At 27.5% G+C, this 72,089-nt stretch overlaps 3 protein-coding genes across 4 annotated transcripts; 2 read left to right on the top strand and 1 right to left on the bottom strand.

Moving 5' to 3' along the window:
• Positions 1-14,822: 14,822 nt before the first annotated feature.
• Positions 14,823-15,647, top strand: LOC136074155 (ATP-dependent DNA helicase pif1-like). The gene has a single exon (XM_065786460.1). The coding sequence runs from the start codon at positions 14,823-14,825 to the stop codon at positions 15,645-15,647; it is 825 nt and encodes a 274-aa protein (XP_065642532.1).
• A 432-nt stretch (positions 15,648-16,079) lies between these two features.
• LOC136074154 (ATP-dependent DNA helicase PIF1-like) lies at positions 16,080-16,511 on the top strand. The gene has a single exon (XM_065786459.1). The coding sequence runs from the start codon at positions 16,080-16,082 to the stop codon at positions 16,509-16,511; it is 432 nt and encodes a 143-aa protein (XP_065642531.1).
• Positions 16,512-22,947: 6,436 nt separating this feature from the next.
• Positions 22,948-68,114, bottom strand: LOC136075141 (NACHT, LRR and PYD domains-containing protein 3-like). Of its 2 annotated transcripts, XM_065787480.1 has the most exons (6): positions 68,064-68,114; positions 64,565-64,615; positions 58,469-58,750; positions 31,127-31,198; positions 25,496-26,860; positions 22,948-23,583 (listed from the first exon to the last, which is right to left on the bottom strand). In XM_065787480.1, the coding sequence occupies exons 2-6, from the start codon at positions 64,599-64,601 to the stop codon at positions 23,015-23,017; spliced, it is 2,325 nt and encodes a 774-aa protein (XP_065643552.1). In that variant the 5' UTR covers positions 64,602-64,615; positions 68,064-68,114; the 3' UTR covers positions 22,948-23,014. The 2 variants fall into 2 exon arrangements, with proteins under 2 accessions (XP_065643552.1, XP_065643553.1); XM_065787481.1 differs by lacking the exon at positions 31,127-31,198.
• Positions 68,115-72,089: the final 3,975 nt, after the last annotated feature.

The following is a 72,089-nucleotide window of genomic DNA, read 5'->3' as shown; positions in this document are numbered from 1 at the left end:
TATAATAACTATAATATACTTAAAATAACTACAATATACTTTTTATAATGGTTTACTATAATATACTTTTATATACTTTTAACTATAATATACTTTTTATAATGGTTTTTATAATGGTTTTATAATGGTAAAATAACTATAATATACTTTTTATAATGGTTTTATTCTTCCATTTTATACATTTGTTGTTTTCTGAGAATAAAATTTTGCTTCGATTAAAATCTTCGAAAACGTTAACTTTGGACTCGTTTAAGCCTTTGGTCTGATTTTATTTTTGTAAAAAAAATTCAGACTGAAGAATTTTTTGTAAATAAATCAGACCAAAATATAAATTAATAATAACATAATAATAAAAGAAGAAAAGTTTTTTTTATGAGTCTAACGTTGGCTTTTTATCAACCAATTTTTGCATACTTGTTTAAAATATTGTAGCTTTTTATATACTGTGAAAATTAAAATGTCTTTCTCTCATTCGTTAATATGCTTCAATTAATATACACACCAGTCTTTAGCTAAATATAACGAATACATTGATTGCAGAAATTGTCACAGAAATTACTAGCTTTTTCATTCATTGTTTTAAATAACTGGGTAATAAAGGCTTTTTTTTTTTAAATTATTTTTGTAAATAGTTTATATAACCACATTTTCGGTAAAAAATTACATTATTAACGCTTTGCAATCAAAAGTTAGCTTTAACTGTGGAGGACAACATAAGTTTATAAAAATTTCAGTTTAGCAAAGCCTCAAGGTAGCACAACAGTCACATTTATAAGCTATTATATATCCAAAAACATATACACACTGTATTTGGCACACTTATGTATGAAATAGAGAAGCGTGACTTTATATGGTACATAAAATTATCGTATTTCTGTTGCATTTAAAAATTCTATTAACAAATGTGATCAGACAAGTCCAAGTTTATATTTTAGCATGAACAATAACTTCTAATTGATGCTAACATTATAAATGTTTTGTATATTTGGAAGTTTTATCAAAGGTTTAGCATGAGTGAATTTATCTTTATTAAAGACAATTCTCGCAGCATGTATTTGATGTCGTTGAAGTGTCACAAGGTTTGGTCTTTGGGTAGTTGCCCATGCTATATGAAATAGAACGTTGATTTTTCTGTATTTAATAATAACATTTATTAGCAATTATTAAGTACTTCAAGTTTAATACTTGCAGATTCACTAAGTTCTGTGATTGAAGTAGATAGATAATAAAATACATAAGTATCATCTTTATCCATTATAGTTTTGAATTTCAAACTTTCGAAAGATCATTGATGTATAGCAAAAAGAGAAGCGGAGCGAGAATATAATCTTTATTTAATAAAATAGCCATTTATTTTGTTTACGAGATCAAACATTTTTGATCTCGTTGTTGCATTTTTATGTTGCTTTTGAAATACGAACTGTTTTTATTAAAAATATTGTTATTAGTTTTAATTATTAGCAGTTTTAATATTAGCAATCGTTTTATAATTACAGCGATAATTAGTAGTTTTTATTAATAGCAGCCAAGGTGCAGTGATTAGAGTTCTGGTTCAAAACCGGCTCTCTGGTAATAAATATTGGTAGGACTTTTGCAATTTTAAGTTTTTCTGGAACATTTCGTTTTAAAATTAAAGATTTATCACCGGAAAAAGACTTATAACAACATCTTTATAATATCTTGTAAGCAGTCAGAAAATTTTCATTATCTTTAGATGGTCTTTTAAAGGTGAAAGCTTTTTAACTTTTGAGTTGATAATTTCAATTGTAAAGACCTCACAATTGGAATCAGAAATCGAAAGGTCTTTTCTTACTTTTAATGATTGATCATTCCAAATACAAGTTGCATTTTATAGGGAGGGAGGGGGTGTCGTATTCAAATTTGCAAGTGATTTTTTAGAAGAGTCTCTGAAAGTTTAATAATTTGTTGTCAAGAGAAGTGGTGAGGAAAAAACCCTAAAAAAACAAATAAAGAAAAATTTACAACATCTTTCTTAAGAATAATACATATCTGAAGATCGTATATATTCAAGGTTAAATGCTCCTATGAACACCTCGGAGTAGCATTAACCTAAAGGTTCACGCCTTCTTCATTACCAAAAGTGCTTATTGAGGTAGACTAGGCGCCAAACCACAAACCTCCTGGTTTTGCGTCAGAAATCTAACCACTGCGCTACGGCTGCTATACGTACCAATCTTACAAACTGATAAAAGTAATTGATAAAGACAGAAATTTTTAAAAGAACGTCTGTTGTTTTAATTAAAATTTATATAAAGTGGTTTTTCAAATTGATAATATGCCAATATATAAAACGACACCTGATAATTTTTTTTGAAAGAGAAATGATTCGTTTTGATAGAAAAATCCAAATGTAAAAAAAGATAATTTTGTTTTAAAAAATACGCTCCAAAAAATGGTATGCAAAATTGAGTTTTGACTAAGGTTAGTTTTCGAAAATGACTGCATCAAAAAATTATCATTAAAGAAACTGTATTTAATTTTTTACTTTGAAACAAATAGTCCATGAAAAAGAGACGAACTTAATTTTGTTTTTTATTTGTACATAAAACATTTAATTATATACATTAGTTATATACACATCAAGTATATTTAATACTTTCACTTTTCTTGAGAGGCTTTAAATGAGTTAGTTAATCATAAGAGTTGTATGCTTCTGATAACAATGAAGAGGCTCAATTTTATTATTGTTCTTATTGCCCCATGCAATATTTGCGTAGTTAATGTTGCAGTAAAAAAGTAAATAACCTAGTTAAGTTAAACTACGCACGTTTAAATAGCTTTTTAATTTAAAATTTGTTTGCTTAAATTATCAATGTGACGTCTCCATAAAACATTTTCATCAATATAAATTCCTAAAAACAGTGCAGCTTTTACTCATTTACCTAAGTATTATCAATGAATATAGAAGAAGAAAATGAATAAAGAAGATAAAAGACCAATTATTAATGAATAATCAAGATCAACGAGAGGTTTTTTTTGGAAAGTCGGTGAAATAGAGTTAGGTTAGATTTGTTAGTATTTAGTAAAAGTTTATTTACTTTAGACCACTTGGAAAATTTTTTAAGTTCTAAGTTCATAATCTCAAATAATAAAGTAATGTTGTTGTGCGAAAAAACTTAATGTGGGTCGTTGGCAAACATTATTGTCTTCAGACTGGATATTTTATAGATATTGTTGGGGACTTTCATAGAGTTTTTTCCTTTTTTATAAGAGGTACATGAACAAAATGGCTTCTTTGGTTAGATTGTTTTTAAGGCATATAGATTTTTTTAAATAAATAAAGTTTTAGTTAGTCGATTACTTGATATTCTCTAACGAAACTATATTACTTTGTTTAATATATGTATATATATGTTTTGTTTATTTTTAGTTTTGAGATGTCATTTTTTGTTGATCACAAGTAAAAAAAATAAACTTAATAAGCCTTTAGTGGGAGGGAAAAATTTCCGAAAATTAATAAACGTCCTCTCCCGTGTAGTAAACATCTTAGAGGAATGAAAGTGAGTTTCAAACAAAAAAGTTAGATTTTTTAATGTTTTGAAATTTTACGAGACTTGATTTTGTATGTTCACACTTAAAAGCAGAATGGTCTTTGAAAAAATTGCTTTGCACAAAAAAAGGGTGGTGAGAGGTGGCAAAAATAGTGGTTTAAAGGGAACACGCTTTATGGAAGCCCTTTTCTATAAAATAGTTCACTTATAGTATTTATTATGATTGTATATTATAACTATTTTGTTGGGAAGGGGGGGGGGCAAAGCTTCTTGATCTACACTGTGTAAGTGACACAACAAGCTAAAACAGACAAATTGACAGCAAATGGACAGCTGAACTAATGCTTTTCTAACGAAAATTATTTGTTTTTTTATTTGTTGTATATTTAACAAGCATAAGAAATTCTTTTATATGTAAATTATCTACATTAAATATTAAAATAGATATTTATTAAACAATTAATTTATAAATGGATTTATCAAGTACTCTTGAAACAATTTTAAATCTCTTTTCTTTTCTTAAACAACACTTTTAAAATAAATTTTTTTAAAGCAAAACAAATAAAATGAATTTATGCTCTCTTATATCCATTACGCAAAATAGGATATCCACCATTCAAAAAAATTTTAAAACCGCTTAAATTAATTTTTTTTCTTTTATTTTTTCAGTATATCGTGTACTATGTAAAGAAATATTTTAACGAATTTTAATAACTATTCTAGAACCCCTTTAAAGCTTTTGAAGATTTAACAGGTCCCTAATAATATTTAAAAAGTTTTTCAAAAGTATTTCTTGTTGGATCTCAAATAATCAAAAATATTATTTTTTTTAAAAAAGAAAAAAATTTAGTTTTACTGCTAATAAAATTTCATTTTATTAGAAGTAAAAACTGTTATTTATTAAAATACCTATTAAACATTTACGGGCTTTAAGGGGAGTCTAGAATAGTTACTAAAATTTGGTAATTTTTCTTTTACATTGTAGACAAACACTAGAGCGAAAAAAAAATTCAGCTTGGATGGTTTTAAAATTTTTTTTTTAATGGACACCCCTTTTAATACTTATAGAGTGCTATTTTTTTTTTGTCAAAAGATTAAAATATATAAAGTTTTTTAAATTTTTAATGTAGTACTAAATTTTACTATTAGAATTTTACGTATCAATTTATTAATATGGCAGCGTAGTGAATTTAAACTTTCAAATTTTGACATTCAACAAAGGTTTTTTCTTTTCTAAAGTTACAAATAATTTGTACTCTTTATGTTGCTAGTTTAATATCGTGGTGTTTAAAAAGATACAGTGTATTAAACATTGTACTATTTACCACAAAATTTTTTTTAAGGAAGTACTTTGCAGATTTTGATATTTTTTAACGACCAGTGAACGCCTTAGAGATGCATAATAAGTTAAAAAGATTGTTGCAGAGTGATATAAAAGTACAAAAGGACATGTGTCAAGTGGAATACAAAGAGTCTTTAAGAAGAAAAATACTAAAAATTGCTCTAAAGAAAATGTTGCAAATGTAAACAGGAATAATAAATAGAAGTCGACGAAAGTAAGAGTCATGTAGCGTTGAGCATGAATGTGATGTATAGAAGGTGTCAGCAATGGAGCAGGACTGTTCCAGTGTATTTTATCAGGACAGTTGCCACAAACTTCTACATTGACACTGAGACCAGAGGACACTTGGTTAAGTTCAGTACAACTTGCATACAATTGTAATGATTTTTTGACATGAATGACAGTAAGTGCAGTGATTTGTTGAATTTTAACCAGGGTCAGTGAGAGTTGTGAACTGTTTTAATTTTAAAGGCTGTACATGCAATATGTAAATAGTCAATGCATGTAATGAAAATTGTCAGTGGAATGTATGCGTGTATGCATACTGTAGTAGCATGTGTTATTAGTATGAGTAATTAAAACAATTAAAAGTAATGTAAAATATTAAAACAAAATGACATAAATATAGCAACAGTAATTTGTATTTCACAATAAATAATCTAAAATCGTATGGAAACTTGTAACCTAATAGGTAAATGTTAGAAGCTAAAAGTTGTGTTTCGTAAATTCTATAATTGACAGGATTACCTGTGCATACATCGAGTGACTGTTTTGTTACGAGAAGTAACATAATAATAAGTCAATAGAGGTTTTAGTGGTTTGAATTTTGTCTGAGAACCCAGAGATTTGAAAATCAACGTCGACTCTGGCCCAATATGCGATATTGGTAAAGATAGAGGCATTAAATGCTCCTCCACGATAATCTGTGATAATTCCGTAAAAACTTCTGGGAGTAACCTAAACAACTACAATAATAAAAAAAAAGCTTTGCTCGTTTGATAGTTTTGTACTTGAAACCATATTAAATATTAAATAATTTATTATTTACATAAGATAAGTATTGATAATCGTATATAAAATTTTCTTGAATACTTTTGAAAACATAGGAAAACAGAGATCGGGCAATAATAATTTACATCAATTTTTTCCACCTTACTTTGAATCTCGTCGTTATTTTGGTAACTTTAAGTTAATCTAAGAAGATTCCCTGTCTAATAGAAGATGAAAAGAACTAATAGACCTTTAAAAAGAATTTTTTTGAAAAATCGCAAGAATTTATACTGTATACCCGTTTAATCATTTTAAAAGCTTTAAATTACTGAAAAGATATGTCAATGCAATTAAATTTGTTGTTTTTGGAAGAAAAAATTCAAAAGAATTTTTATATGGGTATGGAACATTTTCAGCTAAGTTTGGTCTTGTACTAAACAAAATGCTTATTTAACTCAATTGAAATCTCACATGAGTCATATAAAATTTCATCATTAACTTTACTAACGTTAAGCGAAGCGCACTAGTTTATCAGTGATTTCTCTTAAAACTTGCCAAGTGCGTTTCAGACTGTTTTTGTTTTTATTCCAATTTAATTTGAAAGGAAGTTCACGCCTCCTTCCTTATCGATGTTACAAAACATTCCCAGAGGTTCTAATAAACCAGGAATCTCTAGCTTCTGAGCGCTAACTACTGCGCTACGACTGCTCATTTAGGTATGTTGTAGGATGCTCATATAAGTATGTTGTTGGATCATTCTATCCTAAAACATACTCTACTATTTAGGAGAACAAAATGTGCAAATTAATGGGTAACTAAAAAAATAATTTATTTAAAAAATGCAACCAACTATGTTAACTAAAAATCCACCTATATTACAATGTAAAAAAAAATCAATTAATAAAGAAAATATTTTTATTTATGTGATGATGTTGAATCTTTAAGAGGCTTGGCTAGCTGTTGCTGCTGGAGTTGTTGTTGATTGATTTATCTGCAGCTTATCATCAAGGTCAAGATTATGTTGTTTCCTTGCTTGATTTGCTACTTTTTTGCTGTCAGAGTCTTTTAATGTTTCAAATATTTTATATTTATTATAACGCTCGATTTTGTTCTTGTTAAAGCGGAAACAAACTATTAAATGTTGAAACTTGAACAGAATGTTTTGCTTGCAGTTTACTAAAACATTCTTTTGGCAAACTGCTGAACTTTGTCTTTGCACCAAACTCTTGAAGTAATTTGCATCAAAATCTTTTGACTTTGCGATAAACACCAACACCTAGTTGCTACAGAATATGTGACAAATGAGGTGGTAAGCAAACTAATAGGATAAAAACATAAAATTCCAACTGAGACTTTGTTACATTTGTTTAGTATTACTTTTAGACTGTAAGTTAACAAATAAATCTTATCAATCAATTCGAAGAATATATCCATTAATATAGCCAGCATATAACAACGTCAGAGTTGTAAAAGAATTATGTATTTTATTAACATATGTTTTATTTTTTAGCTCATTTTTCAATATAATAAATATTAATACACGGCGGAAAATTTTACCATTTATGAAAAAAAAAAAAACTTATTTCGTATTAAAATTTTATATCATCGTATTCAAAAAATGATTTTCCACAGCATAAACAAAAATTATTTACAAAAGTTTTATCCAAAAAAATAGGAGTAAAAAAATAACATTTTCAAAACTCCATTTTCTATTTTATCCATTTATTTCCATTTTATCAACTATTTCATTCTAACTACTTTTACTCTATATGTTTTATATTTTTAAAATAGTCTTTGAAAAGAAAATTAAAAAACATTATTATTAAAGTAAAGAATTTTAAGGAACTTTTCAAAACTATTTTTATTCAAAACTAAAAATGAAGTTAAAAAAAATAAAAAGTACCTGAAATAGTTAATTAACAAATAATAATGTTTTTTATAGAAAACATTAATAGAAACATAACTATTATATTGAATGCAATTATTTTTATATTATTATATTTACTTAAACTATCATTTAAACTTATTAAATTTATCAATCTTAAAATTATTATTAAATATATTATCTTAGGGCAAACTTGGTAACTGTCTAAATCTTATTTAATGCTCTAGCATTGATTCATTTGTAAAAAAGTGATGTGTTCTGCCCACATTTTAGCAGTAAAATTTAAGAAACGTTTTTTTTAAAGTAAAATTTAATTTTTTTAAACAATTATTATAAAAAACATTTTGATCGAAGATTAAAGAAATAAAAATTCATGTCTGATTTACAGTTAAAGAAACGTTAAATGAAAATTTTACTTTCGAACAAAATAACTAAAAAAAAAAATTCTGCAAAATTTTGAATTTTTTTTTGATTTTTGTTGCCAGCCAGCTGACAACGAAAATCAAAAAAAAAAAAAAAAGTGGCGAACACTTCAAACTTGAAAAATAATTGACATGAACATAAATGCTATGATGTGCAGAACATAACTTTATTTTTTCATTATAAAATTAATTTTGAATAAACCTTAAAACTCATAACTTTATCTAAAGACATAATGTAACAACGAAGGTTGAATGCAATAAAGAAAACGTTGTAGTAAAAAAGAAATATTGTATTAAAAAAAGTAATTACAAATTTAATCTGAAAAAAGGTTATTAGCATAAAAAAATATTTTAATCTGATTTTAATATTTGCAAAGAAATATAAAAGAATAAATTTATTATAATTATAAATCATAAAAGAATAAATTTATAAATATTATAATAAAAATTATAAAAATTCATGACATAATTATTAAAAAAAAAAATAATAACATTTAAAAAAAAGAATTACAAAAAATTATTTACCTAAATATTTAAACTAAGATTATCATATATAATATCTAATATTATTTATAATTTAATATTATTATTAATGGATAAAAGAATTATAAAAAATTATGTGCAACGAGTATAAAAATATATTTTATAGTTTATGTTATAATTATCTTTATTGATCTAAATATGAATACGCTAATGAATATTATCATTATTAGTGCGCATAGTTACGCATAGTTACGCCTATTGTTCGTATTGTTACCTACGGTTCTGTATTCTGTAAAATACACTATTTCTTAATTTTTAAGTAGTTTCTAGACTTTTTTTTATAAGCGGTTATATGTTCCATGCGGTCTTTCAAGTAAGGTCAGCAAGCGAATTAGAGCTTATATACTTTTATTTTCAAGAAGAATTGATGTTGTTCATTGTTTAAAATAAAAAGTTAAATAATCGTTTGTTTGTTGTTGGTTGTTTTTATTTTTCTAATTTTTATAGCCTGTTTTCATTTTTTAGAAGAAGTTAGATTATTTATAGATTAAGATTATTTTTTGTTGAAAGAATAATAAGAATGAAATTTTATTTATGTATTTAACATGAAAAGTTAAATAAAGTAAGACTGTTGTTTGTGGTCATGTAAGTTTATATACATAAGTTTGCGTTTATTTCAATTTATTTTATATTTCTCTATATCTATATGTATACTTTATATTCTTAGGAAAAATAATAAGAAATAGAAAAATTAAAAAAAAATTCTTCTGGAATTTGTCAAAATAATGTTGTGTTATGCTTCATTTTAAGGTATCTGTATTTTTGTTGATTAGAAATTTTTGATTTTGTTCTTAAATGGTTTCATCTTTTTAATTCCAATGTTGTGAATTGTAGTCTGCATTCTTTGTTACATTAAAAATAATTGATGCTAATAAATGTCGTTTTATAGTTGTTAAAGGTTTGCATATATGTTTATACTATGCTCAAAGTTAAAAAGTTTTTGATAAATACTTGTCTGTGATGATATATGTTATATAGTTGTTTTATAAATGTGTTTATATAAATGTTTTTATAATAGTATGAAATGTATTTTATCTAATGTGTACATGGTTGTTAAATGAGGTGTTTTTATATGTTATATAAAACTAAAATACATATTGTGTTTTATAGTTAGCATAACTATAACACACAATATATTTGAGATATAGATCTAGAGCAAGATTCGTCAACCTTACCAGTCTCGCGGTGTTACTGTTTTAAGTCTAAGTGTAGTCTAGCCTTCAATATAACTATTCTGAAAATACATAACATCTTTAATAATTTTTTGTGTAATGTTGTTACCTTTGGCTTATCTTTAAGCTAGTGTATATAGTTAAAAATGATTAATAGGTAGTTTCATTACTAGAACTCGCTGCTTTTGTTTCTTAATGTAAATACATTAGTATAATTTCTTCAAGTAGAAATATAAATTAGTGACTTTTATCTGAAATAGCACAGTGAATATTATTATTAGTGCGCATAGTTATACCTATTGTTTGATAATAATTACAATTCTGTATTCTGTAAAATACACTATTTCTTAGTTTTTAAGTAGTTCCCAAACTTTTCTTAACCAAGTATTTTCTTAAAGAAGTCATGACCTTTTATGGTATGAGTTAAAAATGTTTAAGTTGACATTAGGTAGATAATGTTTAGTAGCTTGAAATGATAGGTAATATAAAATCTTTTTAAAATTTTATTAAGTAATTAGTTTATTGTAATCTTTTTTTATATTATACTTTTAAATTTAAAGCCTCGTGTTATAGATGTTAATATTGAAAATAAAAGTTACTATAATTCTTAGATGGGGTCTACCGTTAAAAGATATTTATGGGTAGTTTCATGCTTTCACATGCTTTTAATAATAGGGATAAAAGCCATGACAACATTTTGTTATAAATAAAATTTATCTATAGCATTGTTAAAACCTTTGCTGTTTGAAAAAAAGGTTTCTGGCTTTTCAATAAGTGTATAATAATTTCTCTTGCATGAATGAATTGTGGTTTAGGATATAATTCTGTTATTATATGTTTGTTTTTCTACATTTAATATAGCTCTAATCATTTTAATACACTTTTATTGAAGTTTAATTGTTTATAATTTATTAAGATTTAGATTATTAGAAAATTCATGTTTACAGAGTTGTTATTAATCATAATCGAGTTGTTGTACCAAGGAAATTGTAGAGGTCTATTTATAAAATGTACTATATATGTTATAAAGAAAATTTTGGATTTCATATGTTTTCACTAATAAATAGTTCAATATATATATATATATATATATATATATATATATATATATATATATATATATATATATATATATATATATATATATATATATATATCGTCGCCTTGGAGGGCAGAGGTTCTATCTCCATTTTGGGTAGTTTTGCAGGAGAACAAAAACAAAGTTTGAGCATTAAGCATAAATCAGCAATTTCATTTTTTGTTAGTGTTAATGTTTTTTGATCAATTAGAACTATGAAACATGATTGGAATAATTCAACTTTTTTGAAATTATTAACATTGAAGAGAGTATGGTACAAATTATAAAAGTCATCATGGAGAATGGACCTTTGCCTAAATTAATTGCGAGTTGAATGGAATTTTTGAAATTTATAAACATAATGAATCCAATTACAATTATTTTTTAATTAATACAAAATGCTTTTTATGATTGTGTAAACTATCAGATAATGACAATCATGGTTCAAACTTTTTAAAATTAGTAACATTTTGGGACAAATTTTACAATTACCATGGAGATAGAACCTTTACTCAAATTAACTGTGAATTGAACAGAATTTAAAAATATAAAGTTCCTCAATACTTAGTTCAGGACTAAGGTATTTGCCTTTGATGAAGCCCGACAGTAGTGAGATTCGACCTGAGGAAAGCTTAGGATGTGCTCTCGAACTGCATTGGTTCGCATTTCTGAAGTCTTATTGGCTGGAGTTTTTCCTTTTTTTGAATTTGGTGGTATGAAAAGACCAATCTCATTTTTATTTTTTACAACAAACTGAACAGTTTTCTTGCTTATGTCCGAAGTCGTGCAAAAAATTTTTTGGCACACTCTAATGACATTGTTTTCATTCGCTTCCACTGGCAAATGATATGCACAGGATATTGTTTTTGGTCTTATTCCTGAACTGTCACGACGACGTGAAACATTGCTACTTTTCACTAAATGGCATATGAAATCTTTTTTTCTATTTTCACCCTCTAGTTGGTAGTAGTGTTTATTTATTTCTAGTCGTTTGGTTTCCTCAAAATGTTCTCCACACTTGAATTTGCACTTTAAACAGTTCACCGTTCTAGGTGTTTTGGGCGGTACTGCTTTACCTTTTCGTGTCTTGTATGCCATTCCTTTCTCTCTTTTGTCTTTTTCAACAAATCGTTTTCAAAGATTTGGTCTTTTGCCTTGTTTGCGTCCAATTTTTGGTTCAGTGAAAGTTCGCTTTTTTGAACCATTGTTTAATTCCATGGTGAACTCTTAGAATTACGAAAAAAACTATTTAAAATTATCTCTGTTTTAATAAAAGGTTGTTTATTTATTATATTTCGTTTGTTATTGTCTGCCATTTTCAAGAATTACGTAATAGGGCAAAGAAGATATCTCCGGTATAGTCAGATTGCAAAGGAGATAACACCTTTGCCCTTATGGGATTCCGCACAAATGTAGATAGCTCAAAACTCGCACAAACTTATTGCTCTTCTCCTACTATGTGGAGATAGACCCGCTGCCTAATCTGATTCTAGCACTTAAAATAGATGTCCCTAAAGTCATAATTAAATTTGAGCACAACATGGAGATAGAACCTCTGCCCTCTAAGGCAGATATATATATATATATATATATATATATATATATATATATATATATATATATATATATATATATATATATATATATATATATATATATATATATATATATATATATCCTTAAAACATATTGAAATTATAATGCTTGTCTTTCTTTCGCTTCGTTTAAAGCAATTGTAGTTCAACCAATAAATCATGGGCCTCCATGTTTTAAAATATGTGGCCAGATTTATCATCGTGTTGGTAATCTTAGGCCAGATCAAGATATTCCACCAATATATTCTCAACTATATATATATGATCCACTTGCAGCAGTAAATTTTAGAATGCAACAACGTGGTAATGATCTTTGTTTACGTGATTTAATGTTTCAATTGCAAACTATAATTACTGAACAAAGTCCATTTGCTCTTGCATTTAAAAATATGGCTGAAGAAGAAGATGAATAAATTTGTCAAGCGACTATAGAAGGTCGCCAAGCTTCTGTTGTAAAAATGTATTTACTTGAAGGGGGTCATAGGCGTCGCTATATTCTACCTTCACACGATGATGTTGCATTTGTATTTTTTGGCCAAGATGGAGCTCCCCAAACTTCCAGGGAAGTTGTTATTTACCCAAGAGGTCATCCTATAAAAATTGTATCAAGTATGTCAGCCAACTTAGATCCTATGATTTATCCTCTCTTTTTCCCAAGAGGTTATGCTGGTTGGCATAATCAGTTAGTGCATAACCCTGAGCGTGCCATACTGGTTAAAAATCATGTTACATTATCTCAGTTCTACATTTATAGACATTCTTTTCGGCAATTTTTCTGTTCATTATTTTATGGCAAGAAACTATTTCAGCAATTTGCTGTAGATGCATATGTAAAAATTGAAGGCCAGCGTCTTGCTTTTATCAGAAATAATCAAAATAAACTGAGAAGCGAGCAGTATGATGCCTTACATGAACAGGTTAATAACATTGCGAACGAACGTAATGTTAGACCAGGGCGAGTAGTTATTTTGCCATCATCTTATGTAGGAAGTCCTAGAGCTTTAAAATAAAATTTTGAAGATGCTATGGCGATTATTAAAAAGTATGGTAAACCAGATCTTTTTATTACTTTTACTTGCAACCCAAATTGGCGTGAAAGAACAGAAAATTTATATTCAGGTCAGACTGCAAATGATAGACCTGATTTGGTCACTCGAGTCTTTAAACTCAAGTTAAATAGCCTCCTCAATGATATATTCAAACATGATGTATTAGGTATGTAACGCATGTTCAGGTTATTGAGTTTCAAAAGCCAAGTTTGCCGCATGCCCACATTTTAATTCATTTAGCCAATGATTATAAACTTGAAACAGCACGGGATATTAATAATTTAATATGTGCAGAAATTCTAGATCCGGTTGTTAATCGTGAATTTTATGATATTATTATAACTTCCATAATTCACAGCCCATGTGGGATACTGAATCCTAATTCTCCCTGCATAAAAGATGGGGTGTGCAGCAAAAATTATCCTAAATAATTTAATGCCAACACAGTAGCCGTTCACAATGGTTATCCACAACATAGACGTCGTGATAATGGGTTGGTTATCAATATTAAAGGCAACAATGTAGATAACCGTTGGGTGGTACCTTTCAATCCTTGGTTATCTAAGAAATATCAAGCCCACATTAATGTTGAAGTTTGCATGTCTGTAAAGGCTGTTAAATATTTGTAAAAATACATATACAAAGGGCATGATTGTGCGAATGTTTTGATAAAAGAACAGGTTAATCACAATGAAGTAAATACTTTTTTTAAATTGTCGTTATGTTAGTGCACCTGAGGCACTGTGGCGAATATTTGAGTACCCAATAAGTCATATGTCACACGCTATTATCCGTCTTAAGGTTCATCTTCCTGAGAATCAGACTTTGTATTTTAAAGAAGGAGAAGAACAAGTGGCTTTAGATCGTGCTGCCCAACGCGATACACACCTTACGGCGTGGTTTAAATTAAATTCTGAAAATGAAGGAGCGCATCGCTATTCATATGTAGACATTCCATATCACTTTGTATTTGATGATAAACATTGTAAATGGAAGGTTAGACAAAGAGGTGGAAATAAGGTGAAAGTAAGAATGTATAAAGTTAGTCCAACAGAAGAATTATATTTTCTTAGATTGTTACTTTTGCAGGCAAAAGGAGCTACTTCTTGGGCGGATTTGCGAACTGTTAATAGAATAGTTCTAGAAAACCTTTCGTGAAGCATGTGTTTTAAAAGGTTTGTTGCAAGATGACACTGAATGGCAGAATACTCTTTGTGAGGCAATTTTAACGCGAATGCCTAATCAAATTAGACAGCTGTTTTCAGTTATTTTAACCTTTTGTGAACCTGACGACCCTTTGCATCTTTGGAATACTTACAAAGCTTTTACGACGGAGGATTTGATTGATCGCCAAGTTCCATTTATATTAGCTGAACAAGCTACTCTTCGTCAAACCGAAAAGATTAATAATCAATGTGGTAAAACGTTATCTGATTATAATTTGCCTGTTGTTGATGAATTCATAGATTTTAATCTAGAAAATTTAAATGATAATGTTCAGCAATCAACTGACGAAGCTAATAGAATGAGACCGCTTCTTAATGTCAATCAATTAAATGCAACTAATGCTATCCTTGCTGCATTGAACGAGCAACTAAGTGTAGAAAATCAACATTCCAGATTGTTTTTTATGGATGGACCAGCTGGAAGTGGAAAAACGTTTACGTATAATTATTTGGTTGCTGAAACCATAAATAGGGGTTTTAAATCTGCTACAGCTGCATGGACTGGCATAGCAGCAACTCTTCTTACAAATGGATCTACATTGCATGGTTTATTCAATCTTCCTGTCCCAATATTGGATAACCGCACATGTAATGTAACCCCTAAATCTATGCATGGACATTTTTTAAAACAAGTTAGTTTGTTTTTGCTTGATGAAACATCCATGATACCTAAATATGCCTTAAATGCAATTGATAGGTTGTTAAAAGAATTTTGCAACAACAACTTTTTGTTTGGAGGAAAAGTCATTCTTTTTGGTGGTGACTTCAGGCAAATACTGCCTGTTGTGAAAACAGGACAACCAGCTGAAATTGTAGAATCGTGTATAAAATGATCCTTACAGTGGCGATAGGTGCAGAAATTTACATTAACTGAAAATATGAGAGTAAATGATGGGGAAAGAAAGTTTTTCCAAATTAAAACTTGGTATGCCTGTCAAAGAAGAGGGTCCTTTTAAAGGATGCATTGAAATACCTTTACAGTGCATTATTAGTTAAAATGTCTCTATTGTTGATAAGATTTTTGGAGATGCTGAGTAAAATGATCTAAACGTGTCATTTTAACACCCACTAATGTGGATTCATTATCAATTAATGAAGAAGTGCTTGAATTTCAACCGGGTGAAGTCAAAATTTATTTAAGTCCTCATCAAATTGAGACTGATGACATTAATGAAAGAAATAACTTTCCTGTTGAGTTTTTTAACAGCTTAACTCCTTCAGGTATGCCTCCTCATGGTTAAAAATTGAAAATTGGTTGTGTAATTATGCTACTTAGAAATTTAGATCTCAAAGCTGGGTTATGCAATGGCACTCGAATGAAAGTTTGTGCTCTTCAAAATAATTATATTGATGCAGAGGTTTTGACAGGTGTTTCCGGTGGTAAACGGGTATTTGTTCCTCGAATTCAGTTGGCTCCATCAGATTCTAATTTACCTTTTGTTCTGAAACGTCGTAAGTTTCCTGTCAGAATGGCATGTTCAATGACAATTCATAAAAGTCAAGGTCAAACTTTTGACAGAGTTGGTGTATATCTAAAAAAAAGGTGTTTTTCTCATGGGCAACTATATGTGGCATGTTCAAGAACTAGAGCATTTAATAGTTTGTTTTTCAAAATTGATAAATATACCATTAAAGGTATGGTCGGTAAAAAATGTTACACAAATAATGTTATATTTTCTAATGTTCTTAATTTATAGTCTAGGTTTTTCTCATTTCTAAATGTTCATATCTTGCAAGCACGAGCTTTATGATGTATGTAATGACTTTTAGTTATTAATTATACTTAAATATATCAATTGTACTTTTATTTATCATTTGTCCTTTTTTTTGTTTAAACATTTGTTCCAAAATTCCATATAAAATTCCAAATGTTGCATTAACAAAATAGCATACATTTTGAATTATTTAATAAATGGTTTTCAAAAATGTTTTATTTACAAATATACTTGAATTTTAAATGGTTATTGTTTTAATATTACACTTTTTTTTTTTTTTATAAATAAATGTAAAAAATGCAACCAGTCTTTGTTATTTGTTCTACTGTTATAACTGCTTTTAAAAATTTATTAGTGCTATAATTCATAGCCAAATGTGTAGAGCTAAGTCGTTAAACTAGCCAAGGAAGTGTGTGTAGTGCTCGACCGTTAAACTAGCCAAGCAAGTGACTTGCAGTGTGTGTAGAGCTAGACTGTTATGCTAGCCGGCTACTTTTTATAACTAAAAATCTATTTAAAAAGAAAAAAAAAAGTAGCGATCAGCAAGATTGCAAACTTTGCCAGCCAAGAGCTTTAATTAGCAGAGCTGGGATACAGCATTTAGTGCCAAAAGATGTTTGGATCGTCTATAAGTTACGTAACGCAAACTTATACAATAAAACAAAAAAGTTCAAAAGTTTTCCCTCGCAGAGTTTTTTTATTTAGATAAATTAGCGCATTAAGTTTAATGAAAATTGACGCGTGAAAGAGCTAAATATTTCCAACTTCTGTTTTTAGATATATATTTAATGTTATATTTAATGTCTGTTGTCTAGCCTTTTATAGCTTTATATATATATATATATATATATATATATATATATATATATATATATATAAAACACATATCTGTTAATATTTTGTGTAATTTCATCCTACAAATATCTTAAGCTATTTGCTATTGCTTTGCGTAATTGTTGTGATGTTATTGTTGTAATGTTTTGTGTTGATAGACAGCTTGACTTACCTTCCCGTGGTGCCTATCGTTAAAAATGATTACAGGTAGTTTCTCTAACTGCTTTTAATTATTCACTAAAAGCCAATATAGCATTTGATATTACAATAGTATAATTTTTTATATCTCATTTTTTTTATCTTTAGTGTTATCAATATTTTTGCTCTTTGAATGAGATTAAACGAGTTGGCTTTTCATTAAAGATAAAGATATTATTGGTTTCAAAAATTAACACCATAGCCAAAGTGCTCACAAAATTAAGTAGTTTTTAAAAATCTTTCTATTTTGTTCTTTTTTTAATTTCCTTTTTTTCTTTTTTTTTTTTTACTTTTTTTTAATAACTTCCTACTTGCATGGAATCACGTAGCTTTTTGTAATGTTAAATCGTCGTCCATATCGATAATAAATTTTTTTAATTATTTTAATATGGTTTTCATTACAATAGGTTATGCTTGACTCCGGTCCTAGGGATAGCGGCTATTATAACTCATTTGGGCAAGTACCTTCAACGTTAATTGTTTTTTAAGAAAAATATGTTTTATTTAGATTTTTTAAAAATAATTTTGTAACATTTTTAACTATTTATCATGTAAATAAATTTACTTTTCGTGTATGTTTGTAAAAAAATTTATTATTAAAGTGAACACAAGTGTTCTATATACGGTTTTAACATCTCTTTTATAGCCTTTTCAGCTCATTAGGCCGGATAAATAAAAAAAAGCAATTGCTTTTATTCAACGCTTTTAGACTTTGCTCTATTTATGTTCTATTGCTCACATTTCTTATGCTCTATTGCTCACATTTATGTGAAAATATTTATCAATTTTGCTCAAATTTGTATTAACATAAAGCGTAACAATAATTTCAAAAATGTCGAGTAAAAGCAATTGCTTTTTTTATCAACCTGACTTATACTAAAATTAATAAAAAGTTTTGATTAAAACTAATAATTTTGGCCCAAAGTAAAAACAAACGCAAGGCAAAATATATACAGGACATTTTTTGCTAAATATTTTCTGCATTATTATAAGTTAGGATTGGATGAATGCTGAAATAAATATATGTTAATATAAAGTAAATTGACATTTTTTTTACGGCATTTTTTTTTTTTTTTAAAAGTACTAAATATGACTTGGATGATCTATGCATAAAATTCAAGTCATATTTTAACAAAACGATTTTGTGATTTGAGCATTTAATGTTCGAACGTTGCGGAATAAATGGTTAACTGTAACTTTAATGAAGCTTACAGTTTCGTTTAACTAAGAAGTCAAGAAAAATAAAAGTAAGCACAACTAAAAAAGTATAAATTAATTTATGTTTCATTAGAGAAAACAAATAAAAATTAAATTATTAATAATTTATATATTAAAAACCCATATTACGGATTGCCTACTGCTAGTTTTTTTTTTTTTTTTTTTTTTAAAACATCTTCGCTTCCAACAAGGCTGTAAGCAGCCCCTAATTAAAGTTGGAAGTTAATAAAAGAGAAAAGATGAAGATTGTAGAGCAAGATAACGATTGACGGACGACTTAAAAGATTGCAAAATAAATAAATCAGGAAAGCAAGATGAAGGAAGCGAATTCCAAAGAGCTGATGTTCGAGGAAAAAAACTAGACGAATAAGCGTTTTTGGAGCACTTAGGAACAGTCACAGAAAAAGGATGACACTTAATTGAATGACGAGTAACACGAGAATGAAATTTAGTAGATAGCACAAGAGATGCTAGCTCTTTAGAGCAGTGCCCATTATAGCATTTATAGAAAAGAGAAAGAGAAGCAACATTACGACGATGTGATAATGGTTGGAGGTTGGCTGCAAGAGCAGGTCCAACTATGTTTACAATACGTTTTTGCACCTGGTCTAAAAGAGAAAAGGCATCATTAGAAGATCCGCCCCAGATATGGCAACAGTATTCCATACATTACCGGATTTACGATTTACAGAGAGAGAGATAATAGAATCCATAGTAAGAAAGTGACGAGCTCGATAAAGAGATGCAACCTTAGCAGATGCTAATTTTGCAACTGATTTGATATATGGTTTCCAAGAAAGATTGGAAGTAAGAGTTAATCCTAGAAGATGAAGAGTAGGTGACTCATCGAGTACATCACCGTTCATAAATATAGGAAGATCTAAATTATTGCGATAACGATTGGCTGAAAAAAATTGAGTTTAATCTGAATTAAAGTTCACCAGCTACTGTGAGCCCCATGCTGTAGGAGAAGTGAGATCCTTTTCAAGCTCAAATGCCCCCTCCAAGCATTCAGAGGGTGTTGGCTTCTTATCACAACAAGAATAAATGGTAGTATAATCAGCAAACAATGCCACCTTAGATGTGAGAATATCTGGAAGATCGTTAATGTAAATTAAAAAGAGTATAGGGCCAAGGATAGAACCTTGAGGAACCCCTGAAGTTACAGAATAAGAAGAAGAGTGTTGTCCATCGAGGACAACTTTTATGCTACGATTGGAAAGAAAGGATTCAATGATCTTAAAGATGTTGCCGGATACACCATAAGAAGAAAGCTTATGGAGAAGACCAGCATGCCAAACTTAATCAAAAGCTTTTGAAATGTCAAAAGCGATGGCCTTAACCTCTCCACCTTTATCTTATGCACGATAAAACCTATTAGTTATTACTGTTGATAAATCAGCTGTAGAACGAGAAGATCGATATCTATACTGATGGTCAGAAACCAAGTTATTAGATTTAAGATGAGAAATTAAGTGTTTGTTAAATAAAGTTTCAAAAACCTTGCTTATGATAGGAAGAAGACTTACGGGACGGTAGTTAGACAAATCAGATCGCTCTCCAGAATTTTTAAAGATAGGGATATCAGATGCCGTTTTCCAGCAGGCTGGAAAACAAGACTCTGATAAGCACTTATGAATAGTTTTTAGAGTATAGACGACAGCTCCGGAGAACACTTCTGCAAGACAATAACAGGTATGTTGTCCGGGCCACAAGCTGTAGAAGAGTCTAGGTAGGAAATCATTTCAGATACAGATGCTGGAGTGATATGAATGTCAAGCAATGGATCAACCTGTTTGTTGGCAATATCAGGTAGAATGCAATTAAAGGAATCAAGAGATGATATTGATGAAAAGTTTTTAGCAAACAATTCAGCTTTGTCTTTAGGTGAGGTGACAAAGTCTGAACCATACAAGAGAGGTGGAATTATAGATTTGCCCTTATTACTGATATTATTAAAGATTCTCCAGAAGTTACGAGAGCCTAATTTTTGAGATAAGATACGAGATGTCATGATCTGAGAATAGTGGGTTTTGGCGTTAGACAAAACCTTTATACAGTTGTTTCTAGCAATAATAAACAGACGTCTGTTTTCTGGAGAATTGTTTTGCTGATTAATGTGGAAGTAACGGTTTCGATTGGCAATTGCAGCAGCACAGTGTGAGGAAAACCATGGAGGAGAGTGAGGCTTGACCTGGAATCGTCGAGAGAGAATAAAAGATTCTATGCCAGCCTGAATCTACGAAGTTATGTAAGAAGCACATTTGTCGACAGGATGATGAAAGATTTCTACCCAAGGGCCTTCACGAAGAAAGTCACGGAAAGAATCCCAGTCAGCTTTACTGTAGTTGTAAGAGGTTCAATAATAGGGGGATTCAGGTGATGAAGAAGAATGAGATATTAGTTTTAGAGAGATTAAACTACGATCAGAAGAACCTTAGGGTAAATGCGGAGAAACTGAGCATTGACTAGGATCAGAAACAAGACATAAGTCGAGTAGAGAAGGTAAATTATTAGGGTTGTCAGGAAAGCGAGTTGGAAAGTTGACTATTTGAGTTAGGGATTGAGAAAGGCAAAAGTTGTGGGCTATAATGCCTGCAGAGTCACTGACACTAGAGCCAAGCCATTCAGAGTGGTGAGCATTAAAGTCACCGACAACAACTATATTAGTTGATGGATAAAGAGAGAGGGCTTGATAAAAATGATCAGAAATAACATCAAAAAGAGTGCAGTCTTGAGATGAAGGAGAGCAATATAGAACAAAGAGAAAGGCAATAGAGTGAAGTGGTGCTAAACGAAAGCACATGAAAGAATAGTCTGTGGATTCAAACCTAGTTTCAAGACAAACAGGTGAATTCTTACGAATGTAAACGCCCAGGCCAAGCATGTGACTATTAGAGTCTTTACGAATCAGAGGAAGATAACCATCAACACTAAGATCACAAGATGAGACAGCCGAACTCAAATTAGTCTCACAAAGAGCAAGTAGGGCTGGTGAACTTTGCAAGAGATAAGACTCAACAGAAGAAAAGTTACTTCGAAGACCACGAATATTAGTGAATGATTGGTTTAGAGAACTTGGTGATAATGATGGTTTTTTGTGTTTTATAGTTTTTGGTATTTTATTCTTTTTTAAGTTAGATTGAAGAACTTGACTCAAAGCATAGATTGTACTCAGAACACCGTTTAATTACCCAAGCAATTGCCTCATTACTACTAATAAACCCTAAGCCGTAACAAAGGGCTCCAAATGTGGCCTCCGCAATGCACACCAAAAGTACAAACGGGGACACCATCCATGCGCAACATGGCAATGTTAATACTTTAATATTTTTCAGTTGTTGATGGAATCAGCCTCTCTGAGAGCTACCACAGAGTTTGGGTAACCTGACTACCAGCCGGCCTCAGAACCATAAAACTGAGTTTTAGAGCTGTACCCTCATTAGGAGATAATAGAATGAGTTGCCTAGTCATAAAAACAGTGACACAAGCAAACCCATGCATTGAGTCAAGAAGATCCAGCATTCAACATCCTAAACTGGAAACAATGTATTAAAAATACATCTGCGCCACCCTAATAGATGAAGAAGGGGTACGAGGCTGGTCGACAGATAGAATCTGTTTACCCCTTAAGTCTTTGCCTAGGAGGCCTTCTTCATGATAGTAGCCGGGTGCATTTAACATTTGCCTAAGATGAGTATTTTTATCAAGACACTATCTCTAGCCTTTACTCAACCATGAGCCCCAAGGCAAGGGGTGTTTTATATCGGAGTTGGCATCTCCTAGCCTTTGCCTAAAAAGGCGTATCCTTCAAGGCAGCAGGACATGAAGCAGATTGTTTAATATAGGAGTTTAATATTATTATTATTATTATTAATAGCAGTTTATATTATTAGCAGTTTATAATATTAATAGCAATTATATTATTATTAATAGCAGTTTAATATTATTATTAATGGATAAAGAATGATAGAAAATTATGTACAACAACTATAATTTTATATTTAATAGATTATGTTATAATTATCTTTATTAATATATTTTAAAACGAATAAATTATATTTTATTTTAATAAATAAGATTTAAACTTTTTAGTTTTAATTCTAATATATTTTATTTAATTCGTATATTTTAAAGCATATTTAAATATAAAAAAGTAAATGAAATATTTTATTTAATATTTTTTAATTATTGTTTTTATTTTATACATTTAAAATATTAAACATTTTCCCGCGTTAAAAAGTTAATTCATCGACGTTACGAAAAACTTTTCCACGGTACCAGATCTTAAACTTCTTGATGTTCGAACAACGAACCCATTCACAAATGTCTTTAAAGAAATCAATGTCGTCGCAAAGTGTAAGTCTTAATTCTTCACATAGATTAATCCAAGGAAGAAAGTTTTCTTCAAAATCTTTTTTGTTTTTTTTTGTTATTAAATAACGTGGGGTCCATATATCCAACTCTTCGATCTTATCTTTCGGTTTCCATCCTTCGAAATTAATTGGAGGACAAAGCAAGACGATGCGAACATTAGTTGAACATCGAATTAAAAGTTTTTTTTCTTTATCACTTAAAATATTTTTATCAACAGATAACTTTAACTTTATTCCAGATTTTAAGCAATAATTTAAGATATGATTATCGCAAGAAATTGCGTAAGAAGTTTTACTATTGTAAATAGAAATAGGCCAATAATCCCTTTTATCAAAGATTGATTTTATTTCATCAGTAAATGACGTTTGACTTTCATAAAAACATTCGTACAAAAATTCATAGGAAAAAGTTTTTTCAAATGGACGATCTAAAGAAAAATTAAATTTTAAATAAAACTATAGACAAAAAAACTAACAATAATTCAAATAATAATCAAAATTGTGATATTATGTATATTATATTATTCTTTTTATATATACATATAATAATATTTAACTTTAATTAAATAAAAAATTGAATACAGTTTTTTATTAATAATAAATACATAATATTTACATTATAATATTATTAACATAAAAACATTAATATTAAATTATGAAATTATATATAAAACTTAATAAAACTTTAAAAAAAAAAACTCCTTAATAAAAATTATAAAAAATATATTAATTTTATTGACTTGAACATAATTTTTATATTATTAAATTTTATTATAAATGTTGTTATAATTATAATTCATAATAACATAATATACATATATAATATACATTTTACTTAAAACAACATTAAACAGATTAATAATTTATTTAAGCTGGAAACAATACTTTATTTATTTATGTTGTCATTCGAAACAAATCTCATCATTTTTTATATAAGAAGATATTTAATTATTTAAACGTGTTTAATTTATACGCAAATAATATATATAAAAAAGCAACTAACGTAGCTGAAAATAAACAAAAATCTATTTCATCAAATTTAAACCTTTTTACAAATTACATTAAATGCATGTTTGTTAAAAAGATAAATAAAATTTTGTTCTAAAAAAAAAATTATAATTCATGTAACATTCATTTTTAAGGAAAGTTTTACTTTTACAATTTTATAAATTAATATTTCTCTTAAGATGTGGCCAAATGAACACAAGTTTTAATAGGAAATTTAACTTACGCTGAAAACAAGAAAAAAAAGCTACTATTAACTAGAGTGTCACAGTTAGAATTAAAACTATTACTTTTATAAGTATTAATTTTAAAAGTATTTTAAAAAAATTAACAAATTAGTAGTAAAAAACTTGAACGAACTGTCGATTTACAAAATGTTGTAGAAATATTTTATACCTTTATTAAATTGAATGAAACAATTAAAAATAATGTCAGTTGAAATAACAATCTTAGAAAAGAATGAGCTTATATCTTGAAATTAAAATAATATCAATATTAATTAATTAAATTTAAATGTTTTTAGTATCTTTTCTTGTATTTTTATAAAACAATTTACTTAATATATCAAAATAATTTTTTTTTTTTACCATCAGTTACATTCAAGAGCTCGTCGTCGTAAGTTATCATTTTGTAATAATTTAACTTTAGTTCCAAAACATGAACTTTTTAAAATGAAAACAAATAATTGAGTATAAACAGAAATATACTTACGAAATTTAAAAAGTTTTGTTAAAAGTGTAAATTTTAATAAACAGTGATATCAAAATGTTACCGTAAAGCATTTTAAAAGAAAAATCGAAAATTGAGATTTTTTAAAATTAAAACTGGATCATCGAACTTCAAAAAACCTTTTTATAAATTCTAAAAAAAAAAAAAAAAATTAAAAACAAAGGCATTGCGTAAAAGAATGACTTAGTAACTATCGCAACTGATTATGAAATACTTGATAAATGCAGCCGGTTGTTAAAGCAATTATTTTCAACACAATTAGTTTAAATTATTTCATAAATGAAGAGATACCGTTAAATTGTAATTATTCCTATCAGTAACTTGATTTTTTTGAAAGTGTCTTATGCCACTTTCAAACAAACGGCCTAAATGTCGGCAATTTTTTTAATTGGCATTAAATTTAATCATTCTAGTATTGTTGTGTTGATTACCAAAGAAAAAATTTCAAAGTAACAAAAATACTTTCTTTGCCCTAAAAAATCTGCTATTAACAGATACTCCTTATTTAAAAAAAAGTGAAAATTTCTATATAACTTATATTTTATTGAACACCTGTATGATAATTAAAAATGATTCACAATAATGGCACAAAATTTTTGAACTTACCTAAAATAGAAGACAAAAGGATAGATAGTTTACAGGGATTTTCTGAAGGACTCAGGTTAACAAGAAACTGTAATAAAGTATCTTGACTTTTATTAGTTAATCCACAAATCATTGGTAAACAACTCTTTAGCTTTTCATTGGCCATTATCTCATCACAACTTAAACAATTATATGCATAAACAGATGCACAAAATTCCATTATTGTCAAATGAGCGAACTGATAAAAACAACCCCAATCTGTTTCAATCTTTTCTATAAATCCAAAAAAATTACCTTCATTTTTATCAAGGTCATTAACAAAAGTTTGAAACTCATTTTTGGAAAAAATTACTTTATTTTGAACAAGTAATTCAAATGCAATTTTACAAATATTTGAAACATAAATTTTATTTAAATTGTCTTCCATTATCTGATAAATCGTTTTATTGTTTTTAATGATGTGTTTTCGAAAAAAGTATAAAAAAATATTTGCATACAAATCTGTCATTGTTAAGAAAGAATTTGTGCTTCTTGTTTTTGAATCACTTATAATTATACACATGGAAGATAAATAAAAAGGAATAGATGCCATAGCTTTTGCAATAGGAGATTCTTTTAAAGTTGCTTTTACAATTTCTTTATATTCTTCCGTAACATGATTTTCTACATAATTCGTTATTCCATATTCGTTAAACCCCATTATTTGAACGGTTAACTTATCATTGCGATCTGTATATTTATTTTGGTATTGATCTATTGCATAAACTCTACCAGCAACTAAATGATTATAATTTCGAATTTCTGCTAAAACATTAACAATCGGAGAGTTAGACTTTAATTCCGAATTTGATAACTCATTAAAAAATTTAAACTCATCTAAACCATCAATTACAAACAGTGCACTGTTTGTATGAATGCTAATATTAAAGTTACTTATAATATCTTTGTAGAAAACACTTAGTAATTCATTAATATTAGAAACATTTTCACATTCATTAATCCTCCGGCATTCCAAATAAAAAACGAGTTCAACATTTTTCCAAATTAAATCATTTGACCATTCAAGCAAACATTTTTTAAGCAACCATGTTTTCCCAATACCAGCTATTCCAGATAATAATATTACCGATTTTTCATTCATAAATACTTCACGAAATGGAATTGAAGTAAAACGCACTTGTTTTTCAAGAAATTCCTTTCGTTCAACACTAAATCCTTTTGACACTGCATCCTTTTGAGTTTTTACTGCATCAACAATACATAGATCAACAAACTTATGCATTAGATCAACATTTGAAGATGCTTGTAATGGTGGTTGAAGTTCACTAATTTCCCCATAATATTCGAGATAAAATTTTTTTAGTTCAGCAGACATCATTGACAAATCTAAATAAACAAAAAACTTTTAGTAAAGTCATCATCAGAATTTTTTAATGTTCATGTTCATGACAATGATGATCATTATTACTGAAATTTTATTTAGACATACAATAGCTACAATTATATACTTGTATTATTAAATAGTTATATAATAACATACTCACAAAATGGTTATAATTATTTACTTGACATAAAAATTCCTATCAATTCCTATAAATTTCTTTCAAATCTAATAGATCTAAATAATTCTTGTTAATCTAATTTTTATTGATTTAAGAATGAAGTTGATTTGGGTTAAATTTATTATATTTAACCAAATTTTTTAATTGTTTTTATATCTGAAAAAGTTATTTCTTCAAACAAACTTCTTACAGTAATATTAAAGAATCAAGTAAAATTAAAGTACTAAAATTTCTCATAAAAAATCTCGTGAGCATTATAAATTAACTTTTATGAATTTGATTCTTATTTATAGTTATTAAAATTAAAGTTACATCAAATATTTATCTCTAGTTAATGTTATGACAAAATTTTTACATAAGGATGAAGTTGTTAGTTCTAATAAACTTCTTAGTTTAAATTGATTTAAAATTATTTAAAATTAATTGTTGGCTTCAGCAATGGTGAAATCAACTTTTAAATCCGTTATCATGGTGAGACTCTATTTTGACTTTCTCTAACAACATTTAAAAAGATCAAGTAAAATCAATCTTGCTTCTGTTGCTATAGAAAAAAATACTTTTAACTGCATCTCCTCTGCAGCTTGAAGTCTGGACATCATTATGAATGATTTCAATGATTTAACTAAACTCATTTAGAATATGTACATTTATTTTACACAAAGTTTATAACATTTGATAGCTGAAGGAAATAATCTGAATGAGAAGAAGCTGAAGTATACGTTAATAATAGTTACGAACTTTTAAATAACGAGAATTTGAAAGTTGTTTTTTTCAGAACTGAAAAATAGCAATATGAATGATAAGGAAAACTTAAATTAGTTAACTTAACAAACACTTAACATAAATCTATATTCCACGCAGTCTTTCAAGCAAGGTCTGCTAGCAAATTAGATCTGATAAATTTCTAGTTTCAAGAAGAATTAGTGTTGTTCATTGTTCAATTTAACATTAAAAATTTAAATAATCTTTTGTTTGTTGTTGGTTGTTTTTATTTTTCTTATTTTTAAGCCTGTTTCTTTTTTTAGAAGTTAGAACTAAAATGACTGGTAAAGTATTTTTTTAGTACAATATTTCTTTTTTAGCAAAGTGTTTCAGTTTTGTCTTCAATCTTCTTGGAACATTTTAAGCAAGTATTTTTATTTTTATTTTTCAGAGCAGTTAGAAGGAGCTGAAGGGCTTTTTCAAAAGTTCAATTCAATTTATTATTTATAGATTAAGATTAATGTTTGTAGAAAAAACAATGAAAATAAAATATTTTAGACAGGCAAGCTGAGAGAGACTTAAGTAAGTTTTATTATATAGATTATTTTTAAGTACGAATTATATAAATGTTACACAAATCACTTGTTGCATTTGCAATTTTATTGTATTTTAATTATGTAAAAGAGTTGATAGATAACTAAAAAAATTATAATAACAAAGAATTGGAAATGTTTTTATTAAAGTTTATTTTTTTTTTGGTTTTATAGCTCTTATCTCAATTTTTACTTTTAGACAGACAGATAGAACTCAGTAAGTTCTTAATATATGCAGATTTGAGAGCAGTAAGCTTCTATTTAATATTTTTAAATCTAGATTAAACCATTGAATATGTTTTATATAAAGCATTTTAATAATTTTTATCATTTAGGTGTGGTATCATCATTATCATATTCCAGGCGGTCATTCAAGCAAGGTCTGCAAGCTTCTTTTTGGTTCAGTTTTGAATTTTTAAAAATATTTTAAGCAGGTTTTGTTTTATTTTTTATAGCAATTGGAAAGTGTAAAATTATTTCAACTTATTTTATTGATATTTTTTGTCATTAGAAGAATTAATAAAAACTATTCACTATTCAGTTTTATTTTAAGGTGGAACTTTATTTATGTATTTAACACAAAAAGTTTAATAAAATAAGACTGTTATATGAGGACATGTAAGTTTATATACATAAATTTAAATAGATTTCAGTGATATTAGGCATAAATAAGTATTAGAAGAAGTACTATCAACTTAAAAATAATTGCTACTTTAGTAAAATGATTAGAAATAGGCAAGCTGAAATTAATTGTCATCAAAATGTTAAAAATGCTGCTTGGCAAGAAGAAATAAACTTATACCTATATTAAAACATCATAGTTAGATGAGTTGAAAGTAATTATCCCATGAGTGAAAGAGATGAACCTAGTCAAGATAAGATTTATCATTCTCAAGATGTAGAAAATGCTGCTAGACAAGGAAAAATGTATTATATAGCAAGAAGTAATACTATTCTAGATTATAATTAATTAGGAGAAATGAACAAGATCTGTCAGCATTGCTGTGCTAAAAAATCTCTTAATGAAACATATTTTTTATGTTGCCACAATGAAAAGAAATCATGTTAAACTATCTCAGTTTTACAATTATGAACCTTCAATAAGACAAAACTTCTGTTCAATAATTTATAGCAAAAAACGATTTCAGCAATATGCTGCTAATTCATATACTAAAAATGAAGAGCAGTGTCATGCTTTCATAGAAATAACCAAAGCAAACTGAAAAGCATGCAATGATGCCTTACATGAAGATGTAAGCAACCTTGGTAACAATCATAACGCTAGACCAGGGTTCATTATATTTTTTTATTTATTTAGAAAGTCTTAAAAAAAACTTTGAAAATGCTATGACTATAATTAAAAAGAAAAAGTAAAAAAAAGATCTGGTAACCAAATCTTTTTATTACTTTTGCCTGCAACCCAATATAATGGTTCGTGGTAAAATAAGTACACAAATTTATTTTCAAATGTTGTTAATTGATAGTTTATGATAAGTATATTTTTATGTGTAATAAAGTAAATGTTCATAACTTATAAAATGTAATATGTTCAAATGTTTATATTCTGTTTTCTTTTTTATGTTTTAAAAGTGGTGTTACTTAGCAGTGTGTAAAGCAAGATTTTTACCCTTTCCAGTCAAGAGATGTTACTAAGATGTGGTATTACTTGGCACCATTTTGGGTGGTCTTAACTTCTGTAAATTATTTTTAAGACTTAAATTAATTAAGACTAAGTATAAACTTGCTATAATTAATATCAAAATAAAAATAGAATTTGTTAAGCTACATGCTTTTTTCTTTTTTTTTTTTTTTCTTTTTTTAAAGTTAGCAATTATAATTTCTTGGACTTATCAGATGAGTGCTAATATTTATACTCTATTTGAAACCTAATATTTATACTTTATTTGAAAAGTGCTCATATTTATACTTTATTTAAATGGTTTATTGTGCTAAAAATATTTTGTGCTAATAATTGATAATGACCATGTTATTTATGTTTTATTTTTTTTTCATTAAAAACAATAACTTATGTTATGACTATAATAATTTATTGTAACTTTTTTTTTAACACAGTGTCTTTGAAACACAGCCTGTCTCCTCTCTGCTTAACAAAATTTGATTTGTAAAGGGGAGCATTATTGGAATACTCTGTTAATACTAAGCTCTTATGTATTTTTAGATACCATAACTGATAATGACCATGTTTAAAAAACCTTTTTAAAGAGTCAGTAATTCATGAACGCAATAATAAATATGTAAAATAATGCTTTTGTAGTTTAAGATGATCTTTTTTTTTCTTTCGATTTTTTTTTAGGCTTTGGTAAGTTGTACTTGGTTTTCCTTCTCTCGTGCTAACTGTTATTAAAAAAAACCTAATAAATTAAGTTATATTGTCTTTATGAAATTCCAAGACAAATAAAAGCAAGCAAAACCAAAAAGACAATATTATATTGACAGGGATACCACTGTCTTAATTTTTATGGAGGAAAGCACAATGCTAAAATAACAAAAGCTTTTATAGTGTTTTATAACCTAAAAACCGGAAAAATTATCTATTTATTACTAACCCGTATTTTGGGTTGCTTACTGCTAGTAAATGACAATCCCGTATTATTTAATCAAATTAAACAAATTATGGGTACCAATACATACATTTTTTATTTTTTGAACAACTCTGCACTGCTCCAGTTATTTTCAGTTAAGGTTAACTTTACTTTAGACTTTACTTTTTTAACCACACTTTTCAAAAGGTTTACATGAAACTGTTAACAACGAATAAAAGGAAATAAAAAAACCTTTATTTTGTCTTTCTTTCTTTTCTTTTGTTTCTTTCTTTTTCTTACTTTTCTTTTGTCTTGATTTTTTCCCTATAAATTTAAACATTCAAAAAATGAGGGGGTCCTGAACTTTACTTGGCTGTATTTTTCTTAACTAATGGCAAAAGTCAACTAAAACTTAGAGAAATTAGTCTCAATAAATTGCATCGATTGTTTAATAGTTTGTTTAAAGTAAACAAATTGTTAGAATATTCAAATTAAAATAAAGTAATATAATATACTAAACAAAATTTTCTCTCACGATGAGTCTGCAAAAAGCAAGATTTCATTCAGAAAATAGGAGCTTGATCTGTTTCTGGTGTTTCAGTAAAGACATAAAAATATCTATCTTTAGGGAAATAGAAAAAAAACATATATATATAGTAAAATAAAAAAATATAAAGGAAAAACAAGAAGAAGAGAAGAATGTTTAATATGTGTGTTTTTATTATTTATTTTTTTTCTTGAAGATATTTCTTTATAAAAACTTTATTTAAGAACAATCATTTTAAACAACAATCAGATTAAAGGCTATGTGGATCCTGGTTCAGTCTGAATATAAATTCTCATAGGTTTGCAGTTTGCAGAGTTTGTTTTAAAAAAGAAAGGTAAAGCTATCAGTAAGGTTGAGTAGACTTGCTGGATAAATAATCATAATCAAGTTAAAAAGTCAGAAAAACAGAGTTGAAAACTTGAGAAAGAAGATAATGCTCTTCCGCTTAGAGTATACCTATTACATATAGGGCAAAAAAGAGGTGAAACAAACATGACCTAGAAGATAAACAACATTGGAAGACCTGGAATATAGGAGAATACCTTTGCTGAAGTTGCAAACAGGTCATGCTATTCGAATAGAATAAACAATATGATAATAAATCAATTTATAAACAAGAAAAAGACTTTTTTAAAAAAGGTATTGTTTAATTGTACTGAACCATCTTTGTTAATAACAAATTTGTTCATTATAAGAAAAATTAATCTTTTTAAATCTGTTATACATTTTGATATCGATGAAGGACAGAGGTCTCTAAAGATAGTGATGAGTTTGTCTAAAGATAGTGATGAGTTTGATCAGCATTAGATTTACAACCAAGGAATCAAAAGTACACTGTGGTAGCAAAGTGATCATACTAGGCTTATTTGAAAACATAGAACCATTGAAATATAAAAAATACTCTTTCCATTCAATCAATTGAAGGTAACCTTGGCTTCTGATTTCAACATCATACTTGATTATCTGTAAATACCTTTTTTTCTTATTTTTATTTGAGCAATGTAAATTTTTTCTTAATTTTAATTTGATAAGCAATGCAAAACCAATAACTTTTTTTCAAAAATATAAGGTCATGATGGAAAATAATTGAAGATCATGCTTGGTATTACATCAGTGCAAATCTGTGGTAGTTCATAAAATTACATCAGTAAAAATTTACATTACATCAGTAAAATTACATCAGTGCATCTGTGGTAGTTTATAAAAACATAAAAAAAGACACGGAACAGATTTGTTATGTCTGACAAAAATGTCCATCACTGTGAAAAATTAAGAACTATGATTGCTTACTACATTCTAATAAACTGTAATGAGATTTTACGAGAATATTTTTAGAATGTAAAAGTCCAATTATTAATATTAGCTATTATTACGAAAATATGAATTAAAAAGAAAACATTTTGTAAAAAAACACAGCAATTGGACCACAGGGGCAGAATTGCTGATAAATAACCCCTACTGCATTCACTTGGTTAAGGAAAATAAAAATAAAAAAACTTGAATCCAATCATTAATTAAAATTTGTTTTTAAATTTTATTATATATTATGGCACTCAAAATATAAATAGATGCTAAAAATAGATGGTAGACATAGAATGAACAATCATAAATTACAGCCAATGGATAATCTATTTTTTTATTAATTCATAAATTGCTATAAAATTATTTATAAAACTATTTCAGGCCACAACACAAAGTAAGGAAATGCTATTTTATTGATTGATTATCTGGTTTTAATAAATATTGCAAGTATAAAATATTCAATAATGAATTATGAATGTTAAACAATTAGAAACCTTATTCATAACTGATAAAATTATGTTTTATTGTGGTTGGCTATTGAAATAAAAAGTTATTTGAGGTTAGCCATTTGTGTGAAGTTGCAATGTTGCTTCTTCTATAAACTATAACAGACTTGGTAAATCCTCTTAACTTAGATAAACATAACAACAATAAAATAAGGTAACATATAAAAATGCAACTGAATGAAGTTAAACAATTATTTAATGATAAATAGCTAAATACTTAATGAAAAAAATTAATAAATTTTTATAGTAGTTACAAAGAAGAAAAAATTATTCTTTTATTTAAAAGAATAACTTTTTATTGTACATCAAGTGTTAATGTTATTGTAATTATATTGATGAAAGTTCTTGTTTTGTTTTAAAGTTAATTTATTTTATTTGAAGAAAAGAAACTTTTTCGTCCGCATTTATGCATTATTCGGCAAATTTTTTGACATTCCTTTTAATCCCACCCATAAAGTCCGATAGGAGAGAGACCTTTTGATTGGGGAGGCTAAGTCATTTTATTTAATATTTGATTGTTTTCAAACTAAGTTAAATAACTTAAACAACACGGTTTTTGAAAAATATGTTTAGATTTAAGGTTTAAGTCATTTTTTTTGAAAAAATGAACAGCCTCTTATTAACTTATCTTTCAGAAGATGTAACATAATTTTTTAAATGTACAAGTAAACTACTTTTGTCATTACTCCCTCAATTTTTACAAAGTCACGTGTGGGATTCCAAAACACCATAAGACTACATCTACGATGTTTTACAGTCAATTATACACATTATTTTATCATAATATCAACGATTTTTTTCCAGACAAACAATCTTTGAAACCAAAGATTTAAAACTTTGACATGTCAGTCCGTGTTTATTGTCATTAATGGTCCATTTTTTAGTATAGTTTTGCATACTTTGGCATATTTATTATTCTTATAGTTTTTTTCAAAGCATTTTATCCAAAAAACTTATAAACCATCTAATTGTGCAAAAATAAGCATAAAAATAGTTAAATTAAAAAGAGAAAAAGTTAATGCCACTTGAATACTTATGAACGGTAGTGTATATTTTTCTTATACATATGTATTTTTTTATAAACTGATTTATCTAGGGGCTAACGATTCAGTACAAACACGCACCACAGCGCTATATATATATGTGTGTGTGTGTGTGTATATATATATATATATATATATATATATAAATTATGTTAGTGTATTCTATAAACAGAGCGCTCAATGTTCTTAAAGTCTTCCTGATGAACCAACTGATGATGAAACACAGTGTTGAAGAGAACAAAAATTAGATAAATGTTATTTACTAATTTATATAAATATATGTATATATATATATATATATATATATATATATATATATATATATATATATATATATATATATATGTTATTATTTTCATTGTAATTTAATAGCACTCAATTAAACGCCTTCCTGTGAAGGCGTTTGATTGAAAGAGTGCGCATACCATGATTGGTACTTTTAACTTTAACACTCAAAAAATATTTACTTTTGAAAAATATTTGAAGTTAGGTTCTGCTGGTCAATTTTCTTATGTTTTTGACCATATGAAGCTTAGAACTAATTCCCTTTATCTTTGAATTAATCATTTATTTAGGTAATTTTCAGCATAAAAATATTTGTTTTGTCATAAATATATCGTTTACCTAACGCTTTGCCAATTTTTCTACTATTATCAGCTTCGAAACACTCTTAATCAACTCAATTCCTCAAAGAACATAAATTATATCAATAAGAATTTCCAAATTTCATCCTAAATTATAACAACTAAAGGGGCATTTTACCATAAATGTGGGTAATTTGTTGTTTTCAAAGTTAATGACGTACTTGAGCAACTATATGTTTATGTAAGCCAAATTCGAACCACGATTTTTGAGCAGCTTTGTTAATTAAAAGGTTAAAGAAAAAGTTATGCAATAAGTACATGTGTACTTATTGTATAGAATTTTAAGTGTAAAGTTATAGATGATGACTCAAAACACTCGTGATAAAGTTGGATGAAAATAAACAAAACTAATTGGCACCGCAAAAACATTATTAGAGTAAGAACAACCAACTTTAATTGTTCTGACTCTAATAATGTTTGATTTGATTTATTAAAAATTGTTTCTTGATAACCATTAAACGCCAAAGCATTATGTAAAAAGATGCAGCTTTGTAAAAAACACCTTTGTCGGATGAAATATTGCTAATTCGTTTGGATAACATCGTTGGCATGGATTTGATAGTATGGAGGGCGTTTAGAATAAACGATAATGTACAGTTGGTGGTCAACTGGTTTTCTGTATGGCCAAAAGGAGCAATCTGATCAATTTAACATAACATCTAAAAATTTACAATCATTAAGTTTGATTTTACTGTTAACTTTAGATTGAATGTGGGATATTTAAGAAAGTGGAATGTATAAATCCTATTATAACATGGAAAATTATTGATCGCATAATATCAAAATTAAAATTTATAAACATAAGAAATGAGCTGGTATCAAAATGTCTCCATGAAAACAAACTTTTTATAAACAACTTTAACATCTTCAAAGCAGACATTGCATAGTATTTTTGCAATTAAATTTTTTTGTCGTTAAGATTATTTGTTGTATCTGATAATCGCCGAAAGTGTGAAACTTGGAGTCAAGTTTCTTTAGCTACTACAGTGGTCGGCCATCACATTAGGACCACACAGCTTTTTACAATTTTTTTCAAATAGATTGCTTAAACCCACATATGATAAAATAAATATGATATTTTTTGTCAGATGTCAAGTTATTTCTATTCTTAGTTATATTTAATAAAAATTTAATCAATTGGCAATTCTGGCTGTCACCAATCACCTGTCATAGTCAAATTGGACAATTTAAAGTTATTTTTAGTTGTTAGTTTGAGTTATTTTAATTTGGGTTATTTTAATTTAAAGCATCTGTACTTTATTTAATTTTTTTTTTTAACTTAATAATAATCATTAAGTCATAATCATTAAATAAATTTCATGTTTTTTTTTTTGTTTATGTAAAGACACCTAAGTCTAGTCATTTTTTTTTAAGTTTTTTTTTTTAAATTTTCAGCTATGGGTAAAAAATGTGATACAACACCAACAATAATTAGTCATATCAGATGACTTTTGCAAAATACGAAATATTCTCAGCAAAAAATTGCACAAATTGTAAGGGTTTCTCACCAAACCATAGTGAGAAAAAAAATTGATACAGCCGAGTGTCAAAAAAAAAAAGATACAGGGGAGACCACCTTCTAAACGCAAGGCAACACCAAAGGCGGACCGTATAATCCAAATGATCTGCCTGGAAAACAGAAAAAATCTACAAAACACATTGACTAAGCTTATCCATGAAACTGGTATTTGTTTCAGACCGGACCATTCACAGAAGGCTGAACAAAGAGGGATTAATGCGTCATCATCAACAGCTTTTGTTCGTTGTAAAACGAACAAAAAGCTTCATCCTGACTGTAGTGTGGAAACAGCCAACCATCCAGTTTCAGTAATGATCTGGTCAGTCATTTGTGGGCACAACAAGGAAACTCACATGATCTTAACCTCAGAGAAAAAATTTGAGAAATAGTAAAGTGAGAGAATGGAAAAGAAATTCTTAACAACAAGCAAGATCTTATGGAAGAGATTTTCAGGATCTGGCACAATAACCCAGAGTTGACAGAAACTATAAAAAATCTAATTGTAAGCATGCCACAACGCATCGAAGCAGTTATTGCAAATAAAGGTGGTTTTACAAAATACTACTATTTTATAAATATTTAATATAATTTATTGTAATAACCAAAATATGTTTAAACTTATTTAAAAAAAAAATCTAAAATTTCTCTTTAGCACCAAAAATGTAAATATTTTCATAAGCAAGACAAATTTTCTAATTTTTGAAACCAATTTTTTAGTAAAAAACAATACATGTTTTGATTAACACTTGTCATCTTCAGTTAAAATTATATAATTAAAATTTCTTTAAGTACCTATAAAAATGTTAAAAAAAAAAAACAATACAAATAATAATTATTCTTGTGCTAACTAATAATAAAAAAATTACAAAAATACAATAAAATCAATTAAAAAGTTCATCATGTCATACAAAAAAATGCGCAGGATGTAACTCCTGTTATATGGGCGAAACTACTTGCCATCTCAAGACCCGGATATCTGAACATTACAAGAGAGACAAAAAGTCTCATATCTTTAAACATCTCTGTGCTAATTAAATTAAAAATTGTTTCATGCAATAAATGATAAGTCTTTTAAAGTGTTTTTCTTTGTTTCTTTTAATCTGTGATAATATTTTAAAGTATGTTTCTGTGTTAAATTCAGCATCTAACAAATTTGAGCTAAAACTTAAAGAAAGTATGTTTATAGAATAGTTAAAAGCTGGTATGAATAAACAGGTTAACCATGTACAAAGGACACTTTCTGTTTAGCTGCTATTTTTTACACATATTTTGTATCTTTTTAACCTACTCTTTTTTTATTACTTATTTCTTTTTTATGACATGATAAACTTTTTCATTAATCTTATTGTATTTTTGTAATTAGTTTGAACAAGAATAATTATAATTTGTATTAATTTTTTTAAAGACCTTTGTAGATATTTTAACAGTTTAAATATTTAATTTTAACTGAAGATAATTAGTGTTAGTCAAAACATGTATTGTTTTTTTTTAATAATAAAATGGTTTTAAAAATTAGAAAACTTGTCGTGTTTATGAATATATTTATATGAAAAATTGTGGACACTACGAAAAATTATGTTTCTCATCACTTCGTGCCAAAAAAAACTCAATCAAAACAATCACGTTACGTGTTCTTGCATTGTTTATGTATACTGTTACCTTGAATTTTTAAAAAATTGTGCGAAAATTTTTTGACATTTTAAAAAACTTTGGTAGATGCTAGCAGAATGCAAGTGTTTAATTATGATTCTGCTTTGGTTTCTGTTTTAGAAATACATCGAAGATTGCTCATTAGATTCCTCCGGTACAAACTGTGGAAGAAAACATATCTTGTCAAAACGAGATTTGTGAGTGTTGGAGCTTACGGTACGAAGATCTCCCGCAAAGTCAAGCAAATGCTTACAACATGAACTTCGGAGCAGAGAAATCAATGCAGCCACCTTAACTATCTGTGAGAATTTAATCAGCATAGGATTGGTGTCACGTATAGCCCCCAGAAAGCCCTGCTAACTGACAGACATTGGAAGCTACGACTGGCTTTTGCAAAGAAGTTCATGGGGAAGAATGCAGACTTTTGGAGAAATGTGTTATTCACATGAGACCAGAATCTGCATTAGGAATGACAGTGGGAAAATTAGGTTGAGGAGAAAAAGTGGGGAAAGATTTAAATTTGCGATGCCCACTGTAAAGCATCCTGCTGCTGTACTTGAAAGTGTTAGAGGGTCAGGTCAGTAGGTCAACTAGACTTCTTTTTGGGGCTAATCAGGAGTTTTGGCTTCAAGATGATGGTGCACCCTGCCATAGGGCTAAGGTGGTTCAAGACTTTATTAAGGGTAAAGGTTGGCAGACTTTGAAAATATCTGGTCAGTATTAAAAAGGAAGGTATGGATACACATTTAGGAACACCACTGAACTCAAGGCCAGAATTATTAGAGTTTGGAATCATGAACTATCACTTAATTTTTTTTGAAAAATTAGCATTGTCAATGACTGTTAGGCTTAAAGCTATTACAGGGCCAAAGGCTATTCAATAGACTACTAATTGATGTTTTTTTATACATGGACTTTACTTAACTGTATTATTACTGTGTTTTGTGTTCAATAGTGTATGCATTGATTAATGAAATCCTTAGATCAGTTACCATTTTTACAAAATTCAAGGGCGTCATCAATTTTTCCGACAGTAGTGTGTATATATATACACATATTTATACATAGATATATATATATATATATATATATATATATATATATATATATATATATACATATATATATATATATATATATATATATATATATATATATATATATATATATATATATATCTATATATATATATGTATGTCTATATACATATATATATATATATATACATATATATATATCTATATATATATATATATATATATATATATTTATATATATATATATATATATATATATATATATATATATATATATATATATATATATATATATATATATATATATGTATAGATCTATAGTTTGTTGTCTTTGGGAAGAGCGGAAGGAAAAAAGTGATTCTTACGCCAACACATACATCACTTTTAATTACTTTTGACTTTCGACCAGAATGTTTTTTAAAACATTCTGAATGTTTTTTAACAATATAAACAATGTTTTTATTTTTTTTATTATAATGTTTTAATTTTTGTTTTTTTTAATAAAATGTTTTTATTTTTATTTTTTTTTACTGTAAATCATGCACAGAGTGCCGCCACATTGACTATATTATAGCCTGACTCGCTAGGGAGTGCTGCTATATCGACTGACAAATAGCCTGACTCACAACGGAGTGCTGCTACATCTACTACCTTTTAGCCTGACTCGCAAGGAAGTGCTGCTACATTGACTCAGGGTTTGGTTGGGGCAGGCAGTCTATCAATTACTAAAAAAAAAAATCCGGTCTTGCATTTTAACTTTTACTTTTTGTCAACAAAATATGGAAGAAAACTTTCAGACAACATATAAGTGTATATATATATACATATATATATGTTTATATACATACATATATATATATATATATATATATATATATATATATATATATATATATATATATATATATATATATATTTATATATATATATATAAATATATATATGTATATATACATATATGTATATATATATACATCTCAGAATTTGTTCATTTTACTGCGAAAATTTCAGTAAAAAAATACTCATGGGCTCTAGAGATATCGTCAGTTTAAATAATGCTGACTCAGCATTTTAGTGATTTTCTAAAGCGACTACAAAGCAACTTTGACATATAGTATCTTCACAATGGCTAGGGGAAATTTTCTAAAATTTGGTACCTTAGATTTTTACTTGCGTAATCCAAAAAGAGCACCCTCAATTGTCATTGTCTCAGGAAATGCCTTGTTTATCAAATTTTATTAAATCAAAATTATTGACTTGTGAATTCATGATTTTTGGAGGTAAAATGAAGGCAATGGCCCAAAATCCCGAATAAAAAATTTAATTGTATATTGTTATTTTATCTTAGGTCTACTAAAAAAAGTTAGATTCATCAATTGTTTCACTAATACTTGGTCAAAATTTGCATTTAAAAATTGCGTCTTTTTAGAAATATTTATATTTTGTAAGGAAAGCAATTGAAATGTTCTTTAAAACATTTATTTGAATAAAACATCAAATAGTGTTATTTATTGATTAGTTAAGGACGTTAATAGTCATAGGCCAAGGGAGGGGCAGGGGGCCTCTGACCATTTCTGCTTCCCCACTCCCTCCCCCTCATCTCCCTGGATTTTTTTTTTTTTAGCATCAAAAGATAATCATCCAGACCATGACACCCTTACGTCTCAGAATTTGTTTATTTTTACACCACTTGCAGTCCATATCAAAAAAATATTAACTGCGAAAAATTTAGTCAAAAATACTTATGGGTTCCAGAGATATCGTCACTTGAAATAATGCTGACTCAGCATTTTAGTGATTTTCTGAAGTGACTACAAAGCAACTTTGACATACAGTATCTTCATAATGGCTTGGGGAAATTTCCTAAAATTTGGTACTCTAATAGATTTTAACTTGAGAAATCCAAAAATAGCACTCTTAAGACTCGATTATCTCAAGAAATGCCTCATTTATCCAATTTTGTTCAAAATTATTGACTTGTAAATTAGTGATTTTTGGAGGTAAAATGAAGACTGTGGCCCAAAATCCCGAGTAAAAAGTTTAATTGTATATCATTATTTCATCAGAGGTCTACTGAAAAAAATTAGATTCATCAATTGTCTCTCTAATACGTGATCAAAATTTGCATTTAAAAATGGTGTCTTTTTAGAAAAATTTAAATTTAGTAACAAAAGCAATTAAAATATTTTTTAAAACATTTATTTGAATAAAACATCAAATAGTGTCATTTATTGACTAGTTTAGGACATTTATAGTCATGGGCCAAAGGAGATCCCCTCCCCTCCCACGGGAGGCCCCTACGCCCCTCCCCTAATCTCCCTAGATTTTTTTTTTTTTTGCATAAAATGAATAAATAATGCAAAAACATACAATTTAATTTTAATTTTGATAAAAAAAAAATTTTCATTATTTCAAATTGGTGACTTAAAACCTCCTTTTATATAAAAAACAAACCTAAGTTTTGTTTTGTTCTTTTTAAAGGTATTTACTTGTTTGTATTTTCTTAAAGAATTACTTTTAATTTTATAGTTTTTATATTATTTTGTTAGGTAATAAATAATAAAAATAATTAATATGGAGAAATGTGAAATTGGAAAAAGTCTTAACATTCATTGACACAAAACTGGATTTTCAAGAAAACAAGGTTTTGTTTAATTTAAAGACCTTCCTTGAGAAAAACAAGAAGAAATAATATGGCAAGCAAATTTAAAGGAAAAATATAGTTCAATAAGAATTATATGTTGTTATCATGAGCAATTCTATGGGAAATATTTTGAGGGAAAAATTACAAAGTGTTGCAATCCTTTTGGAACACACAAGGAAAGTAAAAAAATTGCTATAAAAGGTAATCTTACCTTATTTACAACAGAATTGATATGGAAATTAAAAGAAAACAATTTATTATTTATAAAATGTTTGATACTTTCAGTTATTTTAACCACGTAAAACTAAATTTGTTTTTTAGGTAATATAAAGATTTCCATAGACATGGCAAACTATTTGCAAAAAAATGTTTATGTAACCCCAGGTTGGAAATTCTGCAGTAAATGTTACAAAAAAGCAATAGAAACTGATGAAGATTTAAATTCACAGGAGGAATGGGAATCAAAAAGTGAGAAAAAAATAATGTTAGATACCACTATAGAATTGCTTGGAATTTCACCAGTCAAACTAAAAAGTCTTTCAAAACACAGCAAATTGCCTGTAGCAAAACAAAAGTTTGAGAACACTATTGACAGAGTTGCAAAAATGGTCTCATTAGCATATAATATTAAAGAAACTTTTTTAAGAACAGAAATAAAAAGCCCCATTTTAAACAACAACATTAACAATGACAATGATCTAGACATTTTAATGTATGAAATAAAAAATAAAATTTCAGAGACTGACTCTTATTGCCATAAGGTGCAAATGTTAACACTCGCACCAAAATCATGGACACGTAAAAAGATATCAAGCTACTTTGAAGTGTCTGAGTATCTTGTTCGAACAGCAAGAAAAGTTAAAAATGAGTATGGAATTCTATCATTACCCGGATAAAAAACTGGAAACCCACTTTCACCAGAAACAGTTAATTTAGTGATTAACTTTTATCAAAGTGATGAATTTTCAAGAATGATGCCAGGAAAAAAAGATTATGTAAGTATTAAGAAAAACCAACATGTTCAAAAAAGATTATTGCTACTCAATCTTAATGAATTACATGTTGCATTTAAAAAAGACTACCCTAACGTCAAAGTCAGTTTGTCAAAATTTTGTACCCTTAAACCTAAATGGTGTATTACAACTAATGCGTCAGGTACCCAAAATGTATGTGTTTGCATACATCACCAAAATACAAAATTTCTCATTGATGCCATTAGGTGAAATAAAAGTTATAAAGATTTCATGGCATTGATTGTTTGCTCTCTTGAAAATGCAGAATGTATGTTGTATCGATGTAACCAATGCCCTGGTATTGAAGTGTTAAAAAGTTTTTTAGTGCAGGAGTTTATGGACAATGAGCATGAAGAAGATGTAGTATTTAAGCAATGGCAGAGTACCGATCATACAACACTACTTTCACAGTCATTGCCACTAGATGAATTTAATGATTTATTATGTGACAGCATTGACAACCTTACCACTCATTCATATATTGCAAAAACACAAAGTAGATACTTAAAAAACTGTAAAGAAAATCTTAACCAAAACGAATGCTTAGTTTTAGGAGATTTTGCTGAAAACTATCAATATGTTGTTCAGGATGAGGTTCAAAGTTATCACTGGAGCAAAAGTCAATGCTCACTTTATACAATTGTACTTTATTTTATAGAGAACAAACTTCTCAAACATAAATCTTTTTGTTACCTTTCAGAAGATGTTGATCATGACACAGGATTTATTTACAAGACTCAGGAAGATATAACTTGATATATCAAAGAAAATCTACCTGATGTATCAAGTGTGAAATACTTTTCCGATGGTTGTGCAGCACAATTTAAAAATTTTAAAAATTTTATCAATCTTTGTCATCACAGTAAAGACTTTGATTTAAATGCTGAATGGGTATTTTTTGCTATCAGTCATGGTAAATCCCCCTGTGATGGTATTGGTGGGACTGTTAAAAGAGTAGTATGTCAAGAAAGTCTAAAACAAATAACTACTGGGCAGATTTTAGATGTTAATTTAATGTACTCCTTTTGTAAAGCCAAGATAAATGGAATTTATTTTAAGTTATTTTCAGAAGAAGAAATTGATCAAACACGAGCACAATTAGAAAAAAGATATTTAGGAGGAAGAACAGTTCCTGGCACAAGGATGTATCATCATTTTATTCTAATTGCTCCAAACACTATAAGTTATAAAAAAATAAGTACTGATGCATGCACTGAAATATTTGATATCATTCCAAAAAGCAAACATTATGTAGATATTTCATTAAATATTAAAAAATGGATTATATTGCATGTTTTTATGATGGATTTTGGTGGGTAGGGATTGCTGAAGATGTAAGTGAGCTTGATATAAAAGTCAGATTCATGCATCCACATGGACCAGGTAAAAACTTCTTTTGGCCAATGAGAACTGAAGAGTGTTGGGTGCTCAATTCTGAAGTTATATGCCTAATTTCTACACCGCGAACAATATCAGGTCGTACATACAACATATCTGATTTAGATTTGAAGAATATAAACTGTTGGTTACAAAAAAAAAATAATTATGTTTTAAATAATTTTGTTTTTATTTTATTTACCTATTTTGCATTTAAAATGTCTTTTATTTTTTTCAAAATCTTGAATTGTAGGCTGAGAAGGAGGGGTGGGGGTTTAAATAAATCACAAATCACTCCCATCTTATTATGTCAATGACTATATTAGTCTAAAACTACATAAAGATATCGATTGTCAAAATGTTTTAAAAACATAAAAATCGTAAAAAGATCTTTGAAATAAGAGGTAAGTATTTATCGATTTAAAGTAACGCAAATAAACTGTTTCTCAAACTTAAACTGAAAAAATATGTTTTTAAAATGTATTTTAACAATCAACTATTATTTATTCATTTTATGTAAAAAAAAAAAAAAAAAAAAATCTAGGGAGATGGGGGGCGGCGTGGGGGCCTCCGTGGGAGGGGAGAGCGTCTTCCTTGGCCCATGACTATAAATATCCTAAACTAGTCAATAAATAACACTATTTGATGGTTTATTCAAATAAATATTTTACAAAATATTTTAATTGTTTTTATTACAAAATTTAAATTTTTCTAAAAAGACACCATTTTTAAATGCAAATTTTGATCATGTATTAGAGAGACAATTGATGAATCTAATTTTTTTCAGTAGACCTAAAATGAAATAATGATAAACAATTAAACTTTTTACTCGGGATTTTGGGCCGCAGTCTTTATTTTACCTCCAAAAATCACTAATTTACAAGTCAATAATTTTGAACAAAATTGGACAAATGAGGCATTTTTTGACATAATCGAGTCTTGAGGTGCTATTTTTGGATTTCTCAAGTTAAAATCTATTAGAGTACCAAATTTTAGGAAATTTCCCCAAGCCATTATGAAGATACTGTATGTCAAAGTTGCTTTGTAGTTGCTTCAGAAAATCACTAAAATGCTGAGTCAGCATTATTTCAAGTGATGATATCTCTGGAACCCATTGGTATTTTTAACTAAAATTTTTGCAGTTATTATTTTTTTGATATGGACTGCAAGTGGTGTAAAAATAAACAAATTCTGAGACGTAAGGGTGTCGAAAATTATTTTTTTTGGATGATTCCATATATTTTTACCCAAATAATTATTAAAATTCAATTTAAAAAGTATTTTTGTAGTTTAAGTTTGAGAAACAATTTTTAATCATTATTTCAATTCAAATCAATGAATGCTTACCTCTTATTGTATCAAAAACAAGCAAATGTTTTGTTATGTTCTTTTTAAAGGTTGTACTTACCTTGTTTGTATTTTTTGAAAGCATGATTGTGAATTTTATTGTTATTGTATTTTTTTAGCAGGTAATATTATAAATAATAAACATATTTAATATGGAGAAATGTGACATTGGAAAAAGTCTTAACATTCATTGCCACAAAAACTGGATTTTCTTGAAAACAAGGTTTTGTTCAATTCAAAGATCTTTCTTGTGAAAAACAAGAAGTAATAATATGGCAAGCAAATTTAAAGGAAAAATATTGTTCAATAAGAGTTATATGTTGTTATCATGAGCAATTCTATGGAAAATGTTTTGAAAGAAAAATTACAAAGTGTTGCAATCCTTTTTGGAACACACATGGAAAGTAAAAAATATGCTATAAAAGGTAATCTAACATTCACTACAACAGAATTAATATGGAAATTAAAATGAAATAAAAACATTTTATTATTTATAAAAAATTTTATATTTTTAGTTATTTTAAAAACTTAAAACTAAATTTGTTTCTAAGGTAATACAGAGATTTCCCTAGACTTGATATTTTTGCAACAAAATAATGTTTATGTAACCCCAGGTAAAAAATTCTGCAGTAAATGTTACAAAAAAGCAGTAGAAACAGATGGAGATTTAAATTCACAGGAGGAATGGGAATCAAAAAGTGAGAAAAAAATTAAGTTAGATACCACTATAGAATTGCTTGGAATTTCACTGGTCAAACTAAAAAGTCTTTCAAAAGACAGCAAATTGCCTGCGGCAAAACAAAAGTTTAAGAACACTATTGACAGAGTTGCAAAAATGGTCTCATTAGCACATAACACTAAAGAAACTTCTTTAACAACAGAAATAAAAAGCCCTATTTCAAACAAAAGCATTAACAATGACCATGATCTAGACATTTTAATGTATGAAATAAAAAAAAAAGTTTCAGAGACTGACTCTTATTGCCATAAGGTGCAAATGTTAACACTCGCTCCAAAATCATGGACACGTACAAAGATATTAAGCTACTTTGAAGTGTCTTATTATCTTGTTCGAACTGCAAGAAAAATTAAAAAAATGAGCATGGAATTCTATCATTGCCAGAAAAAACAATTGGAAACCCACTTTCACCAGAAACATTTGTTCGATTTCATCAGAAACAAATTTTGTATGTGTTAGGAAAAACCAAATGTTCAAAAAAGACTATTGCTACTCAATCTTAATGAATTACATGTTGCATTTAAAAAAGGTTACCCAAACAAAGTCAGTTTGTCAAAGTTTTGTACTCTTAAACCTAAATGATGTATTGCAACTAATGCGTCAGGTACTCATAATGAATGTGTATGCATACATTACCAAAATACAAAATTTCTCATTGATGCCATTAGGTGGAATAAAAGTTTCATGGCATTGATTGTTTGTTCGCTTGAAAATGCAGAATGTATGTTGTATCGATGTAACCAAAATTCTGGTGTTGAAGCATTAAAAAGTTTTTTAGTGCAGGAGTTTATGGACCATGAGCTCGAAGAAGATGTAGTATTCAAGCAATGGCAGAGTACTGATCGTACAACATTACTATATTACAATCATTGCCACTAGATGAATTTAATGATTTATTATGCGACAGCATTGACAACCTTACCACTCATTCATATATTGCAAAAACACAAAGTAGATACTTGAAAAACTCTAAAGAAAATCTCAACCAAAACGAGTGCTTAATTTTAAGAGATTTTGCTGAAAATTATCAACATGTTGTTCAGGATGAGATTCAAAGTTATCACTGGGGTAAAAGTCAATGTTCACTTTTTACAATTGTACTTTATTTTATAGAGAAAAAAGTTCTTAAACAAAAATCATTTTGTTACCTTTCAGAAGATGTTAACCATGACACAGGACTTATTTACAAGACTCAGGAAGATATGAAAGTGTCAAGTGTGAAATACTTTTCAGATGGTTGTGCAGCACAATTTAAAAATTTTAAAAACTTAATCTATCTTTGTCATCACACTTTGATTTAAACGTTGAATGGGTATTTTTTGCCACGGGTCATGGTAAATCCCCCTGTGATGGTATTGGTGGGACTGTATGTCAAGAAAGTCTAAAACATATAACTACTGGGCAGATTTTAGATGTTAATTTAATGTACTGCTTTTGCAAAGCCAAGATAAATGGAATTTGTTTCAAATTATTTTCTAAAGATGAAATCGACTTAACACGAGCACAATTCAAAAAAAGATATTTAGGTGAAAGAACAGTTCCTTGCACAAGGACATATCATTTTATTCCAATTGCTTTAAACACTATAAGTTATAAAAAAACAAGTATTGATACATGTATTGAAATATTTGATATCATTTCAAAAAGCAAATATAATAAAAAGATTTCATTAAACATTAAAAAATGGATTATATTGCATGTTTTTATGACGGATTTTGGTGGAAAAGGATTGCTGAAGATGTAAGTGAGCTTGATATAAAAGTCAGATTCATGCATCCACCTGGACCAGGTAAAAACTTCTTTTGGCCAAAATTTTTGGCAAACCAATCAATAAATAACACTATTTGATGTTTTATTCAAATAAATGTTTTAAAAAACATTTCAATTGCTTTCGTTACAAAATTTAAATATTTCTAAAAAGAGGCAATTTTTAAACGCAAATTTTGACCAAGTATTAGTGAGACAATTGATGAAATTAACTTTTTTTAGTAGACTTAAGATAATATAATGATATACAATTAAACTTTTTATTCAGGATTTTGGGCCAGAGCCTTCATTTTACCTCCAAAAATCACGAATTTACAAGTCAATAATTGGATAAATAAGCAATTTCCTGAGACACGTGAGTCTTGAGGGTGCTCTTTTTGGATTCCGCAAATAAAAATCTAATGGGGTACCAAATTTTAGGAAATTTCCCCTTGCCATTGTGAAGATACTATATGTCAAAGTTGCTTTGTAGTCGCTTCAGATAATCACAAAAATGCTGAGTCAGCATTATTTAAACTGACGATATCTCTGGAGCCCATGTGTATTTTTAAACAAAATTTTCGCAGTTATTATTTTTTTAATATGGACTGCAAGTAAAGTAAATATTGAAAATTCTGAGACGTAAGATTGTCATGGTCTGGATGATTTCATATGGAATTACCCATATATATATATATATATATATATATATATATATATATATATATATATATATATATATATATATATATATATATATATATATATATATATATATATATATATATATATATGTATATATATAAATATATATATATATATATATATATATATATATATGTATATATATAAATATATATATATATATATATATATATATATATATATATATATATATATATATATATATATATATATATGTTTATACATATATATATATATATATATATATATATCTATATATATATATATATATATATATATATATATATATATATATATATATATATATATATATATATATATATATAAAAGTTCTAAATAATTTCTAAATGCAGGCGTGAAAATAAGTTTCTTCTAAAAAACTACAAAGTAAATTCCATTAATTGACTACTCTGTTGAGAAAGAAATCCTAGTAGAGTAGCTCGCATGTTTTGTTGGTTGGAAGATCGGAAGCACTAAAGACTTTTTTGATGAGACATTAAGAGTGTGCTCGAGTTATGTGGATAGATGGATAGCCAATTTGTGGGTTAAGCTAATAAACTTTTTTTCAGTTGTTAATAAATTTAAAGTTGTAGATTAAATCACCTCTAATGCGTCTTTCACTTAGCAAGGTGAGGTGAAAAAATGATAATCTGGCTTCGCTGGATAGCGCTCTTAGAGACTTAGAGATAGCGCTCTTAGAAATTGCTTTGGTGGCGCAGTTTTGGACTTTTTCAAGTTTTTTAACGTTGCATGCAGAAAGTGAATTCCATAAAGGAGCGACATACTAGAGATGAGGTCTGACGAGGGATGTGTCTCTTCCAAACATGAGCATTTTTATAGATTTTAAAGATTTCTTTAGTTGACCCAGAACAGAGTTAGCTTTAGATGATATCATTTCGATGTAAATGTCCCATTTGAGGTTGTGTGAAATGTAAATGCAAGGATCTCTTTGGTTTTAAGAGGAATCGAGAAACTGCATTTCTTGCTGAGTTAAGATATAGTATTGGTGAATAGCATTTTTACTTTTGTTAAAACGTACAATAAGGCACTTTTTGTAGTTGAGACATAAGCGCCGGGTTAGAGTCCAAGACGTTATGTGATTTATATCCTTCTGGAGCAAAGCTGGACAAAGGTGTCAAGTTGGTGGAAATAACTTTGCTGTCATTGGCGTATAACTTCATCGGATTTCTAATAATGTCTGTAATGTAATTGATGTATAAGATGAATTGAAGAAGACCTAGAATAGAACTTTGTTAGACACCACTGGTGACTAGTAACCAATCTGAAGTAGCGGAACTCATGACAACTCGCGGTGTTCTGTTAGAAAAAAAAGAATTTATCCAATTAAGAAGTATATAAGAGGTACCATATTTCCAGAAAGTTTGTGAAGCATAAGATTATGAGGAGGTGATTCAAATGCTTTTTCATAATCTAGATATAAAGCATCTACACTATAGCCTCTTGTCATTGAGTGATCTAACTGATAGTTTCCAACAAATTTTTAATGCATGATTTATTTAGCACAAACCCATGCTGATTTTGAGATAAAAGATTATTAGCACATAGATACTCAGTTAAACAATCTTTTACAATACGCTCTAGGATTTGGCGGCAGACAGAAGTTAAAGAAATAGCCTGTAGTTTGATGCATCAAGTTTGGATCCTTTTCGCAAAGTGGTGTAACGTTAGTTTTCAAAATCTATTTCTGAAGGTCAAGTCCCAGCAGCGTGGTGGCTGGGACTTGACCTTTAGAAATAGATTTTATAAATATGTAAGTAATTGGCACATTCACAGAACATTTGTTGAGAACATGTTGGTGAATGCCATCTACGTTTGCAGGCTTATGCATATTAAGTTTTGAAAGTATCGATTGTATGTAGTTGTAGTCATTAAGTCTATTCAAGACCAACATCTCATCAATTACAGAAAATGTGGGTTTCTTGAATGCTGGAAGTGATTGACTTAAACTTGAAGGAGTAAAAATAGATGAAAAGAATTTGTTAAGTACTGTAGCTCTATGGCTTTGATTGGTTGTAACGTTTCCATTTGACTCTTTCAAATTTTTTAATTTTCAAATTTTTTTCAGATCTTATTTGATTTTTAACTTTAAGTTTCATGTTTATGTATTGATATATAAGTTTCAAGTTGGTCTTGGCTTTTTCTGATATAGAAAAATCATATGGAGCAATCTAATTAATAAGAGTTTGTTTTACTTTTTTGAAGTATTTTATAGTGGCCAAACGCCAGTTTTAGTCTTTGCTTCTATTACATAGTTTATTTTTATTTTTTATTGCAGAGATTAATTCTTTTGTGATCCAAGGTTTGTGTAAATCAGAATAATGCGATTTAATTGCTGGTATTTGAAGATTACGCCCCTTAATATAGATAGATTGGAATAGCATTCATTAATATTTAAATTTCTAAAAACAATTAACTCAAATGACATCTTTGAAATACATATTTAGTTTATCAAAGTTACCATTTTTAAAATCTTGTCAATATGACGAAAACATATTTCTAGGAGGGCTTAAAAATTCAACAGTGAAATTCCAAGTTAAAAATAAACGAGTTTGTCCTTCTTTGGTGTAGCCAAGTTGAAAATTTCTTTCAAGAGAAAATACTTGTTGAGTAGACTCAGTTGAAATAAGATCTTGAGTGCTAAATGGGCCTAATAAAGAGTTCAATTGAAAAGTATTAAAATTGATATGCTACATTAAATGATTTATATATGTGTATATATATATATATATATATGTATATATATATATATATATATATATATATATATATATATAGAGAGAGAGAGAGAGAGAGAGAGAGAGAGAGAGAGAGAGAGAGAGAGAGAGAGAGAGATTTCCTATTTAAAAATAGAAAAAGATTATTTTGGTAACAAAAATAGCACTACCGCAATTTTTTGAAAGGCGACTAGTGCTAAATATTTTTAAACTTAAATTTAATCTATCTTCATTAAAATTACCTTATAGTGACAATAAAAGAAATAAATATTTCATATTTAGTTGTTTGACAACTACTTTATATATACATATAAATATTTTTATAAATTTTTTCATTTATATATAAGTAATGTATATATTTTTTATCAATATCATCTCTTAATTCCACTAGTTGCGTTCTACCTGATATAGCCATCAAACAGGTTGATCCACTGCTTGACATTCGTATCACTCCAGCTTCTGCATCTTAAGTGATTTCCTGCTTAGACTCTTCTACAGCTTGTGACCCGGACAGCATAACTGTTATAGTCTTGCAAAAGTGTCTCCCAGAGCTGTCAACTTTACTTTCAAAACTATTCAATAAGTGCTTATCAGAGTCTTTCTTTCCAGCCTGCTGGAGGGCAGCATCTGGTTTCTTCCTATCATAGACAGGGTTTTTTGAATCTTTAATTAACAAACACTTAATCTCTCATCTTGAATCTATTAACTTACTTTCTGATCATTGATATGAATTTCGATCTTGCAGTTCTATGGCTGGTTTGCTGACAGAAGCCAATAGAATTTGTTGTGCATAGGACAAAGGTGGAGAGGTTGGGGCCATTGCTCTTGACATTTCTAAAGCTTTTGGTAGAGTTTGGCATCCTGGCCTTGTCCATAAGCTTTCTTCTTGCAGTGTAACTGGTAGCATCTAAGGGATTGTTGAATCCTTCCTATCTAACCGTAGATCGTAGTATGGAAGTTGCCTCAATGGACAGCACTCTTCTTCTTGTTCTGTAACTTCAGGGGTTCCTCCAGGTTCAGTCCTTGGCCTAATACTCTTTTTAATTTACATTGACGATCTTCCAGACATTCTCGCATCTAGGGTGGCATTGTTCGCTGATACTACTATTTATTCTTATCATGGTAGGAGGCCAACACTCTCTGATTGCTTGGAGGGGGCATTTGAGCTTGGAGGGATCTCACTTCTGCTACAGGATGGGGCTCACAGTAGCTGGTGAACTTTAATTCAAATAAAACTCAATTTTTTTCAGCCAACCATTATCGCAATAATTTAGATTTTCCTTTATTTTTGAATGGTAATGTACTTGATGAGTCATCTACCCTTCATCTTCTAGGAATAACTCTTACACTTTCAATCTTTCTTGGAAACCATATATCAAATCAGTTGTAAAATTAGCATCTGCTAAGATTGCATCTCTTTATCGAGCTTGACACATTCTTAGTCCGGATTCTATTCTCTATCTCTATAATTCTCAAATCCATCCTTGTATGGAATACTATTGCCATATCTGGAATGGATCTTCTAGTGATGCCTTTTTTTCTTTAAGACAGGGTGCAAAAAAAGATTTTAAAAATAGTTGGACCTGCTCTTGCAGCCAACCTCCAACCATTATTACATCGTCATAATGTTGCTTCTATTCCTCTTTTCAACAAATACTATAATGGGCATTGCTCTAAAGAGCTAGCGTCTCTTGTGCCACCTTCAAAAACTCATTCTTGTGTTACTCTTTTTTTAATTTAGTTTTATCTTTTTTCTGTGAGTGTTCCTAAGTGCACCAAAAACTCTTATTCGTCTAGTTTTTTTCTTTGAACAGCTGTTCTTTAGAATTCGCTTCCTACGTCTTGCTTTCCTGATTCATTTAAATTGCATTCCTTTAAGTCGTCTTCCAATCTTTATCTTGCTCTACAATCTTCATCTTTTCTCTTCCAGTAACTTATAACTCTGATTAGTGGTTGCTTGCAGCCTTCTTGGAAGCAAAGATGTTTAATATATATATATATATATATATATATATATATATATATATATATATATATATATATATATATATATATATATATATATATATATATATATATATATATATATATATATATATATATATATATTATATTAGTAGAAAATCACTTCACTAAATTTTTTTCCCATTTGACACTGTGTTTCATCAACAAAGATTCATCAGAAAAGTGTTAAGTGATTTTCTACTAATATATAATTGCTCTGTTCTTTTAAGAACATTGAGCACTCTATTGTGTAGAATACTTTTTAAAGTTGTTTAAATATATATATATATATATATATATATATATATATATATATATATATATATATATATATATATATATATATATATATATATAAATTATTTATATAACGGGTGATGACAAAAAAATGAGACTGCGTTTAAAAGGGCATAACTACCTTATTTTAAATGATTTTTTTATAATTAAAAATGTATTAAGTAGAGAATTTTTCGAGCTTTCAAAACATATACTTAAATATCTTCTATTACTCCATTTTTTCAAATATTATTGATTCCACCTTTTACCGATCCCATAAGGCGTTGTATGGCAGTAATGTCGATCTTATTCAAACAATACTTTATTCTATTGCACAGTTGATCAATAGTTTCTGCTTGCCAGTTGTTCATGTATACTTCTCCTTTCAACTGAGACCAAAAGTCCTCAATAGGCTTGCATTCAGGTACATTGGGAGGGTTGTCATCCTTTTCAACAAAATTGATGTTATTTTGTCTGAAATACTTGACTACAGTTTTTGCGTAATGTGATGTTGCTAGGTCAGGCCAGAATATGTAATTGTCATCTAGATGATTTGCTTTGATGAAAGGAACAAGTCTTTTATTGATGCACTTGCTCAGGTATAATTCTTGCTTGAGTGATTGCTTAGAAAGTACAAAAAAAGGTATAGAAATACCTTTAGCCGAAACGCAAATCCAGACCAACACTTTATGCTCATATTTTTCAAATGGATCATATTTTACGCTTGACGTTGTCAAAGCAGTGTTACTTGAGTAGAAATTTTGGTTTCCCTTAATGGTGCTATGCTTCAAAGTGAAAAAAGATTCATCACCAATTATCCAATTGTGATTCTTATATTTTTTGTATAATCAACTGCATCTGGATCTTATTTTGCATTTTTGTGACTCTGTTCTTAATGGAATCTTTGTTTTTATTTTGCATTTAATATCTGTGTGTTTCTTCAATGTTTTGCTTATAAAAGACTGATCGCACACAAATTTTCTAGCTGCTTGTCTTTGTGAGATGCCATCCTTAGGGTCAAACATGGTCATCAGCTTAGTAATGTTTTTTTTCGTCATTTTTTTTTGCGACTCGACCACTACCTTTAACTCTTTGAGTTCCGATTCCATTTTCTGCGCGTTCAATTATACCGTATATAGTTGCTTTTGGTATTTTATCTGCTTTAAAATGACAATAAGTATAATATTTACCATTTTGCTTATTGTCCATGTAAAATCCATACACAAGTTCACAGAGAAGCTCTTGCTTAGATTTGTTTATTTTCATTTTAAATTGCTGAATTTTAATTACATTTTTTTATTTAAAACTAGAATTAATTTGCAATAAAATATATACAAAATATATATACAGCAAATGGTATTAGTACATGCAAATTTAAATTGAACGCAGTCTCATTTTTTGTCATCACCCGTTATATATATAAATATTTATATGAAAATGTCAACTGCATGACTCTGTTAATTATGATAAATAAATCATCATTGAAAGTTAGTAAAATTCAGTATCTGAAATTACTCATTATTTTTGTGAGAATAAAAGTTTCCATATATATATATATATATATATATATATATATATATATATATATATATATATATATATATATATATATATATATATATATATATATATATATATATATATATATATATATATATATATATATATATATATATATATATATATATATATATATATATAGATAGATAGATATATATATATATATATATATATATATATATATATATACATATCAGGGATGCGAAGTCCCAAAAAGGACTACGGATTTGATAGTCACAAAAATATTACTTCATCCTAGTTTTTAGTATCCAGGAGCACTAAAAATATAAATAAGCTTATGGACTACTGATAGGAAAAAAATTAGGCCTTTTAGGTTAGAGGAACAATCATTTTTTGAACCTGGGGTCCGTAGGTATAATGGCAGCAAGGACTCCAGGACTCCGGGCTTAAAAACAATAAGTTTCAAGTCATTAAATCTCATGAATTTTTTTCTTATAGCAGATCATAAGTCAACAAACATTTATTTTATTTCAGTTAACTGGACCATATTTCATTTAATCTATTAGTTTATTTTCTTTGTAGCTTTTTCGTGCCGATAATAAGCCATTGCAATAAATGAATTACTTTTAATAAATTTATGATTATCAATTATGCGTTTACAATTTTTTTTTTCTAATTTTGAATTGTAACAGAATCCTTAAACATCAACTAATCTTAACAGAGGCGAAGAAAAAGAGACTAACAGCCACGTTAAATTTAAAAAATACATGGATTTCAAAATAATTAATTTAAAAAGAATACGAGTTCGTTAATTTTTAGGCATTAAGTTATTTATTGTGTGTTTAGTTTTAATCATGAAGAACTAATTTTCGATGAAATATTAAACAAACAAAAAAAATTTTGACTGTCCGAAAAAAACAATAGACCATCAATTCCTTGTGTTATGACTGACCGCTTGCCATGTATTTCTTATTTTCAATGCTGGAAAACCTGTACCTTCGCAAAAAGCCAAAAAAAATTTTTTTAGTAAACAAAATATGAAATTAATAATTATATATTTAAAAAAAAAAATTTCTTCATAATTTTAAGAGAAAAAACAACTTTACTAAACTGCACTTAAGAGAATTCCGAATCGCAACGTTTACTTAACTATCACTTTGATATACTAAATTTCATGTAAGTCAAAAGATTTAATTATGAGTTTCAAAGTAAGTAATTCCTCTCATCATTATTAATCATCATTACATGTCAGCTTTTTTTACTTATTAAAAACAAAAATTAATAAGTTTATTAACAAATGTTGACACAATGTCTTGCTGTATTTTATTTTAGTTTTAGTTCATTTTGTGTTATTTAATTTATTTCTGTTTTAGTTTTAGTTTGTTTTGTGTTTCTAAAATTATTAAACATAAATAATATTTGTTAAAGTGTTTTGATTTACTTGGTATGTATTTGCAACTTTTTTTGTTATTTTTTATGTAATATAAATTGAAAATAAATAAAAATTTTAAAGAAAATATACCAAAACTATTTTTTTTTGTTTACCAGAAAATCCATATGCAGACAGAGTTTATATTTTGCATGTCAATAATTCTAAGGAAAATATTTATATATTTTTTTCTGGCAAAGTTTACCTTTTTTCCACACTTACACCAATACACAGCAAAAAAAAAATTTCTATTTGTTATAAAGGTGCTCCAAGAACACATAACGATCTAATCACAGGGCACCCTAATATTTTAAGTGAGCATTGCATAAATAAGACAAACCTTTAACTGCTTATATCCACCATGATAATTTTTATTTGCTTCATCCTAATGAGTGCAATTTTTATTTGAAAGTCCATTAATAAAATTTAAATAAAACTTTTTTATCATAAATCATTTTAACTTAAGATGCGAAATAAATAACTGCTGCTAAGGCTTAAAAACAAACTTTGAATGTTGGAAAACACAATGAAATTGTACAAAGCCTCTACTTAACAGCTACAAAATCTCTACTTAGTAGTAAAAGAATTTAAGGTAAATATACATTGCTATCAAAACTTCACAGTAAACTCAGTACTGATTAGAATTTCTTAGATAACTCATCTACAAATATTTCTTCAAATTGAATGGTTTTTGCATAAACTATACATAAATTAGCTTAATGATTGCAAAATAACTAAGAAAAAATAATTTTTCTTTTCAACACCAAAATACTAAGTCATTTTATTAATCAGTTGTTTAAAAAGAAAATATATAAGTAAAACTGAGAAAAATATACACACAAAAACCTTTAAGAGATGCTTTTAAAAACCTTCAATAATTGTATATATTAAATGATTTAGACAAAATCATCATCCGAGAACTTTTATCAAATACCACACAACCTACAGATTCAATGCATCTATTCTTAAAATGCTTAATGAATTAAAAAAAAAAAGCACAAGAACTTATACAGTGACTAAAGGACTATGTTTCTAATTTGTTTGCTTTATAACAAAAAGATGTTAATGCCCCTTGTTTGAAATCTTTACTAAGAAGTATACAAAGAAAAATTAATTAATTGACCTCTGCATACTACCACCTTTGTCGATTTCACTTTTTCAACAAAAGAAAAGTTTTGTGGCAGCAATAAGGAAGAGTTCAAAGCATGCATACGTAGAGACAATTAATGTAACTTATCAAGGTTGACTGATGGTTCGATTGGGTAGAAAAACATTTATTGTCCAATGCCATTACAGATTTCAATTTAAATAAAGATAATTTAGACAAAAAAGAACAATATATAAAAAATAATATTGAAATTCAAGATGCAAACAACAGTGATTTGTTTTGTAGAACAGTCATGCTGTTCTATAAAAATATATGAAATTATTTTATAGTTTTAAAGAAAAATATAATTCTGTTAAAAAAATAATTTTAAAAGAATTTAATTTAATTGTTGTTACAATTTATCTTTATATTTTTTGTAGAACTGAGTTTAAAAAACAGGCTAAATAACAAATCATTTTCTTAAAATCTTATAAATTTTAAACTAATGACTCTATGGTATTTTAAAGGTATATTAAATATAGCATATTTATTTATATACTCTTTATAGTATATTTATAATATATTATGATTTTTGGGTATAATTTAAATCATTAAAAAAGCGATATTAAAAACAAAAATTAAAAAGTTTAAAAATTGCCATATAAATATTTCTAATCGGCCTGTATTACTAATTAAAAATAAATTAATGGTTGCATTTCTCACTATTTAAAAGAAACTCTTTCTCAATTATTTCAACAGTACTTTTATGTCCAAATGATAACAACTCTATCTTTAACTGTTCCCATTTTGAGATCCCATTACGTTCAATCCACATATCTATGACAGCAACTGCTTTTGCTTGTGCAGTTTTTTCATCAGTTTTAATGTTGCTAACATCATACTGAGATAAATTAAGATGACGTCCAAAAGAGTCGAATTTACCTCCAATGAAATGACCAACTCTACCAACAATTTTTGAAGTCAGTAAAAATTGATCATCATTCCCTAATGTGCAAAAAATATTTGTTAAATATATATTAAAAGTATCGAAATTAATGATAAGTCAGATTAAAAAAAAAAAAAAATACCATAAACAAATAAACTTTTATAAATGAAGGTATACCAGCAAAACCACAGATGTCTACTTTTTAACAATTTTAAGTTTTATTTATTTTTATGATATTTTAGTACTAAGCTATATTAATTCAAAAATTAAGAACAAGAAAACTATGTATTAAGGTTCAGTGGTCATTTTAAAAAACTGGCAACTTCGAAAAAACCACTATTGTCAAATGTTTACCAAGTAAAAAATACAGTTGTCTAGGTTATTTACAACTAAACCAATGATAATAAAAGCGTATGTCGCATGATTAACTTTTACCCTAAAAAAAAACACGTTGGATGAAGTGAAACAACAATACGATTAGAGAAAAACATTTTAAAAAAAAGCAATATATATATATCCCTTACTATGTGTTGTATATATATATATATATATATATATATATATATATATATATATATATATATATATATATATATATATATATATATATATAATATATATATATATATATATATAAATGGCTGTATGTACATATATATTATGGCTAATGGCTATACGTTATTGTATATTATTGTAAAGAGTTCTTTACCAGAGTTATTAGGGAATTTTTTAATGTTTATAGCAATTGAAAAAAATTTAATATATTTTTTGTATACTAGCTTAAAACCTAGTAGACATTCTTATATGTTTAATATACTAATGGTAAATAACTTTTTTGTAATATTTAACTGTCAATATATATGGAGTTATGGTCTTAAACACTTTTTAATATTGTTAAATAAATGTTTCAATTTAATGTACAAACTAGACATTTTGATAAACTATACATTTAATTAAAGAATTGTACATTTAATTCGTAAACATTTTTACTCAATCACTAATTTAAAATTAGATATCAGAATCACCATTTTGTTGAGAATGAAATCAAATCCAATTAATACCAATAAGTTGTTCTTAGAAAAAACTGTATACTGAATAAAATACTCTCAAATTAGTCTCTAATCTAAAAATCAAAGTAATAACCCCAACTAAATAATCAGTAATACTAATATTATTGTTACTTTTATTATTATTATTAGTATTATTATTATTATTATTATTATTATTATTGTTATTATTATTATTATTATTATTATTGTTATTATTGTTATTATTATTATTATTATTATTATAGTTAGTATTATTACATGACATTATTATATTATTATAAATATTATTAATATTGATATTATTGTTATTATTATTATCGTTGTTGTTAGTGTTACTAATTATTATTGTGATAATTATTATTAGATATTATTATAAAATTATATAACTAGTTAAGCTGTTTAAATTACTAATATTACAAACTATTGTTGTTGTATATTTAAATATGATATCTTTATTACTAATAATACTATCATTTCAATGTGAAAATGTTTAAAATAGTATTAAAAGAAGACGCCTAGAATGGCATGGTCATATTTTATATCAATAGTTTTTAATTAAAACTGACTTGACCAACATGCTTATATACATGTATGCCATTAACAAAAACAATTTGAATATTGTATGAGAAATCTCAAACTTCTTTAAATAAAGTTTGAGATTTCTCACAGAAATTTTTTTAAATCCCAGTTTACATTAGGTGTTTTTATTGACTTAACAGAAGCTTTTGATACTGTCGACCATGAAATCTGCTTCAAAAAATAAAGTACTACGGAATAAACTATGCAACTACAAAATGGCTTCGAAGTTACTTATTAAACCGCAAACAATTTGTTTTCAATAATAACGATAGCCATAGGCATCTTTAAAATGTTTCCTGTGATGTTTATAAAGGTTCTATCTTGGGGAAACTTTTGTTCTTAATCTATATAAATGACTTTAATAAAGCCTCAAACTTAATAAGTATCATGTTTGACAACAAAACTAATTTATTCCTTACAAATAATGACATATCAAAAATCTTTTCTACAATGAATGATGAACTTAAGAAACACATCTTCTTGATTAAAATGTAACAAATTAACTCTTAACATTAATAAAACCAAATGAAATAAATGGATTCTTTTCCGCTTGCCCTCTAAAAAACGCTATTTATTCCAAAATATGGCCAAAGTATTTATTGATTAAGTTAAAATAAAAAGAGATTTTTCATACTTGATTTTTAGTAGCTGTTCTTAACAAAAACATATTTTGAGTATTATTTAAACCTTGATAATATATAAACCTTGATATTTTAACTAAAAAGCTTTAACCTAACTTTATTACTCATTTATTTACACCATTATAGCATGCCAACATAGCTTGGAGAAGCACCGAAAAATGTTACAATGTCTTTATTGCCATCAGAAGCATGCAATCCACTTAAAAATATTAGAGGATCTTTTACTTATTTCAAACCTTAATTTTTGGAGTTGAAATACTTAATATTTATGAGCCTAATGTTTTATGCTTTATTTACATTTAGAAAATTGATTAAACTTTATCTATCTTAACAAACCTTTTTTCTCCAACCAGAATTAATAAATATATAATTAGAAACAAAAATTTTGTATATGGAAAAATTTTATTGTATTTATTGATGACATATTAAAACAATCTTCTATAATAACCACGTATTTTTCTTAATAACTGTAAGACTTATGTACTTTTCTTTCTATAATAAAGAGATGTCTTAATATATTTACTTAGCAGGCCCATAAGAACAACGGGCCTGCGAAGTAAATATTATTTATTTTTTGTAGTCATTTTTCAGTCAATTCCTTCAAAATTATTTATTTGAAAAATTATAGGAGGGGCAAATGCCCCTGATGCCCCCGGGTTGCTTCGGGCCTGCTTTGTATCGTATATTTACACAGCTCTACACTAAAGTTTAATCAAGATGGTAATTTTAATCAAACTATTCACAGTTTTTTCAACTAAAAAAAGTCAGGAAAAGATATTTAATTAATTTTTTTTATTTTTAAAAGAACAACCCATTACCTACCCAATTAACATTATTAAGATAAAATAGTTAAAAAAATAATTTAAAAAAATTAAATAATCATAATTATATTAAATATAATCATAAAATAAATATAATCATAAAATGAGTAGCATAAAAGTTTAATCTAGTTAAGGTTTAGAACAAGAAGAAAAAAAAAAAAAAAAAAAAAAAGAAAAGTTAACATTAAGGTGTCCTCCTTTGGCTTGATAGCAAAAAAAGAACTCGTCTCTAAATTGAGTTGACCAACTTCATGCACACCTTATATGGCACTTTTAACCAGTACTCATTCAGAAGTTACTTCTAATACTCAGTTAATTGAATTTGATGGTTAATCAATTGGTTGTTGATCCACGTTGATCAAATATTTTCTATTGGGTTGATATCTGATAATATAGTGCACCAAGGCAACAAATTGATCTTCTTTGTGGTAAACCAGTTTGTTATAATATGTGCTGTGTTGGAGCCCAGTCTTGCTGGAAGGTGTGTTGCTTGCTTCTGCCATACAATTGCCTTGTCAATGGAATCAAACATGTTTCAAGTGTGTTTTTGTAGGTATATTGGTTGATACAGCTATTATACAGCTCACAAAAACCAAGGCCTTTAGGCCATCTCAGTAGGCATATGAGGATGTTTTTTGTGGGAAAAACATCCCTATATGCCTAATGAGCCTCTGCTACCTTGTCGTCTTGCTTCTAAATAGCGCTCACAATATTTCTTAGTTCCAAATTTTTTAACATATTCTACCTTTGTGGTTTACAACCTGAATATTTGACTCATCGCTCTATATCACTTTTACCCAATCTTCAACTGCCTAATGGAAAGCTCTTTGTACTATTTTCGCCTTTTGCGTCCATGATAGACAGGAAAGGGTTTCTTATTGCAATTTAAGACCCAATCCCTATTTCTTGCTGATGTTCTTCTTATAAGTTCTTTGCTTACATTTAGATTAGAAAAGGATTTGTTAAATATTTAAGCTAGCTTTTTGTTGCTGAGGCAAATTTTTTTTTTCTGATTCTGAATATGCTGCTTTTGTGACGGACACTAAGCATTAGTGGTCTTCCAGAACTAGCCATGTCTACAATGCTACCTGTTAGCTCCCAGGTTTTCACTGTTTTTTGTACACAAAATTCAGAAAAACCCATAAGATTACTAGTTTCAACCTTGTTATGATTTGACCAGTCCAATAACTTGCCATTTAATGCTCTCGGACACTGCTTTTCTAACTATTAGCAAGCAAATTGAAATTTAAAATATTGCAGTTATTCTTTAGATAATTTCTTGCAATTAAAATATTTTTTAGTAATTTTAAAAATATTTCTTTATTCAAGAGTCATATAAAGTACTCTTTTTATTCATAATTTATTGCAGTAATTAAGTATAACAAATAGTTATCGAGTGTGAAAATTATAAATTAAATTAACTCGATTAAACTTAAATGTCATCAGTAAAATACCTCGAATAATGTTTAATTAGTTTTACGAAAGTATTGTAGTATGTGCAAATATTATTTTTTTGTCTACTTCATTGATACAAACATAAATAGCTAAATGCAAAAAAAGAAACTAAAAATCTATATCCGTTAAACTTTAAATGTAGAAAAACTGGCACATAATATGAAAAAGTCTTGATTAAACTTTGGTGCATAGCTGTATATAGGTTCTGACAATGAGATCCAACTTTTTATATATATATATATATATATATATATATATATATATATATATATATATATATATATATATATATATATATATATATATAATATTGTTGATATGATTTGTATTTATATCATGATTTCTTGTAAATTATTCTTATTTAAGTCTTTATTTATAAAGGTTGTAAACTTGTAAAAGATTCTGATGATATGGTTTTTATGATCTTTTATAAATAACCTTGTTTGTTTACTTTTGCAAAATGGTGTTAAGAAATTGTTAAGCAATACTATGAAGATGATTTATTATTTCATGAAGTTCTGCAAAGCCATAATATTATAAATAGGGATTTACAAAAAACTACTTTGACACATTTATTCCTATAAAAGTTGATTCAAAAAAAAATTGCTTTAGCATTTCCTAGCCTTTCTCAACAGCCAATTTTGATAACTTTTATTATTGATGATTGCTAATTACTCAAGTGGAGAAGGCTTTTCCAAATAAAATAAATTGATAGCTATTGAAGATTAACAATGCCACAATATGTTTTTAATAATTTTTCCTATATAGTCTAGTAATGTCAATTTATTAATAACACTTGACAATTTTTTGATTGATAACTTTTCAATAGAAAAGTAAAGAAAAAAAATTGTATGTTAATTAGTATATAATGCATTCCATTTTCTATTCATTTTTATTTAACTGAAGAAAAAAATTCTTTGGTATGAAATTATTTAACTGTACATAGAAATATGAATTTGTTATTTTAGTTTTTGAAAGACTAACCATAATCATATATACTTTGAATATCTCTATATATAAAATATTTGGAGATCTTAAAACTGGATTATTTGACAAAAAACTTGACAAATTCAAACAAGATAAGTTAAAATATAGATAAGTTTAATTATAAGTTTAACTTTTGAACTTATATTTAAACGTAATTACATTTAATTATTTTATTATTTAGTTTTATATTAAATATTTAAACTAACATAATAATCAACGTAATCATCATAATCATTGCAATCATCAACATTTCGATCATGGTTTTCAACATAATCATGATAATTCTTATCAGTATTACTTTCATAATTTGTTTTCTTTATTTACCATTATTTAAGAATTACCTTTATTCGAAGCGCCTTCTGATGAATACAAAGACATTGTGAAAAACCAACCTGGTTAAAAAAACAGAAATACATTTTTAATTGGTATAACACTATTCAAAAACTCAAAGTTTAAAAAAAAAATTAAAATAAATTAATTTATTAAAAAATTAGCATCATAATTATTATCACCATCACCAACAACTACATTAATTAGTTTTTTAATTTATTAAGCAAAATGGATAGACAAATATAAATATATAAATAAATATATATATAACGATAATAATAATACTTAGAGAATAAAGTCACATAGTTTGACAACAATCATAAATATGATAAGGTAATTCAGAAACACTAATAAACAAGCATAGTTTAGGTTGAGTAAGCATATTTGAAAAGTTCAGTTTTAGTCATTTTTTTTTTATTTTTCTAACAATGTTAAACCTCGCATTATTTTAACTAATTTAATCCAAGTTCGTGCTGCTGAAGTATAAAAAAAATTTGTACCAAGTGATGTTTTTGCTCGACAATGCACAAGTTATTTTGTTAGGTCAGCTAGATAAGCAATAATAGGACTGAAACTTCAGCAAAAGATTTCAGGATGTCAGTAGGAATAAAGTGGTGATGTCTTGAGTTTGAGATTTACATATATACATATATATATATATATATATATATATATATATATATATATATAATATATATATATATATATATATATATATATATATATATATATAAATATATATATATATACAGTACTGGACAATGAATAAGAAATTTTTAATTTTTGAACAAAATTACGTTTTGAATAGTAAATTTATTACAAAATAACAGCAATACTTGCACAAAAGTATGTAGGGTATATAACTACATGTACATATATGATAATTAGATAGTATATGATAAGTGTTTATCATCAAACAGTCTTTATTATTGAGTTGATCCCCCTTTGTTCTTGATGACCTGAGCAACGCATCTAGGCATACCCCAAATAAATTTGGCAGCAAGTCGTTTGAGACATTCGTCATGGTGCCATACTTGTATCAAATGTTCTATCAGATCATGTTTGTTAGTGGAGGGCATCTTTAAAACATCACACTTTAGTTCATTCCACAATCCCTCTATTGGGTTGAGGTCAGCAATGCATTTTTTCTTCATAGCATTGTTCAGGAAAGGCTTCACAGTTGGTCTGTAGGCCAAGTATCCTTGTTTCACAAGCCTCCTCCATGTTGTTCTACTACTGACATTGACATCGTAGAGTTGCCATTGCCTTGTCAGCTTGGCAGAGGATGATTTGCAACTCATCTTACATAAAAATAGGAGCTGACGTTCCATCACAAGTTGTTGACGTTCCATCACAAGTTGTTGTCTTCCTCATTTGTTTACAGTTTTTCCTATTCGAACTCAGAATATAACCATCAAATTCAAGTCTCTGTTTAATTCTACTGACAGAAACTGGTGAAATGCCTAGTTTTGTTGTATTATCCTAACGTTTGTTAGAAGAACACTGGAGATAAGCTTTAATTTCACGTTTTTTAATTGTATCAATTAACTTACCATTATTACAATAAAACTAATCTAATCACAATAATAACAATAAAACTGCATCGTACATTTACACAAATAAAGAATGCACAAAATTCATAAAATTATATAAAATATTCAAACCGCCGCTAAGCAAACAAAACGTCACGTAAACAAACAAAATGGCATGTTGCATAGATATTTATTTGAATTTCAAAACCTATACACTTGGTTTTGCCATTTTTAACGCATTTAATATACTTTAGGGGGCATTTAATATACTTTAGGGGGTATATACTTGCTGAAATAGACAGTAACTATACAAATTTTTAAACCATTGTCCAGCACTGTGTGTTTTGATGATGAAAATGAATAAAAACAACTTTTGATAAACCATCAAAAGCTTTTTTTATTCATTTTCATAAATAAATATTGCTCCACTATTTATTAGTATGGAGCACTCTTAAACGTACAATAGTATTTGTATTATTATTACACCCTAATAACACATACCTATTTTGTATATATGTATATATATATATATATATATATATATATATATATATATATATATATATATATATATATATATATATATATATATATAAATTAGTAGAAAATAACTTTACAAAAATTTTTTCTTATTTCACACAGTGATTCATCAATTAAAACTCATCAGAAATGCACTAAAGTAATACCGAGAATTTTTACCAAACTTGATACAGCAAGAGTTGCACCTGAAAAAAAAATGTAGGTTTTGTCTTCAAATCTAAATGTTTGTTTACTAGTTTCAAATAAGACAGCTTTTGTGTTTTTCGATTAAGCAGTAGTCTATTTTCAAGAAACCATGTGGTGACTGCATTTACACATTGAGCTATATTGTTTATGTAGTCTATACCAGGTCCAATGGCAGTATACAGTTGAGTATCATCAGCAAAATGATGGTGATTATATCCAAGTTTAGATATAACGTGATTTAGGCCAATAACACTACTTTGTGGTATTCCAGTTGAAATATCGGAGATTGAGGAATTTGTTGCTCCAATAGAAAAAAAAATTTCCAATTATGAAGGCATGAATACAGCCATTCCATTCAGGGTTAGGGATAGGGTTCTAACCCTGTTAGAATAGAATTAAAGGCTGCTGATATGTCTAGAGAGAGGAGAATAGTAGATGATTTATTAGGGTAAGGGGTTGGGGTTAGGGTAAGGAAATAGAATCAAAGGCTGCTGATATATCTAGAAAGAGGAGAATAGTAGTTGATATATTATCAATGTTTGATAGCTTGATATTGCAAATCATGAGAAGTGCTGTTTCAGTTGCATAATTGAGTCGGAGACCTTATTCTAAAGAGTTAAAGTTTACGAAGGAAGTTACATGCTGGAAAAGTCTAGATAAAGCAAGCTTTTCAAGAACTTTGAAAAAAGTATTCAGATTTGATATAAGGGGTAGCTTTCTAGGGTATTTCTGATGAGTCTTAATTGATGAAACACTGTGTAAAATGAGAAAAAAATTTTGTTAAGTGATTTTCTACTAATACTAATAATTGCTCTGTTCTTTTAAGAACATTGAGCACTCTATTTTGAAGAATACATTTTAAAATTGTTTATATTTATATATATATATATATATATATATATATATATATATATATATATATATATATATATATGTTTATATAAATATTGTCTATTATAAAATATGAATATCATTTTTGTGTTCACATTTGTTTTTATTTAGACAAGAAAGCGCTCAAAGGAGTAAAAGTTGATATGTTAGTTATTTGGATTATAATTTATCATTAAGTTTATTTATATTTTGGACAAGAAGATAAAATATTATTTTCTAAATTTCAGTAATCACAGTACAATTATATATGCCATATGTATCATTTTACAATATAAGAAATTTCTAATATCAGCATAATTACAATAAGAAAAAAAAACACTCACATATATACATATACAAATATTAGCATTTTTACACTTACAAATGTGTAGATACGCACATACATAGTGCTAATAATGAGATATAAGCTAGGATCTAGAAGATTACAAGATCTTTTCGTCAGAACCTTACAAAATACAAACAAGCAAAATAGAGACTAGTATAACATACTAAAAAATAAAGTAAAAATTAAAACAAAAATGAGCACTAAAATCAAATTGAATAACAATGATCAAAATATTAGATTATCATCAAAATATCAGAATATCATTAAGTGAATATCTGAATAAATACATTTTTTCAGATTGAGCTTGAAAAGGTAAAAGGAAGTTGATAGATCAAAATTCCGCAAAACAATATTATTCCATAGGTGGGATCAGTGATAGAATATCGTATCCGCCTAGAATATCAAATCCCCCAAAGAAAAATGCAAAACGCATACACGCTTTAAAGTTATGATATTTAGAAGTGCACCTAGGCCGTCCGGAATAATTTAAGTAAACAATGTAACTGTTTAAAAATTTTTTATAAACGTTTGTGAAAGGTAAAAGAAAATCGAATTTATACATGATATTATAATTTAATATGGTGTTAAAAGTAAAATATTAATGTTATATCCTAAATTTTACAGTTTTTTATATTGCATACGACTGCTATAGATAAGGGATGTGATAATCTAAGTAACAAAGTGATTTTATATCCTATATTTTACAACATTTTACGTCATACACGACTAATATACATAGGGGATATGATATTCTGAGTAACAAATTGATGTTAAATCCTATATATTACATGTTTTTACATCAGGTAAGACTGTTATACAAGGGGGATATGATATTCTAAGTTACAGGTTGATGTTATATCCTATATTTTACGTTGGATACGATTCTTATACAAGGGGGATATGGTATTCTAGGTGGCATATTAATGTTTTTTTTGTTAATTTAAAAAATAATTTATTGCTAATTGTACACGTAAAAATAAAAATTAATAAAAATGTATCATAATTTTTGAGTTAGTCATTACCTCACTTGATTAAAATAATTATAAATAAAAAAAGAAAGTCACTAAAAGATAACTTTATCCTAGTTTTTGGTATCCATGAGCTCTAAAAATGTAAATAAGTTTATAAGCTACATATAGGAAAAAAATTAGGACTTTTAGGTCAGAGGAACAATCATTTTTTGAGCCCGGATGTCCTTAAGTATAATAGCGGCAAGGACTCCAGGACTCCGGGCTTAAACACAATAAGTTTCAAGACATTAATTCTCATGAATTTTTTTCTTATAGCAGATCATAAGTTAACAAACATGCTTGAGCTTCTGAACACTACAGACTACAAGCTGGAGTCCTTTTGGGACTCCGCATCCCTGATTTCTAAATAAATAAAAAGATTTTCTTTTTGTTGAAATTATTTTTAAATGGAATCTTGTATTTACATATTTTCAACTCTTGAAAGTTATTTCAAATATTTTAAATTAGCGTTATTAAAATTTAACTTATTGAATAAATTCAACATATGTGAAATAATTAGGAAAGTTTTTTAGTTTACAAATATTCTGTTATATGATCAAGGCGTCTGCAACCTATTTTAGGTAGACAGGTTTTTGCTTAAATAATTAAAATAAATTTTCCGTAAAACATTGGCCGAAAGATTTCAGTTTTACTATGTTTTAAAGATAGTTTTAAACCGAAAAAATATGTAATTTAGACAGATTGGAGAGCCGCGGAATTGAGAATACAGTGTAGCGAAAACACCGCAGTAAATGTTAAGCAAAAAGCCATAGGACACCACTTCAAAGCTAAAACCGCTTAAGAAGAAACATTTTAATTTCATAAAATTTTCCAGGATGTATTTTTGGCTTGTTTAGAAAATATCTCCATAATGCTAAACACTTAAATTCATAATAAATAGTAATTCGACCTGCCCTAGTTTGTATGGTAACAAAAGACAAAAAACAATTTTTATAAGGAATATTTTTGCTGTACATTATTTATTTCTAAATTTAGAAATTTTTTAATTAAGCTTTAAAGATAGTTGTATAAAAAATTATTTTTATTTTTTATGACACTTTTTTACTTATAGATTCTTTGTCTTTTCTTACTTACGTCATTGAAGTGTACAAAATAAAAAGTTAAAAATTATACGAACGCTCGGTAAGGGGGGTCTGCAAATAGCGTATATGAGATAGGGGGGGAGGAAGAGAGAGAAGGGTCAATTATAAAAGTAAGGAGATGCTAAACTTAAAAAAATATTATTAAATGTTGGGTAGGAAGGTTAAAAGCCTAGTTACTTTTAGGGAGGTGGAGGGTACTCAAAAAAGTGTATGGAAAAATGCGTAGTGGGCGAGGAAGGGGGGGGGGGGAGTAAAGAAGAAAAATCAAAATAAAAGCGTGCGTACTTTATAAACAACCCCTTATTGTTTGTGAAATTTTTATTGATGATTCACCCAAGTTTCGTACCATTCATATTCATTTATTTGTTGATTGCTCAACTTGACCCACACTGTTGCTCAACTTACCCCGCTGGCATTTGTTTGTTGATAGATCTAATAAAAGATCTAATAAAAAAAAAGTAATAAAAATTTTTGGCGTCTGCTTGGTTATTACATCCTACATTTGTAAATTTAAAAGGGTTGGCTAATGGTATTGCCCAGTAATCTTTACTTTAGAGTTTTTTATTTTTAGTTTTACTATTTAGAGTTTTTGACCTTGATCCCTACTCAACGTAGTTATGGGGAATAAGTAAAACTCAAAGCAAAATTTTTTATAAAAACCTCATCTTTGGCAATCTATAGAATTGATATTAAATAAAATGAAAAAAAAGAAAATTTATTTTTGCTTAATGCAGCTACTTTTGTTTGTGTTTTAAAAAAAATTCCTAATGTTTTGTTATGTTTGTTTGTCCAGAATTTAATATTTTTATGAAGTCTATTTTTAAAATTCTTTGGGATTTTACTAAGTATGTTTGCCTCACAATACTTTAAATAAAATTAAAAAATGCCCTTAATTTAAACGTGATTATAGATCAAAAGATATAGAACTATAACAAAGCGTTAAAATCCATAAGCTTTCTAAAAAACTTGTTTTCTCGCTCAAAGTGTTATCCACTTCACAATAAACAAAAAAAAATTATATGGTGGTAGTAGTAGCTCTTTTTCTTCTATTTCCTTGAGGAATATTCTATTGTCGTAATTGTCTTTATAATTGTTAAAATAATTTTAGCACCGAGCAAAGTTCTAAAATAAAAATACCACTCAAGAACTTGTGATTTCTCAGGTCAGAAATTAAAGCTGAAGTTTATGATAGTTTATAGTAGTTAATATAATAAAAGCAATTATATTATATTAAATTATACAACATATAAAGTCGTGATATACAGATTACATTGGTGGTACGCCAAGAAAACATTAAAATCTGATTGGAACTAGAGCACACTTTCATTTTGACAACATTATTACATAATTAAAAAAAATTTCAAAAATGCAATAAAACTTAAAACCTTTACCTTATTTACCACCAAAAAATTGAAAATAACCAAACTTTTGTGAAATAATTACTCAAAATCTACCAGTCATTTTAAAATGAAATTTGGAACATTTTTTGATCATGGCAACATAATTTATTAAAGAGAAAGTAAATAAGAATAGTTAATATTTTGGAAATTATGCATGAAACACTGTATGTAAGCTAGCTAAACAAAACTAATAGAACAAAACTAAAAAACTCACGGGCGCTCGTGGCGCCCGTTTTTAGCAACCTTTTACACTTGTAAATGATAATTTCTTTGAAAAGTGAAGTGTAGCCGGTGAAGGCATATAAATCTTATATATATTATGCATACCTAATGAGTGTTTATAAGTGAAAAAGAATTAAAATTAAAAATTTAAATGACTTAAAATAAATGTTAAAAATAAAAAATTCTAAGTTAAAAAAATTCTGAGTTAAAAAATTTCATTATTAGTCTCGTAAATAGAGATCTTAAAATTGTTTAAGTGGAAACCAAGTAGTGCAAAAGCAGTTTTTTACCTAAACGTCTCCATTACTCTTCAATTGTTGAAATTTA

Source organism: Hydra vulgaris, chromosome 01 (assembly GCF_038396675.1).
Source record: "Hydra vulgaris chromosome 01, alternate assembly HydraT2T_AEP".
Lineage (NCBI taxonomy): Eukaryota > Metazoa > Cnidaria > Hydrozoa > Anthoathecata > Hydridae > Hydra > Hydra vulgaris.
This window is presented reverse-complemented; position numbering and strand designations above follow the sequence as displayed.

Bases quoted from the DNA above. Each gene is read 5' to 3' on its own strand.
- LOC136074154 (XM_065786459.1), top strand. From the start codon at position 16,080: ATGCTACTTAGAAATTTAGATCTCAAAGCTGGGTTATGCAATGGCACT.
- LOC136075141 (XM_065787480.1), bottom strand. From the start codon at position 64,601: ATGTCTTTGTATTCATCAGAAGGCGCTTCGAATAAAG. The intron at 58,751-64,564 runs GTAATTCTTAAA...TTTGCACATTAG, and splicing joins AGAAGGCGCTTCGAATAAAG to GGAATGATGATCAATTTTTA. The intron at 23,584-25,495 runs GTAAGTTCAAAA...ATTTTTCTTTAG, and splicing joins CCTTTTGTCTTCTATTTTAG to ATCGTCCATTTGAAAAAACT.
- LOC136074155 (XM_065786460.1), top strand. From the start codon at position 14,823: ATGCCTAATCAAATTAGACAGCTGTTTTCAGTTATTTTAACCTTTTGT.